The 72,089-nt window shown below is 35.8% G+C and overlaps 3 protein-coding genes and 1 pseudogene across 7 annotated transcripts; 1 reads left to right on the top strand and 3 right to left on the bottom strand.

Moving 5' to 3' along the window:
- The window catches only part of LOC132185182 (disease resistance protein RPM1-like), a 6,690-nt pseudogene extending 5,252 nt beyond the window's left edge, over positions 1-1,438 (bottom strand).
- An 18,450-nt stretch (positions 1,439-19,888) lies between these two features.
- On the bottom strand, positions 19,889-32,225 carry LOC148584591 (disease resistance protein RPM1-like). 3 transcript variants are annotated; one of them, XM_088518298.1, is made up of 4 exons: positions 31,937-32,225; positions 22,842-25,449; positions 22,581-22,757; positions 19,889-20,160 (listed from the first exon to the last, which is right to left on the bottom strand). In XM_088518298.1, the coding sequence occupies exons 2-4, from the start codon at positions 25,431-25,433 to the stop codon at positions 20,155-20,157; spliced, it is 2,775 nt and encodes a 924-aa protein (XP_088374424.1). In that variant the 5' UTR covers positions 25,434-25,449; positions 31,937-32,225; the 3' UTR covers positions 19,889-20,154. The 3 variants fall into 3 exon arrangements, with proteins under 3 accessions (XP_088374424.1, XP_088374423.1, XP_088374425.1); XM_088518297.1 differs by having other exon boundaries at positions 22,581-25,449; XM_088518299.1 differs by lacking the exon at positions 19,889-20,160 and having other exon boundaries at positions 22,616-22,701.
- Positions 32,226-42,406: 10,181 nt separating this feature from the next.
- LOC148584590 (uncharacterized) lies at positions 42,407-43,655 on the bottom strand. Its single transcript, XM_088518523.1, has 3 exons — positions 43,621-43,655; positions 42,868-43,485; positions 42,407-42,434 (listed from the first exon to the last, which is right to left on the bottom strand). The coding sequence occupies exons 1-3, from the start codon at positions 43,653-43,655 to the stop codon at positions 42,407-42,409; spliced, it is 681 nt and encodes a 226-aa protein (XP_088374649.1).
- A 16,205-nt stretch (positions 43,656-59,860) lies between these two features.
- Positions 59,861-70,729, top strand: LOC132184265 (hydroxyproline-rich glycoprotein family protein). Of its 3 annotated transcripts, none has more exons than XM_059597828.2 (5): positions 59,861-60,099; positions 60,186-60,348; positions 61,426-61,660; positions 62,656-63,125; positions 70,485-70,729. In XM_059597828.2, exons 1-5 carry the CDS (start codon positions 60,012-60,014, stop codon positions 70,594-70,596), a joined length of 1,068 nt encoding a protein of 355 aa, XP_059453811.1. In that variant the 5' UTR covers positions 59,861-60,011; the 3' UTR covers positions 70,597-70,729. The 3 variants fall into 3 exon arrangements, with proteins under 3 accessions (XP_059453811.1, XP_059453812.1, XP_059453814.1); XM_059597829.2 differs by having other exon boundaries at positions 59,862-60,087; XM_059597831.1 differs by lacking the exon at positions 59,861-60,099 and having other exon boundaries at positions 60,247-60,328.
- Positions 70,730-72,089: the final 1,360 nt, after the last annotated feature.

Here is a 72,089-nt window from a genome sequence, read left to right as displayed (position 1 = left end):
GTTTCTATGGATGAGCTCCATTAAAAATTCTTCCGCTACATCTTCCAATTGTTTTCCCTTCTTTCTTGTAATAAATCCTTCAGCAACCCATAGCCAAACTAATCTTGCACCACTATTTGAGTAGTCATCTGGAAAAATACCGAAGTACAAGTAGCAAAACTTTAGATAGCATGGAAGATCATGATAACTCAGAGAGATAATTTTTGTGACACTTGTAAGGTAGGGATTGCACTCTAGCTCATAACTGAGGCTATCAAGCAACTTTTTGCATTCTAATGGCACCTTCTCCTTTGTTGACAGAAGACCACTATGGTAACAATTGCAAGTGGCCAGCCTTCAAATTTTTTGACAATTTCCATTGATAGTCTCATCAACTCACTGGGACAAAATCTCTGAAACTCGGTTTAGAATGCCTTTCTGCAAAACAATTCCCAAGCCTTTTCTTAAGGCAGAGGTTGTAGCTTGTGTACCATATCAATTAAAGATTCTTTACATGAAACACTGATGAGATCACTGTGTGTTGTGATGATAATCCTATTGCCTTTGTCATTGCATGGTAAAGAATGTTTCACAATTTTCTAGAACTCTTGCTTCCATACATCGTCAAAAATTTCAACATACCTCTTTTGTTGTAAACATTTCTTCTGCTGGCTAATTAGTGTAATCTCATCTGTCATGTCTATTTGTCCAAGAACTATTATTTCTTCGTGGTAGATTTGATTTGCCATGGACATGAGTATCTTTTGGACATTGTATGACAGAGATACTGTGATCCAAACACGGTAGTCAAGATGTCTTTTCACTGATTCATTCTCATATACTTTCCTAACAAGAGTTGTCTTATCAATTTCGCCCATGCCTACCACTAAAATCAAGGAGCGTTTAAATGCTCCCCCGCCAACCAGCTTATGAGTTCATCCCTTGTAGACTCAATGCCCACAACTTCACCTTCCTTAATGAAAAGTGAACCCACTCGAGGGTCATGCCATGTAACATTTGTTGGACTGCTACTTAATCCTTGCTCTAAGGAATTGAAACCATATCTTTCACTTCTTTCCTTGATTTCACGAACTGATAATTTGATATCTTGAATCTTGGTAGCTATGTCGTGTTGTGGTTTTAGTTTCTTCAATAAACGGCCAATTTTATGGAGGAAAGCAATAAAACTTTGTTGATGATGACGACGTTGTGCCACATGAAGAACGTATTCATCTATTACATCTTCTATATGGTAGGCTACTTCTTTCATTTGTTTCACCCACATTTTGACGCCATCTTGGAGGACTCCTTTATCTGCATCTTTGAGTAAACACTGGATGCTTTCCAGTTCATCTCTAATGTCTACAACTTCCCGATGGACACCCTTTAGCAGTTTTGATTCATGGATGATCAATTTAACCAGCTCATTGATGACAAGGGCTACAACGGTTTCTATCATGGTTTCTTTTATATATGATCTTCACCTAGTGAATGATACTGCCACAATTAGAATTGAATTTGGGTTAATTGTCACGTCCTAAGCCCAAAGCAAGACCTGAGGCTTGCTTAGAACTAATATATATATATTTTTTATAAGAAATCAAAATATCATTAAAAAACGAAAACGCAACTCAGGTAAACACAAATTATAAAAGAGAAACATCAAGCTAGGAGAAAGCAAAAAAGAAAACCAAAAAATCCTGAAAAACTAAGTAGATTAGGAAAGAGAAATACAAGTGTCCAAAAGTAAAGAGTAATGAAAAACAAAGAATATTTATACTAAGGACTAACATTAAACCTAATTGAAACATTTCCTTAGAATTCTATTTTATCCAATAACCAACTATTTATACTACCAAATTGCTTATAAACCATCAATTAGAGATCTCTATATACATAATCCAACAAAACTTAAAAACAGAATACATTATCTCGTTGACGTTCTCCTAACGGCCAAACACAATAAATCAAAAATCGCAAATTGTCTCTAATTAAGGCATACTCTCCTAGCAGCATAATATATATGGGCCCGATTTTGAAATTTTAAAAAACATAAAAACCAAAATGAACTAATGTTTAAATAATTGTTCTTATTCAGAGGGATATAGAGTTTTTCTTCTCTCTAGGATTCTCTCTCAAGAAACCTAAAGGTGAAGCGGCTAACCTCTATCCTTTTCCATGGGTGAGAGGCGACTGTAGGGATTCCTATCCATCTCGTTTGCAAATAGAGGGAGACGTTGTTCGTGGAGAGGACGCATTATGGCGGACGATCTGACGAAACAATGGGAGAAGTTGAGTCTGCTTGAGGAAGAAAGTGTGGAGGTGGATGTACCAAAATCAGTGATAGAGTCGTTGGTGCAAAGGGGCGCAACGTGTGTAATCGGCAAATTGCTGGCTGATAGAAATGTGGGCAAGGAGATTTTGAAAACTCCATTGATAAGGGCATGGCAACCAACTGGAAGGGTCACGTTCAAAACCTTAGGAGTTAATCTCTTTCTTCTCGAGTTTGAGAACGAGTGGGATAAATGCAGGATACTGGAGGGACGACCTTGAAAGTTTGATGGAGACCTGGTATCATTGGAGGATTTTGACGGTACAATCCCGCCATCTCAGATGGAGTTTGAAAGAGCAGCCTTTTGGGCGCGCATGTTCAACTTACCTTTGGCATGCATGAGCAAGGAGATGGGGGAGCGTATAGGGGCGTCGGTTGGTACGGTGGAAGATGTAGAAGTAGATGAAAATGGCGTCGGGTGGGGAGAATACCTTCGAGTTCGCATCATTCTGGATTTGTCAAAACCACTGTCAAGGGGAAGGTTTTTGAAGTTACGTGACAAATCTCTATGGATACTATTTCAATATGAAAAGATCCCGCGGTTCTGCTATAACTGCGGAACCATTCGCCATGGTGTCAAAGGGTGCCAAAAACTAGGAGGAAGAAGAACAAAGGAGAATGGATTGGAACCAGAGTTTGGGCTATGTCTCTGGGTGCCTCCTCTAAGCAGCAGGATTGGAGGTGGTGGTGGACGTGGATGGGGGAGGTTTCATGGAGAAAGGACAGGCCACGCCAATTCCTCGAGTGCCTTTAATACGACGCATCAAACCAAAGAGGAGAACGAGCAAGGGGATGGCAGTGCAGAGGAGGATACCGGAGATAGATTTACTGGTACTTCGCTGGTGCCGGTAAGGGGTCAGGACGGACCAACAGATCAGGGTAGCAGTCTGTCACTTTCCAAACAGAGCATCGCCATTCATGGGAGTCAGAAGGGGAAAGAATGGGAAGATTCTGCTAGGGGAGCCCAAAGGGAGAAAAATCAGGGGAATGCCAATTATGGGGAGTAGGAATGAGGGAGATGGATCATTTAATACACGGATTATGGAGGAGGTGGTGCACAAAAATAGTAACGACAAGATCTTGGCCAACAAGGAAAAAAGCATTTATGTGGGTCAATGGGACAATCATGATCTGGCAGGTCATGGGCAAGGAGGTTGACGTGGAGGATTTGAAAAAAAAAGGGAAGTGGAGATCAATTCTTGGTGGGCCTCGCTCTAGGGGATGACCAAAATGTGGGTAGTGGTAGTAAAGGGGCCAGTAGTAAAAAAAAGAAGACCCAAGTGAAAAATAAAGGCTTGCCTGAAAATAAGGTTTGGAAAGAACTTACGGGGGGAGGAGAATTAACGGGCAAAAGGAAAGCTAACAGTGTCTCCTTTGATAACGCTCGCGAAGAAGGAAAACGAAACAAATATGGAGATGAGGTGCAAGAGTATTGGAGTGACGATTCGGCGGAGGCTATTCAACAGCCCCGCCATCACCAATGAGCTTTCTAAGTTGGAACTGCCGAGGGCTTGGGAACCCTCGGGCAATTCGAGATCTCCACCAGCTGGTGCAAGAAAAGAGACCCGACTTGGTCTTCCTTATGGAAACCAAGATACATAATAAGAATTTAGATTTTCTACGAATAAAGTTGAGGTATGATAACATGTTTGTGGTGGACAGTGTTGGAAAAAGCGGAGGTCTTTTACTATTGTGGAGAGAAGATGTTCGGGTAGTTATTCAAAATTATAGTCGTCGCCACATTAATGCTCTAGTCAGTGTTGGAAGGGAAGGGGCGGACTGGAAATTCTCGGGCTTTTATGGACATCCGGAGACAGCCAAAAGAAAAGAATCCTGGGGCTTACTTCGTCATTTGGCTGCTATGGCACCAACCCCATGGTTGTGCTTAGGAGATTTTAATGAGATACTTTACCCCAAAAGTGAGGAGTTGCTACGCGGGTGAATGGTCAAATGGAGGCTTTTAGAAGAACCCTAGAAGACTGCCAGTTATGTGACTTAGGGTTTAAAGGACCCAAGTTTACTTGGAACAATGGGCGAGATGGTAGGGCTTTTACCAAGGAGCAGCTGGATAGAGCCTGTGCTAATACAGAATGGAGATCCCTCTTCGTAAATATGGAGGTTCAAGTTTTGGCAAGCCGCAGCTCTGACCACAATCCCATTCTTGTAGTGCTTAATGATAGGAGGATTGGCGGAAGGAGAGATGTAAGGCTGTTTTGTATAGAGGACAGTTGGTCGGTTAAAGCAGATTTCAAAGAAGTGGTGCACAAGGCATGGAAAGAAAAAACGAGAAAGGGAAATCACTGGGAAACGATCCAAGGTAAACTGAAGTCATGTAAAAAAGTGATCCAGATATGGGCGAAAAAGAATACAAAAGTAACCCATAGGCTCATCAATGCAAAGACCAAGGAGCTGAAGGCTATTCAAAGGGAACAAGGATCCGGCGGAAGTGCACAAGAGAAAGTCCTTAAAGAGGATATTGCTGAATTGCTGGAACAAGAAGAATTATCTTGGAAACAAAGGGCGAAAGCAGAATGGTTACGGCATGGGGACAGAAATACCAGGTATTTTCACGCATGTGCCACACAACGAAGGAAACAAAATTCTATTGATCAAATTCAGGATGCCGAGGGGAAGATGTGCACCATGGTCACTGAAATTGAAGAAGCTTTTGTGGGGTATTATAAGACGTTGTTCACAACGGCTGGTCCAATTAATATTGAGGCATGTACTGCAGCCCTTGGCAGGAAGGTGAATGCAGATATGAATGCACTTTTGCTGGCTGATTTCACTTCGGAAGAGGTCAAACAAGCTTTGGATCAAATGGCTCCTTCCAAAGCTCCCAGACCGGATGGGTTTACGGCGGGGTTTTATCAAAAACATTGGGACACGGTGGGTCCCGAGGTATGTGATGCCACTTTATATTTTTTTAATTCTGCATGTATGAATGGTATGGTTAATGCTACCAATATTGCTTTGATTCCTAAGAGTAATAATCCGATCACTGTGGCCGACTTTAGGCCTATTAGCCTATGTAATGTGTTGTACAAGATTATTTCTAAAGTGTTGGCAAATAGGCTTAAAGTTGTAATGCCTATGATTATTTCCCCAAACCAGAGCGATTTCCTTTCAGGGAGGCTAATTACTAACAACATCCTAGCAACCTACGAAACCATGCATTCCATGCAAACAAGAATGTGGTGCAAGGTGGGGTCATGGGGATCAAGCTAGATATGAGTAAGGCATACGATAGGATGGAGTGGCGGTTTTTGGAAGAGGCAATGAAGAAAATGGGCTTTGACGTAGGATGGATTAAACTAATCATGGCCTGCATCAGCTCAGTCACCTACTCCATTGTAGTGAATGGGCTACCGGTGGGCAATATTATCCTGACAAGAGGATTGCGACAAGGAGACCCCCTCTCTCCCTATTTATTCCTCCTATGTGCCGAGGCATTGAGTGCTATGCTCACCCACGCAGAGACCACAAGAGTTATAACAGGGGTTCCAACGTCGAAGAAAGGGCCACGATTGAGCCATCTCTTTTTTGCCGACAATAGCCTACTCTTTTGCAAGGCTAACTCGGTGGAATGGAGATGCCTCACCAAGATCTTGGATAAATATGAGACAGCTTCCGGCCAGAAATTAAACAAGGATAAGACCTCGATCTTTTTCTCCTGCAACACTGACAGGGCCAAAAGAGAGGAGATTACTCGGTTGTCAAGCTTACAAGCAACGGATAAATATGAAAAGTACCTGGGACTCCCAACTCTAATTGGGAGGTCGAGGAACAAAGCTTTCCACGGTATTAAGGAAAAAGTGTGGAAACGACTCAATGATTGGAAGGTTAATTTCCTATCACAAGCCGGAAAGGAAATTCTGATCAAGGCGGTGGTCCAAGCGATTCCAGTATACTGTATGAGTGTGTTCTTACTCCCCAAATCTTTGTGCAAAGAATTAAATAGTCTTATGCATCGTTTCTGGTGGGGAAACAAGGACAACACCTCCAGGATCCATTGGATGAGCTGGGAAAAAATGGGAGTCTCGAAAGCAAAGGGTGGCATGGGGTTTAGAGATTTGACAATGTTTAATCAAGCACTTTTGGCGAAACAGCTATGGCGCATAATGCAAAATCCGGACTCCTTGGTGGCCCGAATTATGAAAGCCAAGTATTTCCCACAGACTAAGATTTTCGATGCAAAGTTTGGAACGCGGCCCTCATATGCATGGAGGAGTCTCCTCTCTTCGAAGGTGATTTTACAGCGAGGTGCTATATGGAGGGTTGGGGATGAGAAGGATATAAGCATCTAGGGGGATTGTTGGTTGCCTACACCAACGACTTTCAGGGTTCAATCACCGAAAACTCCCTTGCTGGAAAATATGCAGGTCTGTGATCTCATAGATCAAGAGCTGAAATCGTGGCAGAGACATATATTAGAGGACCATTTTCTCAGCACAGAAGTTTCAACAATTCTTAATATACCAATTAGTCCTCTACTCCCTCGTGATAAGCTGATCTGGAGGTGCACAAAAAATGGAGATTTCTCTGTTAAGAGTGCATATCACTTGGGGCTAGAAATGAAGGAGAGTCAGTTACCGAGTAGCTCAGTGAAAGAAAAGGAGGATGAAGTATGGAAGATGTGTTGGGGTATGATGGTTCCTCCAGCAGTCAAGATGCATATCTGGAGAGCTTCCCACAATCTCCTTCCTACGAAGGAAAATCTATTTCGTAGAGGAGTGTGTGCTGACCAGATTTGCCCGTTATGTTTGCAGGATACTGAAACAGTGATGCATATCACCTGGGAATGCCCTTCTGCGAATGACGTGTGGGGCGGTAGTATTGTTAAGTTGCAAAAATGCAGCACAAGCGGAGGGTCTTTCAGGCAACTTTTCTTGGAAGTCATCAGACGGTGTGAGAAGAGGGAGGTTGAATTGTTTTCTATTATTGCGAGAAAGATTTGGATGCGCAGGAACACAGTAGTGCACGGGGGTTCATTCCAACACCCCAACCAAGTTTTGAAAGAAGCAGAGATCCGGCTTGAGGATTTTCGGAGACTTAATGTTCCCACCAGTCATCAAGAAGACCACTCTACTGAGGCAGACGAAGCGAGATGGCAGCCACCGCCTCTTAACACAGTTAAAATCAACTGGGATGCTGCGGTGGACCCTTATAATAAAAGTATAGGTTTGGGTGTTATTGCAAGGGACGAAAGGGGAAAATTCCTAGTAGCTTACAGCAAACACCAGCGGATTGATGTAGAACCAATGATAGCGGAAGCACTTGCTGCTCTACATGCAATTATTCTATGTCAGGAGGAGAATTTCCAGAATGTGGTTTTCGAAGGCGACTCATTGCAGGTAGTGCAAGCAATTAATTCGGACTCCCAGTGTAATAACAAGTACGGGCACCTGATAGAAGACATTAAAAAAGGCACCAGGAGTTTAGCTTCTTCGATCTTCACCCACGTCAAAAGATCAGCCAACGAGGCTGCGAATGCTCTAGCTGCTATGGCTAGGACCCATGTCACGGATTCTGTTAGATGGGATTTTATCCCACACAGTATTGGTGGTATTGTAAGCAAGGAGGAACTTAGTTCCACCTTTTGATTGTTGCTCAGTTGAGCTTTAATAAAGATTTCTGAATACATTCCTCAAAAATAATTGTTCTTATTCCTTAGTTTAATGACGACACACATGTTTTAAGTGAAATTGAATCAAAATTACTAAAAAATCATCACTATTCCTTTTTTTTTTTTTTTTTTTACTTTTTCAACTTAATTAAAAATATATATAAAATAAAATGGGTAGCCGACCACCCACTCATCAGTGGGTGGTCGCACCACCCCTAGCCTCTTTAATTTGTCCACATCAACTTTTTTTTTTTGTAAGTTTGAAATAAAAAGAAAAAAAAAATAGGGGTATTATTTTGAAAATGGAGCCTATTCTTCGGCGTAAGTGATTAATTATTCTCACGGGAATAACTATTTCTAAGAATAGGTCCTTACTAAATAAAAAAATGATAATTTCATAAAAATAGACATTCAATTCCAAAAATTTATTCCGCAAACCAAACTCCAAAGAAACGTCAGAAGCTCTTACTCAAATCCCAGAGAAGCATACCTCGATCCCCCATTGTCAGAATCGCTTTGACCATTTTATTCAACTATTTTTAGCTATTTCACGAATATTACTATTATGCCACTCATATTTCCTTCTTCCAACTACTTCTCATAAACGTAAACACCCACAATCTAAATCTTCCCCTTTGAAGCAAACCCAATGAAAACAAGAACACCCACAAACCAAAACCAGAAAAACCCACATAAAAATCCAACCTTTAAAGCAAAAGAGAAGAACATCCAAAAAAGAAGAGTCACGTTCAGAAAGAACATTGCAGAAACTAGCTAGGGGAATTTGAAGCTTTTACTTTGAAATATTGAGTATGGCTGCATTGAGCTTGACAAAAATGTTGCCAGAGGAAGGTAGCTTACGGTTGGCGAGATGGCTGGCTGCTGGCTGTTGTTTTTAACTTGTGTTGTAAGGTAGCCCAAACGATGGAGAAATTAGCTTCGATCAGTTTCAGTGTTTTATTTTTTTTTTCCTGAGCAGTTTCAGTTTTTGGGTTAAAATAATGGAAAAGTTAGAGGCATATTGGCTTCTGATTTGCTTCTGATTTATAACTATAAGGTGGTGAGTAGTTATGCTTCTGATTTACCTTCTACTGGCTCAACTATAGTTTTATTTTTCCATATTTTCATATGATTCTTTGGAGGAATTTCTGTCCAAAAAGTATTTCTCCATAGAAAGTCCATTTGACCATTTCTAAGTACGTCACTGCAAAAATTATGCAAAATAGTGACACATGCGTCATTTCTAAAACGACTCATCTTTCTAAGTAAAGTAATTTGAAAGGAATCGTTTTACTGTTCAAACGACTCCTCCTTCTAAAAATAGTCGTTTTACTATTAAAAAGACGTATGACAAGATAGTTTTGTTAAAACAACCCTATACCAAGCCGCCCTAACAAGTGTTTTTTGTAGAATGTAGGAGAAGTTAGTCAGCACACAAGTAAATTGAAAAAGGATACACGCAATTAATGTATTTTTTCTTCAAAAGCAAAATAAGCATAAAACCTCTTCTTTTCCTTGGACCAACCAAAAGTCTAGTCAATTATTCAGTAGACCGCCAAACAAGGAAAGACAATATTGTCAGCTAAATAAGGTAAGTTTCCATTTCAGCTTTGATGCGATCGAGTCAAGAACATAACAAGAGTCGTCAAAAAGTCAACGCATTAACGACACGTTCTTTACCCAGAAATCCGAAGCACACACGTCAAAATACAGTAACGTAGAAAAACCTATAAACTATTGGGATTGAAAAAAATGCACTAGATTTTTGCAATTTGAGTGAACCTAGTTGTATAGCAGCAATATATATATAGAAAGCCAGACCATCCGAGAGTTTTCCAATCCATCTCAAAACTGCTTGGAAATGTACATGTTTATATTGGTTTTCGTAGGTTGTCTTTTAAAACTTTGTTAAAGCACTTAGAGTAGCTTCCTTTAGCGTATAGCTCTCTCTCTCTTGTTTAGAGAGAGAAACTCTAGGAAACCCTTAGGGTTTTTTTCTGCAGCCGCCTCCTAGTGAGGTCTTTCTCTCCGCCTTGTGCGGCCTTCCCGGGGTGGAGGAAAAGGTTTTCTGCCTTTTCCTTTCCCCCTCCCCTTCTTTTTTCCCTTTTTGCTGTGTTTTTCGTTTGGGTTTCTTGTGTTTTGTTCTTTTTTTCTTGTGCAGATTCGAAGCCCGTCTAGCCACCGTCGTCCTTCACTCCCGTCGCCCAGCCTGTCGCCCAACCCGCCGCCCAACCCACCGCCCAATTTGTCGCCGCCCAGCCTGTCGCCGTTCAGTCCATTGTCGTCATCGTCGTCGCCGTTCACTGCTTTGCCGAAGTTCCTGGTTGTGGATCTGGTTTTTGGGGGTCTAGATTGGGTTTTTTCAAAACCCGATCTACTCTTCCATGCCGACCCATCCACCAATCGAGGCCTTCCACCATCCTCCCTGTCCTCCTAGCTTCCCTTTTCCGCCAGTCGATCCTCGTTCAGTTCACCGCTTGCCGGTGCCCGATCTGTTCTTCGGCTGGTCATCACCGTCCCTGCCCTTGTTTTGTTGTACTTTTCTTTTTGTTTTATTGTGATTTTAGTTTTATTTTGCTGTTAGTATTGTTTTTTGTGGTTTTTTATCTCCCTGCAATGACTTGGTTTGATTTTGAGGAGGAGATTGATGTTGGTGGTCGTCCTACACCGGCTTCCTTTTGGTTCTCTGCAGTGCCTACTCTGCAACAACTATTTAACAATAGTTGTTGTTTTACCTGCAATAATCTCTTCACAGAGTTTATTTGCAATTTACACCGCCTTGTGCGGTCCTGGAATAGGCTCGGCTTGCTTATGATTCTTTTGGGATCATTGGTAATTACCATTGCCTGCTGTTTGGTCCTTTTGGACTGGATCCAGAGTTTGTTCTTGTATTTGCACTGTTATTTACCATTTGGGCTTTGTTGTTGGGGTGGCCTTCCCTTTAGTTTTTATTTCTGTGTTGTTTTAGTTTATTTTGGGTTTATTGTTGGGGAGCCCACCCCTTTTTCGTTTTCAGGATCTCCCACTTTCTCTTCTGTTCGGATCAGAAGTGGGAAAGATCCTTCCCTGTAACCCTTTCCTTATTCAATTAAAAAAAAAAAAAAAAAGGAGTAGCTTCCTTTAGCTTTTCTTTAAATTTATGAAATTAGGATAGTTTTGTTTCTCTATTCAAATAAACTAGATAAGAGCTTCTCTTATCATTTGCCTATATCATTTAAATATTCATTCAAATCTATGTTATAAGAAAGAGATCTCTAGAGATAAAAAAGATGAAAGAGAAAGCAGATGTTCTTTCAAATCTTTTTTTTTTTTTTTTTTTAAAGTGCTACCTAAGATCGCTTCAAGAACACCAAAAGAGTTGGTTGCAAGTGAGTTTTACGAGTTTTCTTTACATTTAGGAAATATATTAAAATTTAAATAGTCTATTGCTAGTGCTCTAGCAATTTTACCATTGGACAGGTATCTGAAAAGGCGCAATTCAATGATAGTTTTTCAAAAGGAGCTAATTTATAAAGTAATGGTTGTAGGAAATTCTTACAACTCAACTTCTAAAAATGACGTGTTTTTTAACATGTATAAGAAACACATTTTTTTAATAGTATATGACTCTCATATGTTTTTTTAATAGCACTAATAAGAGATTATGTGCTTCTTCCATGCTTAAAGACACATGCTAATTGAAGTGGAGTTAAAAAAAAAAAGTTTGTAAGAATTTTTTTGTCCTTTTCAAAATTAGGTGGCACTATGTACACAATGTTCTGGGAATGTAGATTAGGTAGGGAAAAAAAAATCTGAGATTAGGTGAATTAATAGCAAAGATGTGATGTATTACAAACATTTGCCATTTGAGGTTGCATTATCAAAGCTTGGGTGCAACGGTGTTCAACTAGCTTGAATTGCCCACAAGTCACAATCTTACCAATTAAACCACCCACATTGTTGAAATACTTGTATATATAGTAGAAAAGATATTAGAAAGCCAGCTTTATATATATATTATTATACAAATAAGGAGAAAGGGAAAAAGGGGTTAGCTTTTTTATATTATTATAGGGCCACTTGCGTGGATATTCAGGCTCCGTTTGATAATCAATATAAATTTTTTTTTTTTTTTTTTTTTTTCTAAAAAAGCAACTTCAAAGCATTCTTACTTTTTATATTATACCAATAACTTTTTACTACTATTTAAACAAAAAATTAACTACAAAATATGATTTTTTTTGCTTTTCCTTAAAAAAAAATCAAAACTTCTCTTTACACTATATCACATCAATCACTTATTATTACCATTCAAAAAAAAAAATCACTACACAATCATTTACCAAATTGAGCTTATGTTTGCGAATAGGGAATTTGGCTGATCATTTAATGTCTATTTGCTTTACCTAACCTGCTATTGACTTCCGTTGCACAGCCAATGACTAAATGGCCTGGTACTATTCTTCAAAAAAGACCAAAAGACCTAGGTTTTGCTTTGGAAGAACCCATGGTCTGTTTGGCAAAAGACCAAATGGCCAAGTACTATTCTTAAAAAAATTCAACTTCTAAACATTATTATTTTTTATATTACATCAATCACTTTTTACTACTATTTAAATAAAAAATCTTTACAAAACAGATTTTTTTTTTTTTTCATACAAAACATTCTTACTTTTTTTTTTTTTTTTTTTTTTTCACATAAAACGTTTTGAGAACCTACAAGAATCCTAATCCTTCTTTCCTGTGGTCGTAAAGGAGCCATGGATCTTGATTTGTGTACCCGAGTACGTGGCGTAAGAATAAAATTGAAGTAACATTCTATAACTTTCAAGATCTTAACTATCATGAATTTTATAATAAATTATTAAAAGAAACATACTCAAATCCATTGCTTCTTTGAAAGCCTAAACATTAGAAATCAATTTTCTCTTGCTTGACCCATTTAAGATACACAAAGCTTACGAAAATTGCATATACTTATAGGGTAAAGAGGACCGGTTTCCTTAATTTTAGAATGTAAATGAGCCGAGCTTGGATGAGCTTTCATTGTCAAGGCTTGGCTTATTTAAGATTGTGTCAAGCTCAAGCTCAAGCTCGACAAGATCCTAAAAAGAGTGTTCGAGCTCAGCTCGTTTAATTATATGTCGAGCTCGAGTAGTTTGGCCCAAATCAAACCACTCAATAACAAAACCCATTGATACCCATTGAACACCCATAAAGGGACATCCAAACCAAAACTCAACCTTAAACAAAATCTTGCAAATTGACATAAGAGGACTTATAACATTACTTGTTTAAGTCACCTAATCATTTTGAACTTCAACGTATATATTCAACATTCTTCTTTTCTAACCACAAATATATATATATATATATATATATATATATATATATATATATATATATAGTCCCACCAATTAGAATATTGAGATTGTGAAGGGGACGTACGTGTAGGTTTAAATAAAATAAAAAAATAATGAAAGTAAAGGATCAATAAGGCTCATGATGAATGCTAATGAATAAAGGTCAGAAACCTTCGTGTTTTTTGTGTTTGTTTTTTTTTTCTTTCTAATAAGATTTCCAAGGCTTGGGTTCAAATAGGTTGAATTGGGCACAAGTGACATACTTTCCAAACCACCCACAATGTTGAAATAGAGGGAGTCTCAAATAGATCAAGCTGTCTGGGATTAGGTACTTAGTTTGGCAGATTATATATTGAATATCTATTTGCTTTAGCCTTTACCTAATTACATGCTATTGACTTCCAGTGCGCAGCCAATGACTATTTTTGGTTTGGTAGATATATGCATTTCATTATCTTCATTCCTCCATTCTGATTTGCTAATCCTTTCATTTTCAAATCTCAGCAATTTTCACGACAAACATAGTAGTATTTAACTAATTAGCAAATTTTCAAATATTTGCTTTATTTTGTTGAAGATTAATTAGGAGACTAGTGTCGGTGTTGCTTTGTCCATGCTCACTCCTTGTAGTCAATAATATCGAGCGAGTCCTTGGTGTTGCAACACACATTAACATGTTGAGATAGTACTTTTAGAGCTTGTTTATGATTGCATTTGAAAAATAAAGCTTTTAAATCAAAAATAGAATAACTTCTATACGGGTGTGGCACAAACTCACCCCTTTGTGCCCACCAATGATAAGTTGATGCCTCAGCATGTAGCATATTGGAAAGAGTGCTAATGCTATATGGTCAAGGCAAAAAAACTCAAGTTTTTTGCCTTCTACTCAAATGTTTCCACCTCATATTATTTCAACATACAAAATAAGCTTGGTTTCACAGGGTAATAACCCAAACAACAAACTTCACCTGATAATATCCCTAACAAAAGCTTACCAAATTGTTTGAACCTAAAAAATTTCTCAAACTCCACTGCCCAGACCACGTCGCCCCCTCCCCGCTGACATTTTTGGCAATTATGATGCCCATCATGGCAATATTTTTCAAATTACATACAAATTCATCCACAAATCAATCCACTGCAAAGCCAACATCAATGCAAATTCATCCACTGAACAAATCAACCCACTGCAAAGCCAACATCAATCCACTGCAACTATACTAATTCATCACATTTTTGTACCACAAATTGATGTAAAATCAACAAAATAACCCAAAGAAAGAGAGACTAAAAATATGAGAAATCTATGTGGATTTGCTACCTATAATCACTGAACAAATTAATCCACAACATCAATCCACTGCAATTATACAAATTCCATCACATGCACTACAAGTTGATGTAAAAGCAACTAAATAACCAGAAAAAAAAAAAAAAAAAAAAATCATCGAAGCGATTTCAAGTAAGAACCTTCCAACAAGGGATCAAACAAGCGATTTCAGGCTGGGCGGTGGGCTGGGCAACCTGTTGGTGCTAGGCAGTGGGCAGCTGGATCGAAGGGGGGATTAGCCTGCTGGGCAGTGTTGGATTTTTGAAGTCGATATCAGGCGATTTCAAAGCCTATTTCAAGCGATTTCAGGCGATTTCGAACAAGCGATTTCTACTTCAGGCGATTTTGACTTCCAACAGTGGGCTAGGCAACCTGCTAGGCGGTGGGCAGCTGGCTAGACGTGAGGATCGGCCTGGGCGTGGGTGCCAGCCTGTTTCGTCTGGCTGGTCGAGGGCGGTGGGAGCGGCGTGCTGGGCGGTGGGCAGCCGGTGGGCAAGGGTTTTTTGTAAGAGAGCCGGGGTTTCTGGGTTACATTTTGTAAAGATGATTTTCATTTTAAGAGCAGGTGGGGATGTATATTATGGTGTGGGTAAGTACATTTTGTAAGTTAAAATAAATTGATTTGTCATCTTCTGGTTGGTGGGCGTAAATTGGGTCATTTACGCCAGGACCAAACGGAAGATATTTCCTATTGGAAATATAGACCCAAAACAACTGATTATATACTACAAAAAAAAAAAAAAAAAAAGTTTACTAATGCTTGGGATGAGGCGCTTTAATAAAACATCTCCATATATGGACGTTGTATTGTGAAAACGACACAAAATAAAATTAGCAACGCCTGCACAGAAAAACGTCCTTTTAATTTAGGAAATTCCAATATGGCATGCCCCAATTTAGTTAATTAAGTGCACATGGCTGGTAAGCACCCTTAATTCAGGACGCCTGCTATCTAGGCGCCCTTAGTTAGGAGCGCCTACCAGCCAAGCACCCTTAATTAGGGGCACCTACCAAGCGCACTTAATTAAGGGCGCCTAGCTGTCAAGCGCCCCTAATTAAGGGCACCTGGCTGGCAAGCGCCCCTAATTAGGGGCGTCTGCCAGCTAGGCGCCCTTAAATAAGGGCCCCTGAATAGTAGATGCACCGAAATTATTTTTGTTAGCGCGAATTAAGCTCGCCTATGATTGCTTAGCTCTCGCCTAGTACTTTCCCCCTTAATATTTTCCCTCTCCCCATACAGTATCTTTAATTCAACTAAATCTTATGAAATTTTTCATTAATTCTAACCCAACGCCCACCCACTGACCACCAAATCCCTACCTATGAACTAGTCGCATGTACGTGATGGCCGGTTGATCCTCTTCAACTAAACCTTGACTGACGGAATATGAGTTTTGGTAACGAAATGGTAGTTTAATTTGATGGGGTCGTAATGTAAAGTTAGTAGTTAATGGGGGTATATAATAATCGAGTGGTCGTAGTTCATTGATGGGAAATGATAATTACCCCTAAAATTTACAATTTTTATTTTTTTATTTATTTTTTATTTTTTTAAATTTGGGTTGGTTGCCAGTTGGTAGCCACCCCCTTTGGGGAAGGGGGTGGCCAAGGAGCCCCTGGTGGCTCGCCGCCATCCTCGACCCATTGGGGTGGCGCACGGCCACCCCTGGGGTGGCTTGCATGCCACCTTGCAGGTGGGTTGGCTGCCAGGCCACTCCCAAATTTGGCTGGGGGAGGCCCGTGAGTCACCCCTACGCCATGGGGGTGGCCGTGCACCACCCCCAGCCCCCAACCAAATCAATAATGGCCTGAAGGCCACCCCCACCTAAGGGGTAGCATGAGGGCCAACCCATGGTGGCTAGGGGTGGCCACACGCGCGCCACCCCCAACCATTTCTGGAGCCACCCCATCCATCGCCCTCATTTTTTTTTTTTAAATATTAAAAATAATTTACATATTTAATATATTTATTTACTTTTAAATAAGAATGACATGTATCATCATTTTATTGGTGATGACGTGATACACTAATAGAATCCGTTAACTATTTTGACGAAATTTGATTACAGGAATTAAATTATTATTGTGGCCTATCTCGATAATTTGTGAATTAGTATTATTTTTGTTTTTATATCACATAGATGAATTTTTAATCTAGACAACCACATTAATTGATTTTGCATTTATTAATTTTTTTAGTTTAAGTCTCTTTTAAATGTTTTTTAATTTTTAGTATTTACTTTTTATTTTTATAAATAAATTTATAAGTGGTTTTTAATTTTAATATATTTATATTTTTTGTTTTTGGGAGCGGGAACTTAATTTTCCTTCTGATTCTTCAACTTTCGCCCTGGTACTTAATTTCTCCCTCAATGTATATTTTCCCAAACCTCTCCTTGCGCGGCCCGCCAGTCCCCCCTCTCTGCATCAGGATATACCGATATATCCTGATATATATTTTCGATCCCTATCCTCTCCCCTCCCCTCAATATATATATATATATCGATCCATATCTCTCTCTACGCCAGTTCCCCCTCTCTCAATCTCAATTTTCCTATCTCTCTCTCCGGCGCCCAGTGACCCGCACGGTTGGCCAACCCACCGGCCATCTTCTCCAGTCAAAACCGGCCTGCCCCTCTCTACGGCGCCAATCCCCCCTCTCTCAATCTCCAAATTCCTATCTCTCCGGCGCTCAAAGTCGCTGATAAGCTCGACAGAGACTATTTTCAAGAGGTATGTGAGGTTCTGTGAAATGGTTTTTTTTTTTTTTTTTTTTTTTTTTTTTTTGGAGTTTTGTGTATTTGATTGGTTGTGAATGCTTGTGGGTTATGTGGGTTTGAAGGTTTCGAGTGAATGATATGAAATTTTGTGTCCGCGTATTTAGTATTTGATGTAATTCCGCAATTGGGTTACACTAAACGTGCTTAGTCAAACACCCAACAGCAATTTATCTAACACACAAATGAATTGTGGGAATTGGAGAGGAAACTTGTATGTTAAATTTTGTATTTGTTCAACAAAAAAAAGCATGGATTTTTATTGTACTTTTTGGTCGCTTCTTAATTCTTGTTTCTTACAACGGAAGGGAAGGGGGATGATTTCGATGTGTGCCATAGAATAATTTGGATATCAAAAAATGAGGTGGTTTCATTTGTTCTATAATCAAGTTTGCCGCAAGGTAACATATTTAGGGTGCAAATATATTAATTTGCATGCAAATTCATAGTCTATAAGGGAAATGGGGAGGTTTTTTTGGGGGGGCCGGGGTGCTGATAGCTTTTTGCACACAAATATGACAGTTAAACTTGAAATGGGGTTCTTAAAAATGTGGCTTATGACAAATTCTGGCAGTTTATATCCTGTGCAACATTGGTGGAGCTAATTTCAGTGAAAATATCTGTCTTTACTCACAATGGATATATGCTTTAAAATACAATTTGAAATTCATATTTTTTGTTTTTGTTTTTAAAATTTTTAAATTTGTGGCTTCTATCAAATAGTAATGTGGCCTATCAAATGGTAATGTGGCCATCATCTCAGAAAGAGGTTAGATGCCTTATGTCCTATCTTTTTGTTGCATCTCCAAATTGATATTATTATGAACAACTAACAAATGAAGACTAGTTGTGTATGATTGCAGTTCCTATTACCCTTCTCTAGCCCCACCCTATTGTGAAACTAAATTTGTGAATGCAAATGTTAGTTTATTGAGGTCTGAATCTAGGACAGAGGTTAAACTTCAACAATGCTTTAAGCTCAATAAAGAAAATAGTAGTCACTTTTTGAGAGAAAAAAAACAAAAACAAAAAGCAAAAAGTCACACCAATAACAACAATAAAAAAATCCCGTAGCATCTGTTGTATTTTCTTCTATGTACCAATATGAAAAACCTTAGCAACATTGCTTTAGTGGAGGTTTCTGTTTTCCATGCTCCAATTTAAAGTTTTAAAGAATTGTTTTCCATTTTCTACTCTTATCACTAACCAAAAAATAGCACCATCTAAAATGCATTTCCAAGAGTTAACCGTACATAATACTAATAAGTAAAATACTTGGGCAATAATAATAATTAGTAAAATAACTCATCATCTAATTTCAAACTCACTTTTTCTTTCATAGACTCCTCTCTTTCAGATATATAGTGCTGTTTATGGGACCTGGGCATCTACCAGTCAAAGGCAGCACACATGCAAATAAATCATCGGCCTCAACTGTACAGGTCCCTACACTACTTGAGCGTATAAATGAACAAGAACAACAGATTTCCAAACAAAACGAACAGATTGCCGTGTTAACATCTGCCTATGTCGACGTCCAGAAATTTATGGAAAATTATTTTGCGAGCTAAGGAACGAGCAACGTAAACATGAGTACTCCACATGACACCAAGTGTCCTGGTGTTGTGAGAGCAAGATCATCAGTTGCTTGTCGACCGGGTAATTAACCTTAATTACATTATATTAGTTATAATTACATTATATTAGCCATAAAAACTGACATGTCCCAAGTGCCCCAAATTAAGCGTTGCGAAATCAATAAGGACATTTTTTTGGCCAAAAATGCCCCAAATAACCATGTCACTAAACCTTGTATTTTTTTTTTTTTTTTTTTGTGGTGGTTACATATAAGAATAAACCCCCCCCCCCCCCCCCCCCCAAAGAATTAATTTTTTAATTATAAAAGGTCATTTGTATTGCCCCAAGTCTAATACCTCTGCTAGATCCTTGTTCTAACATAGATTAGAATCAAACTCTTTTTAGTGCTGACAGATTAAAATATCAAATAAATAGAAGTACAAAAAACAACGAACACAATTTAGTGAGCAAAAGGAGTTGGTAGCATTTCAAACTGTAGCTTAGGTGGAAACTCATCGCGCAACTAATGTAAGACTTTCTTAGAGCTTGTTTGGAATTGCGTTTGAAAAATAGAGTTTTTAAGTCAAAAAATATATATATATATATTGGCAAAAGTTTCATTTTTAAGATTTTCGCAAAAGTGCGTTTTGGACATTCTTTAAGCTTTTTGGATCCTTGAAAGTGTTTTTAATTTTTTTACCAAATGAGTACTTTTTTCTTCAAACTGACTTTTTGAGTGTTAAAAACATTTTTAGGCCCCTTAAATGCAATCCCATACAGGCATTTTGTAACGCCCCGATATTTGAACTAGCAAATATCGAAGTCGTGACGCTGCAACTTTAGAAAATACAATCTTACAGCGGAGTATGTATATTGTTTTCTTTTTCTATGACCTAGGAATAACTTACACAACACAGTTGAGCTGACTGAAATACCTCGAGGTGATATATTATTAAATAAAATAGAAACATGGTTTTCATTACAACATATGTACACACTAGGTGTACCAAATATATGCTACAGACGGCACCTAAATTAACATAGTAATATCTATTAAGTTTACACACATCACCATACATAATAAAAGCGATTAACATAAATGAGACTTGCTCCATAGAGTAAGCATAAATCCTGCAGCAGATGGTCTATCAACCATCAAAACCAGTAAAAGGACCATCGTCTTCACTTTCTATCCCTGCATCAAGATCAATGTAAAGATGACGTTATCATATTTACATAGGCAAACAAGTGAGTAATCTATTTTCCTAGATATAAAGACTAAAAAGACTAGTTTGAACAAATAAGATTAAAGACTAAAATATATAATAATGAATGAGTTGTGAATGCAGCGTAATGACAGATTAGTTTGTGTTTTATGATAATCTTTCTTCAGACCTCTTCTCATGAGCTCTCAGCCCGCTTACGTCCGTTATGTCCCTCACACTTTAGGGGTTTACCTGTTTGGTGCTGGCAACTACACCGTCCCAGCTTAGTTATATATTAGGCCTGTTAGACGGTTATATACCCCCATCCACTGAGATACCGACAGTTCCTCACGGCAATCCACCCAGCTTGTTCTTAAGGTGGCTATCTTATCAGCCCATTTTATTAGACACATTATGTAGCAATTGTATTGCAAAATTATATCAATAAGACAAAATAAGAATTCCTATAATAATAAAACAAAGCTAGTACTCAGTAAGTATATCCATACTTACTCTCCTTAGTGTAGTATTCTGCTCCACTTCTGCATATAATACATACATGCAAACAATACTTAGTTCATTCTCCAATAATATCATTGTTTAAAGACCCTCATCTTTTTATATTTATTTATTATCCGTCACTTCATCTTTACTTACTCATTTTATTATATTAGTCTAAGATAGTTACTTATAACTAGCTTTATGCCTGAATTCATTTTTGGTGACGAGGCTAATGTCCAGTATCACTAAATACAAACAAGTATTATAAATAATATATATAAAACATGACTCATATTTTGGAGATGAGACCAATGGTCCGTACCTACCAAAGTATGAATCAAAATTTAAATGACAATAAAAGAAATGACTGAATGTAAATACTGAATTCATATTCTGGGGATGACCGCCAAAAATATGAATTAAAATTTAAATGACATAAAAGAAATAACTGAATGTAAATAATGCATATTTCGGGGATGAAATCAAATGGTCCTTACCGCCAGAAATATGAACAGAAATTTAAATGACATAAAAGAAATAACTGAATGTAAATAATGCATATTTCGGGGATGAGATCAAATGGTCCTTAGTGCCAGAAATAAGAACAGAAATTTAAATGACATAAAAGAAATGACTGAATATAAATACTGTAAAGTAAATAATATATAGATAATATTATAAGTCCTTAGTTGATTTTGTCCACTAACTCTTTATTATTAATTCACTTGTATCCATTACTTTATTTTACATTATACGCTTATTGGGTCTTTAAACAATTAAATGAGGACAAGTAATAAAAGCAATAAATCATGATATTTATACAAGAAACACTTACCCAATAATCCTTTAGAAGTAAAACTCCACCAAATCTTCTCTAGGTAGCTAGTTTTAGAAAAACGCTTGAACACTACAAAAAAGATCTAGGCTATATGGTATTTGACTAGAACTAAGAAATAAAATAAAAGGAGGAGCAAACAATTTTACTTGTTCTAAGATTGTAAAAACTTAAGTGAAAGTGAATTTAGCTAAGGCTCTATTTATAAGAGAATGAATGGTTAGGATTTATTTTTACACATTTGATCTAAGGGTTGAGATGTATTTAACCAAAAGAATGAACCTAGTCCATATTTCATGCTCTATACCAATTAGAATTTTCGTCCAAAATGAGGGCAGTGTATCCCGATCCATTTTTCAATGTCCAAACGTACTCCGATTGACATGAAATTTTGAGAGTAGATAGAGGACTCCGAGACAAACATTTTATATTTTTGGTTCGACTTCATCCGAGTTCGTTTGAGTCTATTTTTGGCCTATACAAAGTTTCCAATTCAACTTAGGCTTTAACTATTTGCATTCCCACTTGGTCACTTGCCTTATTAAATCATTATAATCATGATATTTACTATAATCATCATTACTAGAAGACTTTAAGCTTTCAACAAAGGTGGCTAGCCTTAGTATCTTTCTTTAGCAGTTTTAATCTCATGTAGACAGTATGAAAATTAAGACACTACTTTTTAGGCTAAAAATTGTAAAGCTTCAAATTAATTTCTAACTTCACTAAACACCAATATAAATAATTTATTTACTAGATTGTGTTTAATTATGCCCATAAACATATTAGTGAAGCTAAATTTTAAAATTGAAGGGATATACAAAAGATGTCAAAAATTAATGTAATATACCTTTAACACTAAATAGTTATTTAATATCATTAATCCACATACCATTGTTCTAATTTATCGATCATATTTTTAATCTATTTAATATTATTTAAATAAGAGTTTTAAAATCTAGGTCGTTACACATTTAGTCAGCCACATAATGTGAAGAATTTTATCATTACATATAAAAAATATATATAAAAAGAAAAATTCATGGAAATCTTGTGGCTAATTAGACTGCATACCTTGTTCATCACTGAAATTCTACATGGCGTTTGATCCCCCAAGATTGACCCTTGCAGACGCTCCAATAAGTCCAAGGCACCGAGCTTGTATATTTGATATCGTTCTCCTTTAATCCTATACCTGAGACGAATAGTAGTTACCTTCTTGACTTTCCAATAATCTTCGCCTCCATTAGGCTGCATAGGTAGCACAAATTCTCTCTGCATTTCATAGAAGTCAATAAGCTTTAGGCTTTCAAGGTGTTGGATTCCAGAGGGTACCTCCTTCATTTGCGGGCATGGTCCAATCTCTAGTTGCTCAAGACTGGGCAGTGATCCTTTGTCTATTTCTACCATCTTCAATTTTTCCATCTCTCTGAGGGTGAGCTTCTTGAGTTTTCTAAAACCTCCTTCCTCAAAATGCAGTTGCTCCCCATCATACGCATGATTGAGGGAAAGGGTAATTAGATTTGGCAAAGCTTGGACACACGACAGTGGATATTCCTCTAATGATGAGAAAAATAAGACTAGTGTGACCAAATTTTGAAGCTCTAGAATCCAGTTCGGCAACTTCTTCAATCGCCCTCTTAGATAGATATGCTTTAGAAATGGAGGGGGCGAAGAAATTGATTCTAAGTCTATAATCTCATCTTCACTAATTGAGCTTACACACAAAATGTTAAGGTGGACCATTTTTTGTATGGAGGTACATAGGGCCCTTCCACGTTCTGCAGTCATATTTGAAATGCCGAACACCCTCAACTGACTCAACTTTCTGAGCTCTTCAAATAAACCAACCCCATGATGATTTGCCTCAATCAATGATAGGTCCTGCAATTCGTTTAAACATCCAACCCCTTCATGTACTTTTACTCCTCTTATCGAATAAAGGCTACTTTTAATTTCGAAGTCATGAGAATGAGCAAGAATATGTCGTAGCTTATAAAGCCTAAATATCTCAATTGGTAGCTCACGCACTGGGGTTTCCGCAACATTCAGTGTCTGAAGGTTTTGTAGCATACCCACTGAATTTGGAAGTATCTTCACTTTTGTTCTCCTCAAATTTAAGTACTTCAAATGGAATAAAGTACCCACTTCTTGAGCAAGATAATCAATAGGAGCATCTTCAAAATCTAACACTTTCAAAAGCTTGAACTTTTTGAACAATTTAACCATGAAAGACTTGGGCATTTCATTAATGTTGAAAAGAAAAATAAAACGGACACGAGAGTACTCACTTGTCTCAAAAACATTTTCTCTAGCATTGTGGATTGATAGGCTCCGACTTTTACCATGGAAAGTAGTATCACCTGCTTCCAGAACTTGAGAGAAATTCAACTCTCCAACCTTCGATAGGATGGTTTCATGCAGCAGATCATGGATTCTATACTTTATGATTATCTCATAATCAAACTCCCCAAATGAAACTTGAACCAAGTTTCTGTGAATGAGCTCCATTAAGTATTCTTCAGCTACGTCTACCAATGATTTTCCCTTCTTTCCTTTTATGAAGCCCCCAGCTTCCCATAGCCAAAATAATCTCGTACTTGTGATTGAGTAGTCCTCTGGAAAAATGCCGAAGTACAAGTAGCAAGACTTTAGGGAGCATGGAAGATCATGATAACTAAGAGAGAGAATTTTTGTTACACTTGTAAGGTGTGGATTACATTCTAGCTCAGAACTGAGGCTATCATGCAACTTTTTCCATTCTAATGGCACGTTTTCCTTTGTTGACAAAAGACCACCTATGGCAACAATTGCAAGTGGCAGGCCTTCACATTTTTTGACAATGTCCATCGACAATTTCACCAACTCTTTGGGACAACACCTTTGAAACTCGGACTGGAATGCCTTTCTACAAAACAATTCCCAAGCCTTGTCTTGAGACAGAGGTTGTAGCTTGTGGACCTGATCAAATAAAGATTCTTTACAAGATACACCAATGAGATCACTGCGGGTAGTGATAATAATCCTGCTTCCTCTGCCATTGCATGGTAAAGCATGTTTCACAATTTCCCAAAACTCTAACTTCCAAACATCATCAAAAACCACAACATACCTCTTTTGCTGTAAATATTTCCTCAGCTGGCTGATTAATGTGATCTCGTCCGTCATGTCTATTTGCCCTGGAGCCGTTTCATTTTCACAATAGACTTTCTTTGTCATGGACATGAGTATCTTCTGGACGTTGTATGACTGAGACACTGTGATCCAAACACGGCAGTCAAAATGTCTTTTCACTAATTCATTCTCATATACTTTCTTAGCAAGAGTTGTCTTACCAATTCCGCCCATGCCTACAACTGAAATAACAGATCGTTTAGATACTCCCCCCACCAACCATCTTACGAGCTCATCCCTTGTAGACTCAATGCCCACAACTTCATCTTCCTCAATGAAAAGTGCACCCACTCTAGGGTCATGCCATGTAACACTAGATTCACTACTACTTGATCCTTGCTCTAAGGAACTAAAACCATATCTTTCACTTCTTTCCTTGATTTCAGGAATTGATATTTTGATATCTTGAATCTTTGTAGCTATGTCATGACGTGGTTTTAATTTTTTGAATAAGTGGCCAATTTTATGGAGGACAGCAATAAAACTTTGCTGATGGCGATGTTGTGCCACGTGAAGAACGTATTCATCAATTACATCTTCTATATGATAGGCTACTTCTCTCACTTGTTTCACCCATGTTTTGACGCCATCTTGGAGATCTCCTCTATCTGCATCTTTGAGGAAACACTGGATGCTCTCAAGTTCATCTCTAATGTCCACAACATCTCGGTGGACACCCCTTAGCAATTTTGATTCATGAGCGATCAACTGAACTAGCTCATTGATGACAAGGGTCACAACGGTTTCTGTCATGGTTTCCTCTCTAATACTGTCACAATTAGAAATGAATTTGGGTTAATTGTCACACCCCAAGCCCAAAGCAAGACATGACACCTACTTAGAACTTGTATTGTGTTTCTTTTAGAAGTAATAGAAATATCATTAAAAAAAGAAAACACAATGCAAGAACACATGAACTATACATGAGAAACACATAACTAGGAGAAAAAAGAACAAGAAATCTCGAAAACTAAGCAAACTAGTAAAGACAAACGTTGTTGTCCAAAGATAAAGAGTAATAAAAAGCAAATACAATTTATACTAAGCACTGATATTAAATCGAATTGAAACATTTTCTTACAGTTATATTTTATCCAATAAGCAACGACTTATACTACCAAATTACTTATAAAACATCAATTAGAGATCTATAAATAATCCAAACACAATAAATCAAAAATCTCATTTCGTCTCTAAGATATATTCTCCTACTAGCATAATATGGGTCCATTATAGTTAGAAAGTACAAACTCCAAGTCTCATCTTCCAATAGTGCAATAACTAATACAAAGACATACTTAGGGTGGTAAACAAGCCAATACACTCGACAATCTACTCGGTTAAGGTCGACCTAAACTCGAGCTCAATATTGTACAAACTCACTTGTTACTGTAAAAATCCACTCGATTAGCAAGTGATACATACTCCGCTCATTCGATTGAACTCAATGGGGTTTCGTGAACTCAACTCGTTTAAAGCTCAATTGGATTGCTAGCATGGCTCATTAGTCCAACTCATTAGCTCGTTCATATTTCTTTTGTGTGTGTGTGTGTATTACAAAAAATTAGTTATATAAATTTAATAAGTATGTATATTAGTAATAAGTAGTATATGTTACATAGATTATTTAATATTTATATGTGTATGTATTAGTTAATATACTATAGGTTACTCAATATTTCTATGTATATTACTTATATTATTATATGTGTGTGTTATATATTAGTATTAACATACTAGTTAGTTAATTAATAAACTACCATATTAACTAAGTTAATATATATTAAGTTACTAAGTAAGTATAATTAAGTATAGGTTACTTTGATAAATAAATTATAGGCTACTTAATGTGTGTGTGTGTGTATATATATCATGTTTATATATATATATATATATATATATATATATATATATATGTGTGTGTGTGTGTGTGTGTGTGTGTGTGCGCGCGCGTGCGCGCATGCCTTGGGAAGGCTAGCAGGCCCATCGCCCATGCCTTTTTTAAAAAAAAAAAAAAAAAAAATTTATCAAGTTTATATATATAAAAAATATATATTATATATTGCTGACGTGCTAAATTAGCACGTCAGTATTTCTTTTCTTTTTTTCTTTTTTAATATCAGGTTTATATATATGTTTCTGGCGTGCTAAAACTAGCACGTCAAAAAAATAATAATAATAATAAAAAATAGCGGGACATTCAACTTAATTTTCTCTCTTCTTTCCCTCTTTTATTATTTATTCTTTCCCTAGATCTACTTTTCTTATTTAATTCCAAATCTTCTTTCCGTCTCTGAATCTCCCTCTTCTCTCTCAATCTCTCTGCACGGCAACAGAGCTAGAAGAAAAGCAAATCAAGAAAAAGAAAAACAAAGAAGAAGAGAAGCAAAAAAAAATAAAAAAAGGAGAAGAGAAGATCGAAGAAGAAGAAGAAGAAAAAAAAAAAAAAGGTGAAGAGAAGAAGATCGAAGAAGTGAGATTTTTGATTTGAACAAGCTCTGATTTGGTTTATTTTGATTTGATTTGAGAGATTTTTTATTTTTGATTTTTGATTTTCAGAGAAGAAGATCGAAGAAGGAAGATGATATTTTTTTATTTGGGTTTGGGTTTGGGTTTTTGAAAATGAAGGAAAGAAGAGAGAGAGAGAGAGTGAAAATTGAGGAAGGAAGATATCAGGGAGAGAGCTAGGGGGAGAAGAAACACGGTTGTATTCGAAAATTAAAAAAAAATATTTTTAATTGAAAAAAATTGACACGTCAATAATTTAAAAATTATTAAAAAATAATAATTTTTCTTTTTTGAAATTTTTTCTGGATTTTTTTTTTTCAATTAAAAACATTTACATTTTGACACGTCAGAAAATTTTTCTGATGTGCCAATTTTGACACGTCAAAAATTTTTCGTTTCTAACACCCATAATTTTAACGCTTGAGACACGTCAAAACTGACCCGTCAGGAGGATTTTCTGACATGTTAGACCATTTGACAGATCAGAAAATGTAAGGCAGCAAAATTTTTGTTTTTTGTAGTGTCATATTTCCTTCTTCCAACTACTTCTCATAATTAATGTAAACACCCACAATCTAAATCTTCCTCTTTGAAGCAAACCCAATGAAAACAAGAACACCCACAAACCAAAAACAGAAAACCCACATAAAAATCCAATCTTTAAAGCAAAAGAGAAGAACACCCAAAAAAGAAGAGTCACGTTCAGAAAGAACATTGCAGAAACTAGCTAGGGGAATTTGAAGCTTTTACCTGAATTACGTTGCGTATGGCTGCTGTTTTTAACTTGCATGTGTTGTTGGCCCAAACGATGGAGAAATTAGCTTCAGTTTCAGTGTTTTATATTTTTTCCTGAGCAGTTTCAGTTTTTGAGTTAAAAGAATGGAAAAGTTAGAGACATGTATATGGGCTTCTGATTTGCTTCTGATTTATAACTATATGGTGGCGAGTAGTTATGCTTCTGATTTACCTTCTATTGGCTCAACTAGTTTTCTTTTTCCATATTCGTATGATGCTTCGGAGGAATTTCTGTCCAAAAAGTAATTAATTCTCCTTGGGAAGTCATTCCCCTTGACCATTTCTTAATAGGTATGAGAAGTCTAGCCGCAGTCAGCACACAAGTAATTAAATTGAACCAGGATACAACCTCTTCTTTTCCTTGGACCAACCAAAAGTTCAGTCCATTATTCGGTAGACCGCCAAACAAGGAAAAACAATATTGTCAGCTAAATAAGGTAAGTTTCCATTTCAGCTTTGACGCGAGTCAAGAACATAACAAGAGTCGTCAAAAAGTCAACGCATTAACGACGCGTTCTTTACCCAGAAATCCGAAGCACACACGTCAAGATACAGTAACGTAGAAAAACCTATAAACTATTGGGATTGAAAAAAATGCACTAGATTTTTGCAATTTGAGTGAACCTAGTTGAATAGCAGCAATATATATATAGAAAGCCCGACCATCCGAGAGTTTTCCAATCCATCTCAAAACTGCTTCGAAATGTACATGTTTATATTGGTTTTCATAGGTTGTCTTTTAAAAGTTTGTTAAAGCACTTGGAGTAGCTTCCTTTAGCTTTTCTTTAAATTTATGAAATTAGGATAGTTTTGTTTCTCTATTCAAATAAACTAGACAATAGCTTCTCTTATCATTTGCCTATATCATTTAAATATTCATTCAAATCTATGTTATAAGAATGAGATCTCTAGAGATAAAAAAGATGATCCAACTACTTATACTACCAAACTACTTATAAAACATCAATTAGAAATCTATAATAATCCAAACACAATAAATCAAAAATCTCATTTCATCTCTGAGATATATTCTCCCACCAGCATAATATGGGTCCATTATAGTTAGAAAGTACAAACTCCAAGTCTCATCTTCCAATAGTGCAATAACTAATACAAAGACATACTTAGGGCGGTAAACGAGCCAATACACTCAACAATCTGCTCGGTTAAGGTCGACCCAAACTCGAGCTTAATATTATACAAACTCACTCGTTACTGTAAAAATCCACTCGATTAGCAAGTGATACATACTCCGCTCATTCGATTGAACTCAACTCATTTAAAGCTCAACTGGATTGCTAGCACGGCTCGTTAGTCCAACTCATTAGCTCGTTCATATTTCTTTTGTGTGTGTGTATATATTACAAAAAATTAGTTATATAAATTTAAAAAGTATGTATATTAGTAATAAGTAGTATATGTTATATAGATTATTTAATATTTATATGTGTATGCATGTTACGATCCTTTCTCTCTTTAAAAGATCTCTACCTACTATTAGTCTTTTTATTTGCAAGAGTTATAGTTTCTTTCCATAGTAATAGCCCTACGTATCTTTATTTGGGTTTTGTCTTTATGTCCTTATTTTATTCCAATTAATGATTGTTATTTCCATAGTAGGAGTCCAAGACTTATATGGAGTTGTAAGGTATTGCCTTATATGGCACCTCACGTTCCTTGTCCAAGTCAGAGTAGGGTTATGAGTCCTAACCCTAAGTGTCGAATGTAACATCTATTTAAGCATAGTTTTGCAATAAAGTTAGGAAGAGAATATTTTAGCAAAATCGACACTTTATGTTGTAAGGTTTGGGGTCTCTCTAACGATCTCAATTTATTTTCTATGTTGTGAGGTTTGGGGTCTCTTTAACGATCTCAATTTAATTTCTGCAAACATAGGTAGGAATTGTAGGAAACGTAGGACTCATCCTGTTTTCCTACCTACCCAAGGTCGAGTTACGAGGTCCCTTACTCAAGCTCGTAACAATGCATTAGTTAATATACTATAGGTTACTCAATATTTCTATGTATATTACCTATATTATTATATATGTAAACTAAAAAATATATATTATTATATGTGTGTTATATATTAGTATTAACATACTAGTTAGTTAATTAATAAACTACCATATTAACTAAGTTAATATATATTAAGTTACTAACTAAGTATAATTAAGTATAGGTTACTATGATAAATAAATTATAGGCTACTTAATGTGTGTGTGTATATATATATATATACTTGTGTGTGTGTATAATGTATATATATATACTAACTTAGTATATATATTAAGTTAACTATTTTTTTTAAAAAAAAATGTAAATTAAAATATTAGTTAATATGAAATATAGTTAAGAAGAGATTCGACGATGGTCACAAGCTTTATGGCAAAGCAACATTTGTAGTGATTTGATTTACGAATTATGATGTCATGCTGTTCATTTGGTCATTGAAAAAATAAGAATAAAAAAAATTGTAGTTGAAAAAAAAAAAATTGTAAGAAAGGACACACTATTTGTTATTATTAGGTGTAGAAGAAGTCATGTTCAGTAATTAATTAGGAGAAGGGAGAAAGAAGTGACACGGGTGTGAGATAAGAGATAAAATATTCAAAAATATATATTGGTCTAGTCAGAAAGTTGCATGTTGCAGTCATTTATTACGTGTCCAAATTTTGTTTATTTAGCCTGTTCTAATTATTCTTGTTGAGCATCTTAACTATCAAAAATTTTTTTGTAAAGAACAAAGAAAAAAGAAAAGAAAATAAATAAATAAATAAAAAATAAAAAAATAACAGCCTTTTAATCATATTTTAATTTGGATTTCGTTTCTCGTGCATTTCAATGTCATTCCAAGAAAAAAAGCCTTTTGAGTTTTGATCATGTCTCTTTTACTTTTTTTTTTTTTGTAAGTCTCTTTTACTTTTTTGAAGTTCCCTTTTCAACTCTTCTGTCAACTTTCCTATTTTCTTCACCCTTCTTCTTCCATTGTCATAAGCCTACAACTATATTCTCCACCTCCACCTCCATAAGACTGAAATGGCTTGAACTCGATCGGATCGTTTAAACGTCAATTAAAATGAGCTTCTTTGAGAATGTTGAAACAGCTCAAACTCGAATCGTTTAAAGGTCAATTAAAACGAGCTTGTCTGAAAATGTCAAAACTCGACAAGACAAGAGTACTAGTAGTAGACGCCTTCTATGCTATTCACTTCTTTATACTTAAAAAAAAAAATTTAGAAAAACCACAAAAACATATTCACATCAGATTTCTTATATTTAACTAAAGGTTGCTACAGTATTTTCAAATGCGTATGAAATCAAAAATGATTTCTTATACATTATTTTATTATAAATATTTTTCTTTTTTCTCTTCCCTTTCATCTTTTTGTTTTTAATTAAAGATAATATTGAAATTTTGTGAAAAATAAGCAAGAGTAGGTGAAGATCTTATATTTTGTAAAAAAAAATATATATTTTAATTATATGAGAAAAGATAAGAAAAGCTATTGTGAAATACATGTTTATAAAAAAGAAAAAATAGTTTTGTGATCTAAACTTCTAAAATTTAAAGAAAATCAAAGAGAAACTTGTGCAAATGTTCTTATTGAACTTTCTACTTCTAACTAAATTCCAACAATAAGCGAGTGAACGGAGTATCTTAACTTGAAGTACCTCACATGCACATATTTCCTTCATCCAACTACTTCTCATATATTAAACCCAAACACCCACAATCTAAATCTTCCCCTACGAATTAGCAAACCCAATGAAAACAAGAACACCCACAAACCAAAAACAGAAAACCCACATAAAAATCCAATCTTTAAAGCAAAACAAAAAAAATACCCAAAAGGAAGAGTCATGTTCAACACCAAAAATAAAAAAATAAAAATAAAAAATCTATGCTCACAAAGAATATTGCAGAAACTAGGAGAATTTGAAGCTTTTACCTTGAATTACGTTGGGTATGGGCCCAGGGCTGTAAACGAGCCGAGATCGGACGAGTTGGAGGTGTTCAAGATCAGTTCGTATGTACTGTTCACAAGCTCGAACTCGTGACAAACCATAAATGGTGGACTTGGCTCGACTCGCCAAGAAAAAAATCTTGTGCGAGATCGAGATCATCTTCTAGGTGAGCTGAGCGTCTTATTGAGCACTCGGCTCGGCTCACCAACTTCTCACCTTTCCTGAGCCACTCCGTAGGCAAAGCCCCAAAATCGCCACCTTCTTAGAAAGAAGGGGAAGAAGAAAAGAAAGGGCTACGTGTATTAGTAGTTTTACTCCAAAAGCAAGGGCTTGTTCCCTTTTTTTTGTTTTCTTTTGCTAAGGCTAAGGGGATTAGATATCCCCATATAGCCAATCAAAGCCACACACGTGGTAGTATGTAGATTTCTTTTTAATTCAAACCTCTCACTTTTTAAACTACACTACTGCCCCCACCTTATTTTATTTCCATCATTTGTTAATTAATATTTAACCCCTTATTTAATTTAACTACAATTTACTATTACAAATAATTATTTATGACACTAATACTTATTATTACTATTTTATTATTCTATTCAAGATTAATTCCTGAATATCCCTTTAATTTAATTAATTCAAATTATTTTGGAGATATTAAACTTGAAAATTAAGTGGGAACTCTAGAAGAAACAACTGCAAGAATAATCTTACAATTTGTCAATGACAAGTAGTAACATAATCTTGCAAAGCATTTAATACTATAAATTATAGTGATAATACATTAATACTTAAATATTATGAAACTTACACCATAAATCTTTAACTATGCTTACTAAGTTACTTAACTAGTAATTATATGTTCATATGGCAAAATATTAGACCATATGATAATTAATGTGACTAAATTCCAATGATAATTCATATGATATAAAATCTAAATTACAATGATAATACTTAATTTGTGATTGTAACAAACATTGTTTTTTTTTTATAAACATTGTAATCTTCTTTCATCAAAAAATAGATATCTAGAGCATAACACTCCAAACATAACAAGAGCATATAGCTCTAAACAAACACATTGTTGATTATAATATTAATCACTTAATTTTTGATATATATGATCATATGATCTAACACTTAACTTAATTAATAGTAATACTAAGTTAGTATATATTAACTAACAAGCAAGTATATATATATAATACTCATACAAATATTAAGTAACATATAATTTTTTTGTTTGTCAAAATAACCTATAGTTAATTATACTAAGTTAGTAATTTAATATATATTAACTTAGTTAATATGTTAGTTTAATAATTAACTAGTTACTAGTTAGTATGTTAATACTAATATATAACACACATGTATAATAAAATAAGTAATATACATAGAAGAATTGAGTAACATGTACTTAATTATATTTACTTAATATATATATATATATATATTAATTAACTAGATAATATGTTAATTTATGAACTAACTAGTTAGTATGTCAACTAATACGTACACATGAATATTAAATAATTCATATAACATATATTATTTAATTACTAATATACATATTTAAATATATATGTATAACTATTTTTTTGTAATATATTTTGTATATATATATATATACAAGATATATGATTGAACTAACGAGTCATGCTAACGAGCCGGTTCGAGTCTTAAACGAGTTGACCTCACGAGTTCCCGTCGAGTTTGATCGAGCGAGCCGGGTAAGTATCACTAACTAATCGAGCGGGTTACAACAATAACGAGCTAGCTTGTACAGTGTCGAGCTTGAGTTCGGGTCAAGCTTAACTGAGCGGGTATCGAGCGAGCTGTCAAGTTATATTAGCTCGTTTACACCTCTAAGTATTTGGAAGTGACAGAATCCCTCAGCTGCAGCAAATCATCTCTTTCATCTGGATGGTACTGCTGAACCTCAATGGATATAGTGATGCTGGGCAACTGAATCAATGAAATTATAGATACTAGAATTATGTGTAGAGCCAAATTCATGTTGATAGATGGAGTAAAGAAACAAGGCACTGGGTTTCTAGGATGAAAATTGCAGTGCATAAAGTCATATGTTGTCTCTATTATCATATATATATATATATATATATATATAAGCCAAGTTTTGACACAGAGAGTGCTTAGAATTGTGACACATGTCTATGTTTTTTAATATCTGAGAGTGCTTAGAATTGCGACACGTGTCCATGTTTTTAATATCTAAACCTCACTACAAGAATTTAGCTCTTTAGGGGCGACTCTAAGTCGACCCTAAAAGTCCTAAAGTAGACGCTGTTGCCAACAGCGTCGACTTTTGGACCCTAAAGGTGTCGACGTTAATAGTCCGACCCTAATGCTCATACGTGTGATCATCAGCGTCCACTTCAAGTCGACCCTAATGATAACTTTTAGCGTCCACTTTATCGACCCTAAAAGTCACATTTTTTGACCCTAAAAGTGATGTAAAAGAAAGTCATAGTCGACGCTAATGGTTAACCATTAGCGTCGACTTAAAGTGGACGCTAATAGTTAACTATTAGCGTCCACAAAGTGGACCCTAATGGTCCTAAAAAAATTAAAAAAAATAAATAAATAACTATCAGCGTCCAAATCAAAGTCGACGCTGATAGCTAACCATTAGCGTCCATAAAGTGGACCCTAATGGTCCTAAAAAATAAAAATAAAAAATTATCTATCAGCGTCCACTTAGAGTCGACCCTAATGATAACTTTTAGCGTCCACTTTATGGACCCTAAAAGTCACAATTTTTTGACCCTAGACGTGATGTAAAAGGAAGGCATAGTCGATGCTAATGGTTAACCATTAGCGTCGACTTAAAGTGGACGCTAATAGTTAACCATTAGGGTCCACTTTGTGGACGCTAATGGTCCTAAAAAATTTTAAAAAAAAATAATATGCGATCGATCGCACACGATTGTGTGATCGATCGCAGTACCAAAAGGTGTTCGAGATTTTGCGATCGATCGCACAATCGTGTGCAATCGATCGCAATACCAGAAGGTGTTCGAGATTTTGCGATCGATCGCACAATTGTGTGCGATCGATCGCAATACCAGAAGGTGTTTGAGATGTTGCGACCGATCGCACAATCGTGTGCGATCGATCGCAGACCCAGACCCAGGGAACCAAATTACTTACATATGCAAACCAGTTTCATTTCTGAATTTAAGATCAAATTTCATACACATTTATTAACTTTAGTTATCAAGAATCTCACCATAACTAACTACTGAAACTAGAAGAAATTATTAACTGAATGACAAACCCGCTCCAAACTATCTAATAACTGGGATGCAAAAGAAACTATTTTCTGCCAAGAGGTTTAGTAGATTCAATCCTCCAACTTGCAATTAATAGAAGTAAATGAGCACTATGACCCTCATTCAAATCTATAAGAATGCATTCAAGACAAAGCAGTGACAAGTATTAAGAAAAAAACAAAAGAAATATTAAACCAGGTCATACCCTGATCATTAGTTCATGCAAATCAATTACATTAAAATAAAGCGCAATAGATTGTACAAGAAAGGTGAAAATAGTGCTTAATTTTAAAAATTAGCTTGCATGAAAAGAAGAATATTCACTGTTTATGCAAGGAAAGGAAAAGGTAGTCACATACAGAACTGTTGGTATAATTGCCATAATACTCCTAAATTACAGAAAACTTTGTTTTTTACGGATTCTAGTTATAAATCAATCTAATAGTAATGGACGTTACCAACCCAGTATGTAATGTAGAGAGCCTCCACCATCTCAACTGATCCGTTATGTACTACAGCAGCCACCTGGATATGCACAGAAGTCAATAATAGAAAAGAGACCAAAAACAAAACTGGAGCACGTTATAAATTGTCTCATTAGAATAGAAAATTTTATTGTAAACAGTATTACAGGGAGAAAGCATGAAAAATGTTTGCATATGTATGCATAACCAAATTAGATATGAAGTTACACCACAAAAATTAGAAGCTGCTTATATAATGAAAGACAACCAATTATGGCTAATTAAGTAAATCCCAAAAGAGTAAATAAAACACAACGTCAAATAAAGGCATACCTTCTTCCAGTCTTTTCCATATTTCCGTTAGGCTTCATAAAAATGCTCAAGCTCCTCCTTGCTCCATTGAGGTCCTAACTTATCAGAATATTTCCTTTTCTGTGCATAAAATACAGCAGCCAAAATATTTTTTTAAAAAAATATCCACACTTTGAAGCTTTAAAGTCAACTCAACTAAGCCTTAATCTCTGTATACTGGGTTGGTTTATGGACCTCAATAACAAATTATGTTTGCCCACATAAATACATTCCCATGCAAACAAGAGGCTCAATTGATGATCCTATATATTTTGTTGTTCTATCCTATCTGAAATTATCCTTTCTATTGCCACAAAGATTGACTGTGTCCAATACAAGCTAGAGGCAATCATTTTGAAGATCCTATCAGATACTTCAAAATTTCATAAAAGGCCCACACTACATTCTACCCTCCATAAAAACTGACCAACAAAGGTTTATTAAACTTGGTTAACAAGTGTAACCAAACCAAGACATAGAGAGTCAAAGCACAACAAAGAAGAATAATGGTTACAAATAAATGAACAAATAACGAGTCAGATAGGTATTAATTAAGTTATAGGAAAAGTAGAGGAAAAAAAAACTTGTTTAGAATCCAAGAGAACATGTTTATTGATTTGGAATGTGCATCAATTCCTAGTCCTAAGTTGAATGTCAAAGCATATTTGATCACCTAATCCATATTGAAAAAGGATCTCTCTGCCCAAATTGTTTCCTTCTGCTGAAAAATAATGAAAGAAAAATGATTGTTTTGGATAACCAAAGCTAACATACCAGCTCAAATTGGCTTGAAATGCAATGCTCAAACTCCTCCACAACCTTACTTAGCACAGATTCAACCAGATTTCCCTTCCTGAAATTTAACAAATTTATTTTGAATTACTATACAAATTTCTATCCGTAAACCATATATGTTCCATCCTCAACATCTGATGTATGTGAAAAATGGGCTAAAAGTAACAGAAATTTCTATTTTAATGAAAAACAGAGATACTAAAGACCCTAATTCTTTGAGAATCCTGACATACTTGTTCCAAATCAGACGCCTCAAACGTAGGAATTCCCATTTCCTGCACAGCCACCAGGAAATTCCTCACATTCTCAAAGTATTGAAATGCGGACAATGCGGCCCCATCAAGAACCAGAGCAGAATCACATGGACTTTCCACCACCAAAAAAGAAATCAAACTACTGCTTAAACATCTCAAATTGAAAAAACAAAAAAGACACAGAATTTAAATGAAGATAAGGATGAGGAAAAGGCTAACCTTGGGCACAGCTCCAGAGTAAACCTTGTTGAGCACATTGCAGAGAATGATCCCACTTCTCAATCCCAGCCTGAACTCCTGCTCCGACGGCTCCGCCGGCAAATCCTTCTCCCCCACTGCTCCCACCATCTTCCTCAGCCACCCCGCCGCTTCGTTCCTTCTCGACGCTATCAATCACCAAAACAAAATAAACCCATCAACCACTCTCTCCCATTCATTCACCACAACTAACACATCTTATACCTCTTTATCCTATAATTATGAAAATGATATAATATAAAGGGCAAACATATCATGAATAATGGCATAAAACTACAAAACGACACCTATCATTGGAAATAGAAGCCGAAAACCACAAATATTGGCAAAGTTTAAAAGTTTAACACCTTTTAGAGAAGACTACTATGCATTAACACTACTTCACCACATCAGACAACAATCTTCAAACTAATGTAAATGCTCACAAGCAACGTAACTCAAAATGACTAACCTCATAAAAATCATCAAAAATATGTGAGAACTGCCCCATGAACCAAACCTGCCAAGGGAGAAAACTATAAAATATATGTTTTACAATCTGTGGCCAGGAAAATTCCAAAACCCAAAATAAAATACTTATCTGCATCCTCTTCCTTGCCAATTCATCCTTATAAGCAATTTGAGTAATCTATCACAATGAACCAATATATAATATCAAAGACAATAAGAATGAAACCCAACATGATAGAGAAAGAAATACTAAAAATGTGTTTGGTCATGAAACATATTAAAGTAAGAACCTGCTTGGGTGGTTTAACTTTCTTGTACTCTTATCATCCTGCATACACTTAATAATAAAATTTAGAATGATATTATTACTCTCTTGCATTGTTTACTCAAAGCTCTTTAACCTTGATAAACATGTCAAGGGAGATTTACTAACTCAAAAGTTCTTGAACCAACAATTTTGCGAATATCTTAACATAATATAAACCAAATAAAAAGTACCAACAAATATACATTACCAAACAGATCACGATCAACAAATACTCAAATATACAATAGCAAATAGAAAGTACCAACAACTATCCAAATACATAGTATCAAAAAAATATATCTCAAATAGATGGTATCAAAAAGTACATCCCAAATAAATGGTTATTCCAAAGCTACCTCAATTGTTGGCTTCACTTGATGCACCTCCAAGCAAGCTCCCTCCAGACCTAATAAGAATAGAATTTCATATAATGATCAATAACCTTTTTAACGATTACTTAGTATGTGTGTTTTTGTAAAATTAATGCATAGATATAGTTTCACTAACCCTCCAATACGTGACATTAAGAACTCAACAGTGGCTTTCAATTTGTTGGTTTCCTTAATGTTGGCTTGCAAATTCTCCCTATACTGATGAAGTTCGATTCTAGTCTGTTGAAGCTCGCTTTGAGTATCTTCTTGTCTTTTCCTACACTCGTCATGGTTGTCGAAGTGCGTGAACGCTTGAGATGAAGTACTTAAAGGGGTGGGAATAAGACCGCATCCCATTCCTCTAACGTGACCAGATCGTCGGCCCCCTAGCACTTGTGTGACTATTTCTTGCATTCGGTCCTCGACACTTGTCCCCTCCACACTGCCTTCCTCTAAGGCCTCACTGGTTGTTAATTCTTGCATCTGAAGCTGCACAAGTCATAGTTGGCCTTAGTTTAATATATACTTCATGCAAGTTTACTATTCATGTACTTCACTAATCAACTTAATGATCGGAGCGTAAAGATTTACTTACATATAGACTTTTGCATTTGTCGTTCACAAACTCTTTATCCTTTTTTCTTGTATAGGTAGCCTCATATAGTTCAACAGGATTGGGCTTCACTTTTGTTTCTTGTTCCTACACATAATACATATAATCAAAGTTTACACTAAATAATGTTACTTTAATTAAATTATAAAAAAGAGATACTTACTTTTTTGTAAATGACGTTAACAAATGAACAAGTGCCAGCTGTGTGATTTGTTTCCAATTTGCTTCTGTTTTTTATATTTCGTGCAGACTTTTTCTATAAAATTTGGAGAAAAAAAAAAACACAATTATTCATAAAATGTCCTCAAGTGCATGCAAATTATATCAATCTGAATTTTCTAATCAGTATAATAATATATATTTACCTTCCATTTATCGTCATCAAATGAGTCGCATATCAGGAGCATATCCTGCTGGCACGTTTTCCCTCCCAATAGCCTTAGCCTTGGCAATCCCCTCATCATCGTCTTTATCAATGCCTTCAAAATATTTTTTGTAGTGGTCTCTATACAAGTTCGAACGAATCCTAGCATATGCACGACCCAATTTATTTTCAACAGCTTTGACGTGCTTGTATCGTCCCATATTCAGTGCGAAATTTGACTGATACATAATAGATAAGAAAACAATGGTAAAAAATGTGTCACATTATTTTTTCATACGAAACATATTCTTAAACATTACATTGATATTCATACCTGAACATGAAATAATAACTTGCTCTTTTCCTCAACTTGGACCTTTTTCCATTCACCGTGATGGAGTTCGCACATGTTACGAATAATCTCCCCAATCTTGCTTGCAAACCATGATGCATTATCGCCTACAGGTGCCCGGTGTCTATTTGGAATGTTTAGCACTAAGGGACCATTCTTAAGTACGTGCTCACTCAACTTCTTACACTTGGCCGTACCCCTTACACTTCTGACAGACGTGGTAGCTGTTATGCAAAACATGGTAACGTAGTAAGTTATATTGTCAAATGTCTATAACAAACCAAAATAATACAAAAATAACATTTCATAAACATATAATTCATAAACTTACAAGATGCAGTAGGGGCGCCTCCCTGTGAATCCAATCCTGCCACTGAGTGAATAAGATCATTAGACTCGTGCGAAGGATGCCTATCCACTGACTCGAGGAGGAGGGGGGGCGAGGGCGCCATTTGCATATATGTATCACAAAACCCAGAATTGGGAGTCGGACTCTCATGCTCGTCAATAAGGCCCCGACCTTGACCTTGGCCACGGCCTCGTGCTGCTGGAACACGTTTACGTCCTGTTGTTGTCATTGTTATGATCAGTCTGCAAACAACTCAAAAACCAAAAAATTATATTAGTCAAATTATAACCATATAGTATGTTCAATATTTTTGACAAACATACAATAATTATGCTAGTAAAAAAAAAAACAAACACCACAATACATGTATATATATATATAGAGAGAGAGAGAGAGAGAGCATCAACTTCATTAAATATGCTAATACACTTTGTACTTACACCAAATGTGAGCTTATGTTCAACACATATCATCATCAGATTCATATTCAGAATCTGTATCACTGTTACTTGAAAATGATTGTTCGTGTTCAGAGTCCTCTTCGTGTTCAGAGTCTATATCGTTGTCGCTACATAACTCCTCTTCCTCATCAAAGTTTGTATCATAGTCCTCGTTTGGCAAGTTATCGTTGGCAAATATGCATGCATCAAGTTGAATATATAATTCATCAATTGCTATTGTCGCATCATCTCTACGTAATTGAGTGGAGGCTTCAACATTTGCTTCATCAACAAAGACCATATTACCCACAACACATTCACCTTGCTGGTATACGTCATCACTGAGTCTTTCGTCATCTTCTGTATTATCTCCTTTTTGTACTGTTGGAATATCATAGATGTCTCTATTGATCCACTTCTACACCACTTTCCAATTACCACCCAATTTGGGATCATCCAAGTAAAACACTTGCGAAGCTTGACATGCTAAGATGAACGGGTCGAATTCACACTATGTACGAGAAGTATTCACAATCGTGAAGCCTTGGTCCATTTGTACTCATGTTGCACTCCCAGTGTCCCACCAATCGCACTCAAACAAGTACACGAGATTTTGGCCAGGGTAACGTAACTCTAGAATATCTTTTAACTCACCATAATACTCAGTTATTGAGGTTTCGTCCTCACCTGAAACAGAAACACCACTGTTCTGGGTAATACGAGTTTCTGCACATTCTTTCGTGTGGTACCTAACCCCATTCACGATGCAACCTCTATACGATCTAACATGACAATCAGGCCCGCATGCAAGATCATATAATTGTTTTGAGCCATTGTCTGCAGTACACCCACTATTGTATAAACGTTTATGGAACCAACGTTCAAAGTTAGCCTCATGCTTTTTATCAATGTCACGGCCGCCTTCTCTTTTGATCATATTATAATGTTCACAGCATGAAAAATAAACGTATTTGTAAATGATCATCAACGCTAAAATTATAACATGTCGTAATAGGTAAAACACAAAGACCATTACTAAACTTACTCCAAATATGAGGCCGTTTCGTTATAGTTGGTAAGCACATACCATCGTGCCCTACCAAAATCATTAGCATCCAGTGTTACTAATTTAGCTGCTCCTAACGGCCGAACTCGCTGGGAGAACACATCCAAGCGCTGGCTCATTTCTACTTCCTCAACGTCAACATTTCTCCGTTCACGATTCCATCTTGTCTCAATCCCCCGAAGATACCTGAAACAGAAGGTCAAGCTCTCCTCAGCTAGGCAACACTCGGCAATAGACCCCTCTGGACGCGCTTTGTTACACGTCCACTTCTTATATCTTCCAAGTTCTCTTTCGAACGGATACATCCAACGGTTTTGTACAGGACCGGCAAGCTCGGCCTCCCGAGGTAAATGAAGTGCTAGATGGATCATAACATCAAAAAAAGCTGGCGGAAATATCTTTTCCATTTTGCATAAAATTATTACAATGTCGACTTTCATTTGTTTCAAGATATCAACTTTCAACGTCCGTGCACATAACTGCGTAAAAAAGGTACTCAACTCAGTCAATGTTGTTCGTATTTTCGACGTGGAGAAATTTCTAATTACAACAGGAAGCAAGCGCTGTAAGAAGACATGACAATCGTGGTTTTTCATACCCGAAATTTTACCAGGAAGCTTGTTCACACATCGACCAATGTTAGATGTATACCCGTCAGGAAATTTAACACCTGACAACCACTCACATAAACTCTTCTTCTCATCTCTTGTCAATGTGTACTTCGCAACTAGCATCTTATAAGTTTCACCATTTGGCTGCACATGCAATTCTTTACGTATACCCATCAACTGTAAATCTCTTCGTGCCTTGACTGTGTCCTTGGTCTTCCCATCAATATTCATCAACGTACCTAAGATACTTTCACATATGTTCTTCTCAATATGCATAACATCTAAATTGTGACGTACTTTCAAACTTGACCAGTAAGGCAACTCAAAGAAAATACTTCTCTTCTTCCAATTGAACCCAATATCTGTGTACTTTCTCTTTCTCCCGCTTGTTTTTCGAAATTGTAAACCCTCAGCATCCCTTAGCTGTTTCAACAATTGACTTGCAGACAATTCTTCAGGTACCAATCTATGCTCCTCTGTACCATCGAACAAATCTCCTCTTTTGCGCCATGGATGCTCTTGAGGAAGCCACCGACGATGACACATGAAGCACACCTTATGCCCATACTTCAAATACCTGAACGATGTATCCTTATTACATACTGGACATGCAAGATTTCCATTTGTAGACCACCCAGATAATTTTCCATATGCGGGAAAATCATTTATAGTCCATAGTAATGTCGCATGCAATTGAAATGTCTCTTTCTTTGATGCATCGTACACGCGTATGCCTTCATTCCATAAATCTTTCAAGTCATCAACCAATGGGCGCAAATATACATCAAGATTCTTTCCGGGATCTGAAGGCCCAGGGATAATAAGGGACAACATCAAATTTGGACTCTTCATACACATCCACGGAGGGAGATTGTACACCGTTAACATTACTGCCCATATGCTATATGTTGTACTCATATTACCATATGGGTTGAAACCATCACTTGCTAAACCAAGCCGCACATTGCGGGAATCACTTGCAAACCACTCATGTCTTTTATCAAACTCTTTCCATACAATAGAATCGGCAGGGTGTCTGAGAGTATTGCCATCATCTTCTCGACCTTCTTTGTGCCACCGCATTTTCTTGGCCATTTCTTTTGTCATAAACAACCATTGTAACGTTGATTTTATTGGGAAATACCGTAAGACCTTTTGAGGAATATTACTTTTTTTGCCTTTGCCATCAATCCATCTTGAATTGTTGCACTTTGGGCATACCACTTTGTCTGCATGTTCTTTCCAAAAAAGCACACAACCATTCTTGCATGCGTGTATCTTATCGTAACCGAATTCCACGTGTCGCCTAAACTGTATTGCTTCTCTATACGAGCGTGGCAATATCTCTCCATCTAGGAGGGCCATCTTTATCAAGTCAATCATCATATCAAACGCCTTGTTACTCATGTTGCAGAACGCCTTTATATGAAGCATCTTCAGTACAAAAGCAATTTGTGTAAATTTCTTGCAGCCTGGATAAAATTCTCGTAAACCATCTTCCCAAAATCGGTAGAAGGAGCTTGTTTGTTCGTGATCATCGGTTGTGGGGCCCTGTGAAGTAGAGGACTCTCCGATGTTAGCATCAACAAATGTCCCCATACATACATCGTCTAACAATTCTTCAACTGCATCAACCTCCTCCATCATTTCAGTTGTATGTGTGTGCATGTTTGTAGAAGTGTTTACCCTAAAATGATCTTCTTCCCCGTGAAATATCCATCGAGTGTATGCCGGAGTAAATCCATTCATATACAAGTGACCCTTCACCTCGCTAATATGAGAATAATATCGATTTGCACAATCACGGCATGGACACTTTGTCATATCACGTGAATCAACTGATTTAACTGCCATTCCCATGAATTCTTCCACACCTTTTTGAAATCGCTCTGAACATCGAGTACTTTCCCGCATCCAACTCCTATCCATATTGATGTCCCTATTAGAGGTTATTCGTTACGTACATATACGCACACAAGGGAATTAGAAGATCAGATTCTTAAGAATTAATAGAATTAAATGGGAGGTCTGTTTTCAAATATTGATGCTAGCTCAATGCCATGTTACCTAACAAAATATTTTAGAAGTGGGTTAGTAGTTTAGAACAAATTTCTATTTGTAATTTATTTACTTGTTTAGCTCAATGACAGTTTTACATTTTTTACCATTGATGTTAGCTTTGATATTTATTATAGAATGTTGTCTTGCTTCAAGTTTACTGTGCTGCTTTCTTATTGAACTTAAATGGAAAAGACAATACAATCATGTACTATACCAACTTTGATCACATAAGTTGATGTGAACTAGAAAATTAATAACATAATCCTAATATAAGAATAAGACTTAATACTAATAAACAAGTAATAATAAGAGAAGAAGCAAGAGAAGAAGGGAGAGATGCAGTGGGAATACAAGTTTTCAGACGATCACGTGTGCGATCGATCGCACCCCCAGAGAGGTTTTACTTGTAGGTGGTGCGATCGATCGCACTATGGGCTTTAGCACGTAGTGCGATCGATCGCACTACCAGAGAGGTTTTACTTGTAGGTGGTGCGATCAATCGCACTATCAGGGGCTTCAGCACGTAGTGCGATCGATCGCACCACTAGAAAGGTTTTACTTGTAGTGAGTGCGATCGATCGCACTATCAGCTATCCCACAAACAAGTTAGTTTATGCTTTACTCCAATCAACACATATCTCTACAAACCCCACATTTATACAGGTAAACAATTAATGACATGGCTATACATGACTGTGTGTGCACCCGGGTACCCGTGCATATTTTAACATACACATAAAAACATGTAAAAACCACTAATCAAACATTTACTTCTATACGTACATTTTTCTTTCTACCACTATCCAACAATCTGAAGCCAACACTTGTTGAGATTAAGACCCTCTATATTTTCTACCCTAAAAGTGCTGCAAAGGGTAATATAGCTCTTACTACAAGTTCCTCACAAACTGATGTAGTAGTCCACATGACACTCTTATATGGACTACCACATTAGTTACTAAATAATTAAATTTAGTTGTCAAATTTTGTTGCTTAATTTTTTCAGTCATGTTGGTACCACGTGGCACTTTGGGTCTACCAAGTTGCTTTTTTTATACGTAATTCAATCTTATTAAAAGCGTAAAGGCTACAATCCTAGTACACAAAAAGTATACAAGAGAAACCCCCTACTATAGTAAAAAAAAAAGAACAAAACTCCAAAAAATCAAGATAAGTAGAAAATGGCAGACTATTTAACGCCACCATCCATGTGTAAAGTGATTTGAACACAGTATTTTTCAGCTCTAATACCTAAGTATCTTGATCTTCAAAACTCTTTACATTCCGCTCTCTCCAAATACAACATTAAACATAAATGAGCCAACCTCCAAACTTCCAAAACATTACGACTTTCCATTTGTCCCCTCCAACTCACCAACAATTCTCTCACGCTTTCAGTCAAGACCCAAACAATGCCAAACAAAAGGAAAAGCGAACTCTATATTTCTCTTTCTATTTCAAAAATGGAGAAATAATATGATCAATAGATCCCTCACTCTTCTTGCACATAGAACACCAATCCACCACCATGGTGTTCCTCTTTCTCAAATTATCCAAAGTCGAGATTTTCCCTAAATGCCGCCGTCCACACAAAGAATGTCACTTCTTTTTTTTTTTTGATAAGTATAAAAATTAAAAAATTTAAAAAGAAGTGACATTCTCCACACAAAGAATGTCACTTTTAAGGGACCCTCAACATACTCAAATACTCTTCCAAGGAAAATGAGAACTTACAAGAATGGATAACACATGATAGAATGACTTCAGTTCAAACTTTCACCTTTTGGTGGTGATCCAACAAATTCCATCCTCTCCTCCTTGCTCACTTTATTAGAATACACCAGCTCAAAGAAAGAGTATTTGAGTTCCATATGTTATGGAAAAGTATATGTTCCAATGTACATTTCTTTTTCGGAATTGTATATAATCCACCACCCACGCATCCTTACAATGTGCAATACTAAACAAATCCGGATAGGAAATCTCCAAGGGTTGCTCCCTACACTAGAAGTCATGCCAAAACCTCACCTTGGACCCATCTTCCACCTCAAATCTAACAAATCTAGAGAAAAAAATATCATCTCCTCCTTATATATTTCCACACTCCCACTCCAAAGAGCCCCCACAACTTAAAAGCTATCCCAGCCAATAACCTGTTTTTATTCTCTTTTTCAGTTCTGATGATTTGCTAGAAAATAAAACCATAGCCACAAAGACTAAGGCCTCAACATGACTATAGTAAATCTTACTAGCTTCCCCTTTTGTTTGTCTAATTAAGTTATGAGGGTTTTCGTGCGATTTCAATTTTGACAATTAAATCTTTAATTTTTTTTATCTACTTTTAAATGTCTCTCTGTCAATATGTCATCCAATTAATTAACCATATGTTACATCAAACTAATCAAATAATACAACATGGCTCTAGAATGTTAATTTACAGGTAATGTCATAAATTTTATTTTTCATATATCCTCCCCAATTTGCAGTACTATTAATTACCCTGGCCATGAATAGTTAGGGGTGGCAACTTCTTGTGTTTTGAGTTCGGATTGTGTCAAGGTATGCGTATAAGACTATACGGATCAACCCTAATTTTACACATTTAATTAAACGAGTCAGACTTTTTAATTATAACTCGCTAAATCCATGTTGAGTTTGTGTCGGGTTTGCAGGTCGTGTCATAAATGAATGACCTTTATGAATGGGGATAATAAACAAAGTTTTAGATGTGTATTTTTCTTATTGCTTGTCTTGCATACTACACACTTTGTTCAAGAATGATCAATTTCTCTCTTCTCTTCCTACATTGTTAACGTTTTGGGTTTGAAGTTTAACAATCTCTAAGAAGGAAAAGAAAAACAAAAGTTTTGTAGTATATCTGTTTGTTCAATGAAATACATAGTTATATTAATGGTCCTCTATTTAATTGTTATCTTTTGGTTTAGAGTAAGTTCCATCTAGTACATGCTTAAATATACTTATGTTTCTCCTCTACCTTGTTTAGATTAGTTAATGTGTGATCCCTTGAACAAAAATCACTGATTTGCAACACATAGATAGCAACCATTACACTAGAAAAAAACGTTGGTGCCACATAATTTACTGCATGTTCACGTTGTTTGTCCTTTAATATAGTGACTTAATTGTGATGCAGGTTCATTGATTCATGATTTTAAACTGATTTGTTTCAATTTGAACAAGTATGCTTAGGATTACTGCATTTCTGTCATGCATCATACCAGACATAATTTATCTTAGAACTCTCGAATTTCAAACATAGGTGAATGTTATACTACCTTTGGGCAATATATGAATCATTTCAATTGTAACTTTCATGTGGTTGACCACAAAATGTAAAACTCTCTTGTACAGATGGTATGTGAACTTGTAGCCATTTTAGAGAGATTAAAAAGGAAAAATTCTGTTTGGACCCTTTGATAGATTAGAATTGATGCCGAAAAGAATGATGGGATATATAAGTTGCACTAGTTGGGTTGTTTTGGCATGGGGTTAGCACTTTTAGAAACAATTTAAAATCATATTGTTCTGTGTTTCACCTAGTACCTTACTCTCATTTCAGCTTTGGTTATGTGTAGTTTCTATCTTTTGATGGAATGGTTTGTGAAAAAGAAAAAAAAAAAAAACAAATTAATAAAAAAACTCTCCAATTTTTTTTGAGTTCTGTATATGCATGCTTGAGATAGTTTTTGCTAATTCTTATTCCTCTAAACTATTGATAGATATGAATAATTTTTTCTTTATTTTTCTGTATCTCTCATTTTAAGTTAGCCTTTTTACTCTTATTTGTACTCTGTACCAATAAAGGGCTATACTCTACATGTTAGTAAATTTGCCATCAAGAAATCAATTAGATTTTCTCAAGAGACAGTATTGACAACAAAATGAAGAGCAAAATTAAATAAATTTACACCCAACACAAGCTTGAAATGATCAAATATTAGCCTCCTACTATGTTTGAAAATATCTCAATACTAAAAATCACAGGAAACAATATAGAAACCACAAAAATCAACCATTTTAGATGCAAAACTGCAACCTATGAACAGCAGATGCAAAATAGAAAGAGAAGAAGAGAGGAGAAACTCATTTAAGGTTTTCAAGGGTTAAGAAAAACTCATACCGGAGAGAAAGCTACAAGAGAGCGTTAAGTGCGCCGGAGTGAGAGCTGGCAGACAGAGGTGCGTCGGAAAGAGAGCTGCCGGAGAGAGAACCTTGCGCTGGAGTATTGAGTGAGAGAGAGCGATCGAGAGAGAGAGAGAGAGAGAGTGAGAGTGATAGTGAGAGTACTGAATCCTGGATTCCTGATGTTAGCTGCAGCTCATCATCATGTACGTGTGGTATTTCCTCAGAAAATTTGACGAAAATTTGAGCACCCGCCAGTTTTTACCAGATGGCGGCAAATTATTTGGTGTAGCTCAATTAGTGGTTATTTGGGGCATTTTTCTTAAAAAAAAAAAAAAAAAAAAAAAAAAAAAAAAAAAAAAAAAAAAAAAATTGAGAAAAATATTAAAAAAAAAAAAAAAAAAAAAGGCTCCAAAATAAATGAGAAAAATATAAAAAAACATGAAGCAAGTTGTAATTTATTTTTTGAAAAAAATTCGTTTTTTTTTTTCAATTATTTTATTATTTATTTGTTAAAATAATAGGGGTATTATATGAATATTAAAAATAAGTGGCATTTTTATACAATTTGGTTGTTCGGGAGGCTACTTTAGTATCTTTTTATAATTTTCCAAAAAAAAAAATTATACTACCAATTTTTTAATTTTTATTTATTTATTTATTTGTAATTTTTCTCTTATAATATGTTTTTACTATTATAATATTAACTAAAAATTTCCGTTTATAAAATTTTTATGATAAATATCATTAAGTTGATATTTCTCTTATAATTAGTTATAAAATAATACAAAATCCAAAGATAATATAAGATCAATATAACTAAGGCACTAAGATAATATAAAAAGCTAATAGTTCAATTGAATGTTGGATTGAACCTTCAATTGAATGTTTGATTGAACCTTCAATTGTATCTGGTTTGATCTATCAATTGATCATACCACAGTCAATGGAACTAATTCATTAGGATTGCTCGGATGTTTGATCGAACATTTAATCCTATCACGATCAATCGAACTAATTCAGTATGATCGATCGGATATTTGATTCTATCATGATCAATCGAACTAATTCATTATGATCGATCAGATGTTTGATCGAACGATTGATCCTATCACGATCAATCGAACTAATCTATTAGGATCGATCGGATGTTTGATTGATCATTTAATCATATCACGATCAATCGAACTAATTCATTATGATCAATCGGATGTTTGATCGAACATTTGATCCCATTACGATCGATCAGACTAATATGTAATAGTATCGATCGGAATTGATTTTATCAAATGTTTGATTGAACCTTCAATCATGTCAAGTTGTATTGATTGTATCCCGATCAATTTAAGTAATGCACTAATATAATATAAAATGTTTAGACTTCAATTCAATGTTCGATCGAACATTTAATTTGTTTGAATTTTGTTCGATCATTTGATCTTATCACGATCGATCGATCAAATGCACTAGGTAGGACCAAACGGATATTTGATCAAACCTTCAATTTCAATTGTTTCAATCATTTGATCTTATCACAATCAATCGAACTAATTCATTATGATTGATCGGATATTCGATCAAACCTTCAATTTCAATTGTTTCAATCATTTGATCTTATCACGATCAATCGAACTAATTCATTATGATTGATCGGATATTCGATCAAACCTTCAATTTCAATTGTTTCAATCATTTGATCTTATCACGATCAATCGAACTAATTCATTATGATTGATCGGATATTCGATCAAACCTTCAATTTAATTGTTTCAAGTTTCATCGATCATTTGATCCTATCATGATCGATTGAACAAATGTACTATGATCAAACGGATGTTTGAATAAACCTTTAATTTCAATTGTTTCAATTTTGATTGTCACTTGATCCTATCATTTCATTGTATCACTATCAAAGTTGTTGTACATTATGCAATAAAAATTAAAATAAAATTAAAATAAAAAAAAATTATATATATATATATACATTCTGCCTCTCTTTTAACATTCTGTGACTGAGATCGATCGCATCTTGTGTGCGATCGATTGCAGTCACAGAATGTACAAGTTTGTACATTCTGTTACTGCGATCGATCGCACCCAAGGTGAGATCGATCGCAGTCACAGAATGTACACGTTTGTACATTCTGTGACTGCGATCGATTGCAAAAAATGTGCGATCGATCGCAGTCACAGAAACAACACTCTCATATGCTGGCTGAGTGCGATCGATCGCACCATTGTTGCGATCGATCGCACCATTGTTGCGATCGATCGCACTCGGCCAGCACATATCACGTGACCTATTTTAGGTCACTTTCCCCGCACTCCCACATATTTTTCTTCTCCAAGCAGCACCCACCTCTGGCACTCCTCCACCGTTTCTCACCACTCCTCCACTCCTCCACCGTTTTTCACCACCTCTACCACACAGCCACCTCACGGTTCTCTTCTCCGGCAACCATACCAGGTATTTTTCACCACCTCTAATTTACACCCCATTCCCCATTCCCATCAACACCCCAACCCCGATTACTTCCCCAACATTTTTTTTTTCTCATATTTCTGCAATTGTGGGTGTTCATCCACCCACATTGCTTTGTTGTGGTTGGATTTTGCTGTTTTTGCAGGGGGTTTTGAGCGGAGTTGCTTTGTTCTTCAATTTTAGCTATCTCTAGTGCACACCAAGTGTTTGCCAAAAGTCCCCAATCAACCTCATCATACCAAGAGCTCGAGCTTCGTCCTCCCGAGGGTCCGATACCCAAGCCATTTGTCCCCCGCCCACTTTTGAGGGGCGGGAGCTGCTATTTGAGACCACCTTCGCCATTCGCGAAGACTTTCAAAATCTTGAGGCGACTCAATGGGCGGTCGCCGAGTTCAAGCGACAGGGGCTCAACAAGCTTTTCAAGCCGGTCACCACCACTGCCTACAGAAAATTGGTGATCGAGTTCTATGCCAACCTGTCGCATGACTGCAACAACGTGGCGGCCCTCTCTTCCAAAGTGAAAGGCAAAGCTATTGACGTAACACGGGCCGACATTGCTGCTGCCCTTCAATGCAATCATGAGCACCCTCCAGAAGCCGCACAACTTGCTGAGCAACCGGCCAGATTCTACGTGGCGGAAATCATTGAGGACATGTGCGATGGGCAATATGCCGATTCCCATCATAATGCCGGCAGCCGATCGAAGCTACCTCAACGGCTTTGGTTTGTGGACTCCATATTACACCGTAATGCTTTTCCCTTGGGGCACAAATCTCAGAGGCGGGATCAATTTCTTCAAACACTCTACGCCTTCCATAAAGATGCTTGGTACTCCATTCCCGACATAATTTGGAATCAAATTCAGAAATTTTGGAATGGGGTGCATGTTGGAGGAGCGGAGTCCACACATTCATGGAGGTTGCCTTTCCCATACTTAATCTCGTACATCCTCCGGAAGAAAGGCATCAAGAGTACCGTAGCTGATGAGCCAGTCACTACTACTCCCATATTTGGCATTCGCCAATGGAACAAGAGCTTGTCCCACATGCCCCGGGGACCAGCACCTGGTGCTGAAGAGAGTGAGGCCGAGCCGATGGCCAAAGATGAACCTGAAGTTGAGCCAGAGGCATCTGAGGAGGAGGAACAAAACCGCTCACTTATTGAAGAAATAGCGGGCCTTCGGAGAGAGTTGGCTGGCCAAAGAAAGGAGGCATCCAAAACTTTCAAATTGATGGACAAATGCCTAGGCACCTTAGAAGAATTGATGCAGTCCATTCTCACCCGGTTGCCACCGCCATCTGCAGGAGCATCATCTTCTAGACAGCAGTGAGCAGGGACCACTGTTTGGCTAAAGACGTTAAACTTAGCGCTCATGGGAGGCACCCCATAGTTTACCCTTTTTATTTTGTTTAGTATGTTTTAAGTTAATCTTTTTATTTGTCTTTAGTTTTGTTTCTTTTTATTTGTCATATCATATATATACACTATTAGATATGTCAAATTTAATATGAATTATGAAATGGGAATTAAGAATTAAGTTTTCATTCGGGGAATTAAATCCCATTTGGTTAGGAATCATTTGGGGAATCCACTTAAAACTGAAGTCTTCAAATTAGTCCGAATGAAAACTTTATCCTCCAAATGAAACTCCTAACCAAATGGCAAATATATACAAATTAAAATCTTTCTTTAGGAGTATGGAATTGAAATAGAAGAATTTTTCCTTTTTAAAAAAAAAAAAAAAAAACACACACACACACATATATATATATTGAAACAACTGTACATATGGATTATTAAGTGAAAGGGAGAGCTTTACTTTTACGGTTAAAATTTTATTTCGTTATATTTAACGGTGCATATTGTGTCACTTTATTTGAAAATTTTAAACAATGTAGTGATATATACACAATTTTAGTGGATGCTATTGGGCATCAAATTTTTTATTTTATTTTATTTTATTTTATTTTTTTTCCTACCTACTCTTTAGGGTCGACAAAGTCGACCTTAAAGTCGACCCTAATACTTAGGCATTAGGGTCGACTTCAAAGTCAACCCTAATGATCACTCTTCAGCGTCCACTTTTAGTGGACGCTATTGGTGATTAATATTATTATTTTTTATTTTTTTTAATTCCTCACACGCTCTTTAGGGTCGACTTTGTCGACCCTAATACTTAAGCATTAGGGTCGACTTTCGGAGTCGACCCTAATGATCACTCTTCAGCGTCCACTTTTAGTGGACGCTATTGGTGATTAATATTATTTTTTTTTTATTTTTTTTAGTTCCTCCACACGCTCTTTAGGGTCGACTTTGTCGACCCTAATACTTAGGCATTAGGGTCGACTTTAGAGTCGACCCTAATGATCACTCTTCAGCGTCCACTTTTAGTGGACGCTATTGGTGAATAAATTTTTTATTTTATTTTATTTTTTTAATTCCTCCACACGCCCTTTAGGGTCGACTTTAGAGTCGACCCTAATGATCACTCTTCAGTGTCCACTTTGAGTGGACGCTATTGGTGAATAAAATTATTATTATTATTATTATTATTTTAATTCCTCCACACGCCCTTTAGGGTCGACTTTGTCGACCCTAATACTTAGGCATTAGGGTCGACTTGAGAGTCGACCCTAATGATCAATCTTCAGCGTCCACTATATTGGTGATTAATATTATTTTTTTTTTAATTCTTTTTTAATTCCTCCACACGCCCTTTAGAGTCGACCCTAATACTTAAAGTCGACCCTAATGATCAATCTTCAGCGTCCACTTTTAGTGGACGCTATTGGTGATTAATATTATTTTTTATTTTTTTTTTTTAATTCCTCCACACACTCTTTAGGGTCGACTTTGTCGACCCTAATACTTAGGCATTAAGTCGACCCTAATGATCAATCTTCAGCGTCCACTTTTAGTGGACGCTATTGGTGATTAATATTATTATTATTTTTTTTTTTTTAATTCCTCCACACACTCTTTAGGGTCGACTTTGTCGACCCTAATACTTAGGCATTAGGGTCGACTTGAGAGTCGACCCTAATGATCAATCTTCAGCGTCCACTTGTAGTGGACGCTATTGGTGATTAATATTATTTTTTTTTTTTTTTTTAATTCCTCCACACGCCCTTTAGGGTTGACTTTGTCGACCCTAATACTTAGGCATTAGGGTCGACTTGAGAGTCGACCCTAATGATCAATCTTCAGCGTCCACTTTTAGTGGACGCTATTGGTGATTAATATTATTATTATTATTATTATTATTTTTAATTCCTACACACTCTTTAGGGTCGACTTTGTCGACCCTAATAATTAGGCATTAGCCCCGACTTTGAAAGTAGACGCTAATGATCTTTTTCCCGCCTTTTGAATATTTCCCGCGAGAATATTAGGGTCGAGTTATTAGCGTCCACTGTAGAGTGGACGCTATTATTCATCTTTTGGGTCGGCTATTAGCGTCCACTTGGATGTGGACGCTAATACATAACTATTAGGGGCGACTTTCAAAAGTCACCCATAATAGTTGAGTATTAGGGGCGACTATAAAGTCGCCCCTAATAAGTCGCCCCTGATGAGTCAGTTTCTTGTAGTGCCTTATTTTATTTTTACCTCTAGTCATTAATTAGAGTAATTAATTGTGTTGATTATATTTCAAGAGTTTTCCATACATAAATTATTCAATAAATTAAGTATTATTAATGTCCGAATCAAATAAGGAAACATATAATATAAATGAAATTATAACATTTTTTAATTTTTTTTTTCACATCAACAATATTTTCTTTAAATTTTAAATTTTTTTACTCATGATTTTTAATAATTGAACTGTGTAAATATTAAAAGGGTTTTTCCTTTTTCTATTTTTTTTAATGAATTAAGTGTACGATTTTTCATAATTAATTCCTTTTGACCTTTCTTTTTAGTAACTCACGTGTCCATTTTTTTTTTAATTGTAAATTTTTTTTCTCATAATTTTTAATAATTGAACCGTGCAAATATTGAAAGGGTTTTTCCTTTCTCTATTTTTTTTAATGAATTAAGTGTACGATTTTTCCTTAATTAATTCCTTTTTATTAACTCACGTTTATCTCTCTCACCCTAAATCATGATTTTGTTTTAATAAATTAAGTGTCTTAATGCATTAATATCTCTCCTTTTATTAAAACACAATTTTTCCTTAATTAATTCATTTTGACCTTTCGTTTTATTAACTCACATTTATCTCTCTCACCCTAAATCACGTTGGTCTCTCTCACTCTAAATTCACCCTCTCCTTCTATGGCAACAACGTTTCAAGACACTTTTCTATAGAAGTTGATGGTCACACAAAGTTTATTTGATCAGTTTTGACATTTCGTTTTATCAACTCACATTTATCTCTCTCATCCTAAATTACGTCGGTCTCTCTCACTCTAAATTCACCCTCTCCTTCTATAATAACAACGTTTCAAAACACTTTTCTATAGAAGTTGACGGTTGCATAAAGTTTATTTGATCAGTTTCATAGAAATATATGTGACTCCGAACTATGATTAAGGTATGAGATATTCGAGATGAATGTATCTTTATACTTTTATGTATAAATTTTTAGCAATTGTGAATTAATTATCTTTAGTTTGTTTCCCTTTCTTTTTATTAACCCACGTTTATCTGTCTCACCCTAAATCAGAATTTTTTTTTTTTTTTTAATAAATTAAGTGTCTTAATGCATTAATATCTCACCCTTTATTAAAACACAATTTTTCCTTAATTAATTCCTTTTAACCTTTCGTTTTATTAACTCACATTTATCTCTCTCACCCTAAATCACGTCGGTCTCTCTCACTCTAAATTCACCCTCTCCTTTTACGGCAACAACGTTTCAAAACACTTTTATATAGAAGTTGATGGTTGTACAAAGTTTATTTGATCAGTTTCATAAAAATATATGTGACTCCGAACTATGATTAAAGTATGAAATATTCGAGATAAATGTATCTTTATGTTTTTATGTATAAATTTTTAGCAATTGTAAATTGATGATCTTTAGTTTGTTTCTTGAGAATTTTTTTTGTACCAAACACTATTTTAAATTAGAGATTAGGTAGAGATGAATATGTTTCCATTTTGTTTTGTGAAATTTTTTGTTCAGCATTTTTTTTTTTTTTTTCATTTGCTTTTTTGAAAGTTCAGAATTATGAGTTTTTATTTGTATTAAAATATAATAGGTATTACACCAAAACTATTAAAATTTTCCTGCTAATTTTATATTAATACTTTGATAATCAAAATTCATGTTTTCTTGCCGCCTTTTTTTTTTTTTTTTTTGCTTTTTATTTTAAACTACACATATGGGGATGAATTTAGGTTGTTTTAATTTATTTTTTTAAATTAAGGGAAGATTGAAATGATTTATTTGATTGCATTAAATATTGAGTGAAAGATTTTGTTATTTTTGTATCCATAAAAAATATATATATATAAAAAAAAAAAAGACTTGTTATTTTGCTTTGTATTATTTTTTAAATGTCCAAAATTTTATGAGTTTTATTTGTGTTGAAATATAATAGGTATTACACAAAAACCTATTGGGTTTAGGGTTACTCTCAGTTTGGCTACCATTCTCAATATATTGTTATAGGGTTTAGGGTTACCCTTTTCTTATTTTTTGTTATAATTTATATATTATTTTTCATTCAAATTTCTTATTGTTCTTTTGTAAATTTAATTGACTTTGTTGTTCGTTATGTTTTTTTGTATTCCAGTATTCTTTCTACGATTTTTTATCTCTTTCTTTGATAAAAGAAATAAAATTACTCCTATGAGAATAAATATTTTAATATATTTTATGGGTCTTATGATTTAAGGGTCTTATGTTTTAACTCATTCCAGCTAGTTTTAAATTACACATACGAGAATTTTTTAATATGTTTTAATTTATATGGATTAAAACTAAAATTATATATGGTTCTTATGATAGTATATTTTTATATGATTTATATATTCATGCAAACTTATATGTAATTGTGTCACTATGTTCAACAATATACTGTTGAATAACCTTTTGTATTTTTTTTTTTTATTGAAATAGGCATGATAAATTTTTTTACACAATTTTTTTGACCTATAATAAAAAATACAATAGAGATATGTTTTAAGTTTTAAAATCAAATTATAATGAATAATCCCGCGAATAGCGCGGGTTCTAAGCTAGTATGATTTATAACAGAGTTTTGACGAAGTGTGCGAGGAAAAACTTAATTGTTAATTATACTCAAAAACGTTAAGTAATAAAGTGTGTTTATGTGTTTTTTTCTTTACAAAAACCAAAAAAATATGAGAGATTTGGACTTTGTTGCGAATGCCAGCTCAAACCAAGCATGAGGTTGCTATATAGATATTGTAATCAATTGGAATCTAATTGCCCGTTAATTAAGTTTTATTACATTTATTTAATGAGCATAACTGCTCATGTATGCGGACCAAAAGTCAAATTATTATTATTAACATGTTGATGGGGTGAGTGTATTTGAAATTGATCAAAATTAAAAGGAAAAACTTTCACTTACCCTGAAGTATAGGCGCTTTTGCAATCATATTCAAGAAGTTAACAATTTGCAAAGTTGATATCCTACGATTTAGCCTCTTTTTATTATATCATTCCGTTATAATTTAACCATAAACCCTAATATTATGTAAGGGTGTAATTAAAAGAGACTAAAATATAAGAATACAGACATTATAAATTTTTAAATTTCAAAGAGATAATTGCAAAATCGCCTCTACATAAAAAAATTTCCCATTTTAATTGTCTAAAATGGTCTAACCATGTGCAATGATGCCAATGAAGACCAATGATTGTGCCAATTAAAAAAAAAAAAAAAAAAGAGAGAGTGAGAGATTGTCTAAAGCCTCAAAGATATTTGGAATTTTGTTTTTTTTCTCTAGGCAAAGCTTACTTTATTCTGCTTAGGTCACGGCAAACCTACATTCTTCCATATTGATTTAAAGTACTATTTAACCACTTTCAAGCATTAATAAATAACGTAAGACCACTATTCACACTTGTAACATAATTGAACACTTTTAACCATTTAACTCTTTTTGAACGGTATTGAAAAGACTTAAAATATCTAAACTGTATTGTTAGTATAATGACCGTACACCGATCATTAAGAGAGGATTTTGCTAGAGAAGGAGATTAGAGGGTTTGCCATGGGTGGAATGGTGGAATGGTGGATTCGGCAAGCTAATTAGGCGTAACTAAGTGAAAGCCACTATGTTCTATTTATGAATTTTCACTAGTAATTTGTTAATAAAATGGAGATTTCTTCCTTATGTTTGTTAGGAGTGGGCAAGCCGTTGGCTGAATTGGTGGAGTGAAAAATTAGTTGTTGGACATTATATCTTTGTGACAATGCACTTGGATCCTTGCTGATTGTTTGGGCGACAAGCTATTAAGCCTTCTAGACTCTTTAACGATGCACTGTCATCCTAGTTTGCCTTTCAATTGTGGCCCGACAGGCCCTTTGGTGGTTTGACTCATTAGGAGATCGTTGGTAATTAGGCCCTCCAATAGTCCCTCAATTCTCTTGAACAACTTGAGCTGATAGTTGTTAATAGGAATTTATGTTTATGGGCTTGTTGATAATCCCCACGCCAATTCCCTTAAGCGACTTGGACTAACAATCGTTCATGGGAATTTATGTTCTTGTGTTGCTGTCAAGTTTCGACAAGACTTAGGTTAGAAAGTTTTTTTTTTTTTTTTTTTGGGAACGATTTAGGTTAGAAAGTTGTTATAGTTTAAAGGCTCGGAGGATAGTCAGGTGATGTACCGTTTGACGTGAATGTGCTTTGTATTAGTACCATATGACTTGGCGAAGTACACAATTAATGCAATCGTTCGTGAAATGATGTCGTTTAGGCATCGCTAGACCTCGGTGGCATGGGGAAGACAGCTAGACATACGTTGCTAGGTGGTGCCATAATGGATGTTGGGATTATATATCAAAGATACAATGAAAAGGTCTCAAAAATAGCATCAAGAAAGCATGACATCATATTATACAAAATAAAAAACTGCAAGAGAGATTCTCATAGAATTTTAAGACTTCTAAACCTTATCCTCAATTCTGATTAAAAGACCAAAAATGTCAGCTCTAAAAAGGCTCACGTCTACATAAACTCTCTTTAAATAGGCTCACGTCTCCTAGTAAAAGTAGTCTTAGGTTTCCTTGTCATAAAAAGACTTGGCAAACCTAACCTCCAATCTATCATGTACACAACCACGTATGGGGAAATACTTGTGCAATAAATCTAGGACTCTAGGTCCCCTTATGCTATTTGCAACCGGATTGGAGACTGCCCAAGAACCAAGTCCAATGACCAACTTTACTCTTGAGTAAGATTTTTCTGGACAAAAATTAGCAATAAACTGGTTAATAAATTGTTAAGTGTTCCCTAACATGTGAGAAGCACATGCTACTAAAAAATTAGATTTTGTTTTGTTTTAGCGAAAAATATTTTATGAAAAATATTTTGCATAATTTTTTGTGTTTGATATGACAAAAAATAATAGTTAAACGAAAATAGTATTGAAAAATGGTTTCCTTTTTAAATTTGTAAAGCATTTTTCAACAGAGTTTTTCATTCTCAAACTGCTAAACCACTACTAGTTCTCTCGGACTACCACTAGACCACGCCTAACCTTTGCCAGAGGTTGCAAGAACTCGCCAACCGTTTTTTGCTATCGTTAATTTTCTGTACCAGCCATACAAAATGAGCCTTAATATTTAAAACGTCACTAAAAATAGGCAAAATGTCTGCATCACTAAAACATTTCTCTTAAATTAAAATAGCAAAAAAATCCAATTTTAAATTTGAATTTTCCCTTCCATTATATTCAAATCAGGGCCGCTAAAACCCTAAAACCCTCTACTTCTTTTCTCTTCAAAGACCTTCACTCTCCCCAAACAGTGAAGTTTGCAACTCTCTCCTATGAAGTTTCCCCAAACAGAGAAGACGCTTTTGGGCTACGGATTGAAACGGCGGAGATAATGGGGAAGACGCACATGATGATAGCAAGAGGGGGTCACGCCCACACCGTTTGCTTCAAACACTACAGCCAATCCGGTGACTTTCACCGTCTCTCTCTTCTTCAACATTTTCATTTTCTTATGTTTTTAGTTTTTCATCTTATTTATCTGTATATCTATCCGTTGTTTTGACAGTTTGTAGTGTGATAAAGAAAGTTGCAGTCGGTTCAAATACTCAGTGGCGTGGAAAATCGTATGCGGCATCTGTTCCTTCTTCCGACGTACCAAGCGATGCCCAGAGACGGAAAAGGGTCTCCAAAGATGAGCGCCAAGCTATGGTCCACTCTTTTGTTAACAAGTATTTCTTTTATTCTGTTTTCAGTAGCTCTATGAATTTGCAATTGCTTTTGTTTATTCTGTTTGATTGGCTGATGTGTTCCTAGGAGTTCCTTTTAAATGGTACTTGGGTTTTGCGAAGGTTAAGGGTATTGTTTGTGACGACTCCAGAAAGCTTTTGAGAAGACAACCGCTTGAAATGGTTGAGTTTGTGTTTCGGTTGTGGGAGAAACTGGTAGATTTTTGTTTAAGATGAAAATATTACAGCATAATGAATTTGTTGATGTGTCTTCGAGACACTATAAAAAAGAAGATAATAAGTCAAAGATTCAATTGTACTAAAGAAAATTGAAGCTTAGATATGGTTTGGTTTATTGAGTGAATAACTTTTGGGAGTGATATTTATAGTGGACGAATCCATTCATAATTGTCTAGCATTGCTTGTGTAAGAGGAGTGTTGAGAGAACGACCTCCCTTGCTTCATTTTGATGTTGCTAGAGAGATGTGGGTGCTTGTTTTTGATATTATTTGGTAACGGGTGATGCCTGCAACAGTTTGGAGGTGTTGGAATGCTGGAGAGGCGTTTTCAGGTAACAGAAGGCATGGGAGGTATGTGATTCAAAAGTGCATTTCTGCTGTGCCTTATGTGGTGTCTCTGGTATGAGCATAACAGTTGGACATTTTAGATGGTTGAGCTTCCATGCACAACATCAAGTTGGTGTTCGGGATTGCACCTTTCATGGATTTATATGGTGGTCTGCTATCCACATTTCGAGTTTCTATTTTTCCAGATTTTAGAAGTTAGCTCTTTTCTAGCCCATTTATATAATTCCCATGCTTCTTGTTGCCTTTCTTTTTTTTTTCAATAAATTTCTTACTTATCAAAAAGTTATATTTGTAACAATAATAATACTCGTGATGAATATGATAACATGATAGCAATGATGATGATGCTCACACCATTGTTTACTACACTCAGTAGAAGTAAAGCTTTTTCTAATGGATTCTGAGCTCTGAATTAGTAGCACTGAGGGACTTATATTTTTCACGAGTTCACAAGTATGGATTAAATGAAGTTATTGTCATCATGATTTTGCAGGTATAGAGAGATGAATGCAGGAAAGTTTCCAACTAGTTCTGCTACTAGAAAAGAAGTGGGTGGCAGTTATTATACTATCAGAAAGATCATTCAGGAGCTAGAATACAATTCTAAAATCCCTCCGTTAGATAGCAGGAAGGGAAGTCCATTAACAGAAGCAAAGGATGGTGGGTCAGAATTGCCCTCTGGGGCTGAGAACACCTTTTCTGAAGAGGTTGTAAAGCCCACAACTCCTGTAAGTAATTACATTGTGTTAGTTTAATTATATAATATAATTATGGGGGAAATGGAATACGATTCATAGCCAGTGAGGTAGGGAGATTGATGGTTAGATCAGACCTACCAGTAAACCTTTAGAATCAGAAGTTTAATGCTCAATACATAATATTCCAGTCATCAAGGCAACCTTCTGATGGTATTCGGATGGCTTATTACAATTAATTTTGGATTGTTTAGGTGCCAAAATGTGTTAAAATACCAGTAATTCTTTCAGCATTATATGGTGCAAGGCAGCTGACAAAGAATGGTCTCACCATTTGTTTCTAGATGCACAATACAAGCGATGCATGTTGGACCTACTAGTACATCTTAGTTCAGAAATGTAATGCTGAATATGTAATACTTCAAGGCATCAAGGCAATTTTTTTGATTGTATTTAGATGGCTTATCATAATAAATTTTGGCTGTTTTGGATGTCAAATAAGATAAAAATTCAAACAATGCTTTTAGTATCATATGCTGCAAAGCAGCTGATCAAGAATGGTCTTACCATATGTTTGTAGGTGCCTAATATCTAATTATCATAAGGTTGTGACAAGCATGAAATGCCTTCCTAGCTTAGCACTAGTCTTCAATAGACAAGTTGCCGTATATGCAGCCTTCCAATTTTCACTGTCATTAACCTGGAATCTATGATTAAAGTGCCTTTTCTGTGACTGCCAAATGTTTTTAATAATCCATGAAAGTGTGTATCCAAGCAACTCCCAGGGGATGCTAGATGGGATTATTTGCCAAGATATGTATCATAGAATTCATATAAATTGATGCTTTTTAGAACTTCCACTGGTTCTTATATGATTTTTATCATAAGAAATGTGGCTTATTCTTGTCCTCATTGTGCCTGATATCTTAATTTTCAGAGCGACAACTCTAACTGAACTATTGTAATCTTTAATTTTATGCAAGATATGATCTTCTGTTAGCTTAGAGTCATCTCTTATTTGCTTCCAGGGTAGTCACTCTGATCTTGCTGCAACACAAAGTCGTATGCTAAAAGAAGAAACTGGGGATGTTTCTCATCCATGTGTTGAAATATCTGAGAATGTTAATGCTGAAGAAGTTTCTCCTTCATGTTTTAAGAAACCAGAGGATGATAAAGAGGAAGCTCTGCACAATGACTTTGATTTTGTTCCAGCTGAAAGTCAACTACTAAAAGAAGAAACTGAGGATGTTTCTCATCCATGTCTTGAAATATCAGGGGATGTTAAAAAAAAGGAAGCTCAGGGTGATCATCCCGGCTTTGCTGCTACTGAAGATTGTCAGCTGGTTGAGGAAACTAAGAAAGTTTTGCCTCCATGTCTTGAAAATGCAGACGACGGTAAAAAAGAGCAAGCTGTCTATGAGGACCTGCCAAATGCTGATGTTCTGGAGACTAAAGTGGAGCAACGTCAAGGGTCCATTGAACAAGACAAAGTTGCCAAGTAAGTTTTTTTTTTTTCCTTCTCTTTCTCTCTCTCTCTCTCTCTCTCAAAATTGTCATCATCGCCAATCATCAGTATAAATTCTTATCGGTATTTATGTTGTGCCAATTATAAAGTCAGTAGTACTGTCATTAGTAAATTATTGACTATATTAGTGTACTTCATCACTGGGTTAGGTGCTGCCTACACAAATACCCACATGGTAGAAAAGGAGACATTCATTGTCACTTTGTCTAAAAACTAAGAATTTATTTTTCATAGATCAAGTTCTGGTTGGCTTCTATCTAACAAGTAAAGAAAAGTAAATTGAGGTTGACATGTTTATATTTGTAGCAACATAGGTTCTGAAACTGCTCATTTTGTTGGACTCCTATAGGTTCTGAAACTGCTCATTTTGTTGTACTCCTAATAAACACGATATGGATTACTATGCACTTGTTTTGGTCCCAGTATGCAATGCACTATTACTTGACTCTGTTTTATTTTTGTCTGACTATAATATATTAGGAATAAATCAAAGGGTTAAATACTAAAAACCCTCTAGGGTTTGAACTCTTTATGTTTTGCCCTCTAGGTTTTCATTTTTATCACAGGAGGTACCTGTGGTTTTCATAAAGGCAGAGATGGTGCCTCCATTAAAATTCAGTCAAAAACTTAACGGAACGCCACATCAGCACCAATCAAATTGCGCCACATTTCCTATAATTAATTTTTCAATTTTTTTAAAAAAGAATAAAAATATTAAAAAATTATTTTTTTTCCAAGTAAAAAAAAAAAAAAAAAAAAATTAAAAATTTTGGGGGTGGCTTGGCCATTTGGGGGGTGGCTGGCCACCCCCTTTGGCCATGGGGGTGGCTTGGCCACCCCCAAGGAGCCCAAGGGGGTGGTGGCCAAAACCACCCCCAAACCCACTGGTTGTTGTTGTTCAAAATGCTATTAATATGGGAATAATCTGGAAACTCGGAGCAAAAGTTCTTTGAGGGCAAAAGAAGAAAGGATACTATGATGATGTTAGCAGAGCAAAAAGGGAGAAATTGAGAAGTAAATTTACCCAAAAGGTCAAGGTTTCGTTAAAGCTGTAATGGAAATCCTGTAACTTTTAGAAATACTTCTGTTGAGGCAGAGACCCCATTGAGAGCTATGAATGAGTTATGATTGTACAAAGATGCAGATCTTTGAAAGCTTGGAACTACTTTTGAGAAATTTTCCTCTGTTACCCTTGATTTTTCTGCAAATACCTCCACTTGTTGCTTAAAGTTATTACACTCTGTGGTGATCTTTGAGGACTCTGACGGCTTTATGGGATGAGCAGGAGAGTCATGGCAAGAGCTGCTCATCAGCCATTACTATGAATCATCCCACTAGGGGTGGCCCTTGGCTCCCCACCCCCACCCGGCTGTGGGGGTGGCCCAAACCGGCCAGATGGGGGTGGCCCGACCACCCCCATGGCCAAAGGGGGTGGCCAGCCGCCCCCCAAATGGCCAAGCGTAGCCACCCCCAAATTTTTAATTTTTATTTATTTATTTATTTATTTTAAAAATAATAATTTTTAATGTTTTTAATTCTTTGAAAAATTAATTATAGGATATGTGGCGCAATTTGATTGGTGCTGACGTGGCGTTCCGTTAAGTTTTTGATAGAATTTTAACGGAGGCACCATCTTCGTTTTTATGAAAATTACAGGTACCTCATGTGATAAAAATGAAAACCTAGGGGATAAAAAATAAAGAGTTCAAACCCTAGGGGGGTTTTTAGTATTTAACCCTAAATCAAATTTTGTCTCTAGGTTTTCATACGATTTCAATTTAGTCCTTGAGTTTTCCAATTTTGACAATTAAATCTTTAGGTTTTCCCTAGTTTCAAATATGCCCCTTTGTCAACCTACTGTTCAATAAGTTAACGGTATGCAACGTCAGGCCAATTAATTAATGCTACTTGGCGCTTGTTTGACATGTCATACCAACCATACGTGCCCCATGGCACAGTTTTTTTACATCACAAATTAATTTTTTTTTTTTAATAAAGAAAAGTGGCGAGCCACCCCTAATTGGTGAGGGGGGCCGCCCATCATCAATGAGGGGAGGTCCACCCCTCACTAGGAGTAGCCGGTCGCCTCTCTCTTTTTTAAAAGAAATTTTGTTTTAATTGTTTATTTAGGGTACATTCGTAATTTAAAATAATTGTACCATTTCGCATATACAATTGGTACATGACGTGTCAAATGAGAGCTGCGTGGTATTAATTAATTGGTCTATGTGGCATATGATTAAATAATTGAATGGTAGGTTGATAGAGGGACTCCAGACTTATTTGAAACCAAAAGAAAACCTAAGGATTTAATTTTCAAAATCGGAAACCTAGGATTAAATTGAAATCACATGAAAACCAAGAGACTAAATTTGATTTTTTTCCAACATATTAAGTGCAAGCCCAAGTGCCCCTCTTTGACATATCCTGATCATAATATCCTCTGTGTCTCTATATTTGTTTGTGTATATTACACTTTATCCCCCTCCCCAAAGCTACTACCCCAATTTCACTTGCACTTTCAAACTGCAACTCAAACCCATAAACTACAAAAATATTTCTAGTTGCCCTCTCTGTCAAATCCGACCATTATTTTGGATAGAAGATATTGCACATACAAATCACATCTGATGCTTTCGTTTTCATTGATGATTACCCCTATTTTGGACAGCAATGCACCGTTTGTGTATGACTAACAAAAAGGAAAAAAAAAAAAAAAAAAAAAAGAGGAGAGGAGACTACACAAGTACACATAGGGTGTGCTGTCTCCTGTCCCCCCACTTTACTGAATACTACCCCCCTTCCCCCTCCCCTCCTAATTGTGCTGGCCTGAAAGAAGATCAAGGGAAAGAGGGAAGAAAGAAGAGAGAATAGGAGAGAAAGAGAAGGAAGGAAAAAGACGGAAAAAACTCATAGATCCCAACTGGTGTTAGGCCGGAATGACTCCATTCGTTAGTTAGTCGGTTTCTTCTGGCCATAGTACTACCTTAACCTGCCCTTACTCGTTTGGAAAACTGGTTTTTGGTTGAAATCTGATTGGAAAACCTGCTACTTGACCCGTACCTGGTACAAAAGAACACTAGGAAAAGAAAATACCATCACCACCACTTAGATGGCACCACCTAACCACCGAGACCCACCACCAAACCTGGTAGAACCAAAAACCAAGCACCACCCAAACCAACAAATCACCGAAGACCCACTGCCACCCAATCCAGCAAACCACCGAAGACCATTTGGGTGATGGTGGATCTTTTGGGTCAGCATGATAGAAAGTGGTGCCTATTCGGTGAAGTGGAGGGAAGGAGAATGCACACCCCCCATATGTTGTTTCCTCTTTTTTTTTTTTTTTTTTTTTTTCTTATTTAGTCACTCATACTCATATCCAAATGGTGTGTTTACATCAAAAATGGGGATAAATTGGTCAATAAAAACGACATCAATGTACATGATTTGAACGTGCAATGTTTTTCATTCAAAATAATGGCCAGATTTGACGAAGGGAGTAGTACAAATTTTGTACCATCCCCTTATACATGTAAAAATTTTAGGCAATGCTGGGTGTGCTAGATTTACATCTTTGGATATGATAGAATTGGAGCAAAGCTCCTATATTTTTGTTCTGCATCTTGAACATAAAAAAATGGATTACTTTGAACATAATAAATTTCATATTATTTGTTTTAATTTTTTTTTTTCCTTTCAATTTCCAGTTTTTTGGAGAAATCCAAGTATGTCTTCCATTAAAAGTCATTGCGCGAGCAAAATGAAGATAAAATTACAAGTCATTACTCATTAAAACTTGAAAATTTGGAAGAATGAATCAATTCTAAAACTCAATGGGGTATTCTAATGGAAAACAACCTCCACCACGTGCAGCCTCCATCACCCTTTACGTTGCAAAGAATCCAAATTGAAAAATCGTTTTAGACCCGAAGTTGTAATAATTCAGATTATCAAAGAAATCAATTATTAAAACAAAGAACTCTTCAAAAGTAAAACCACTAAAGGTATCCACTATAGAAAATTTCTGATACAAATCGATCAACTTACAAAACCTTTATAACTCACGACTCAATTTGCAACCACGACAAACTACCCATTAACCTCCTATAGAGTAGCTCTGGAACTTCTGGCCTTCTACTATGATCATCTTCACAAACAAACTTTGTTTGCTACAACCCGAAACTCTATGGGCTAAAGATTGTTGTGTGGTTTAATGTGAATCAAGGAGAGGTGTGGTGTTCCACATTGCCTAGGTATGGAGATGGAGATGTGCTTATATGTATACTTACACCTTTCATGACAACAATGCTTTTTAAAGCCGTGATGGTCATGAACCCATCTGAACTCTGCAGTTAAGTGTGCTTGGGCGATAGTAGTACCAAGATGGATGATCTCTTGGGAAATCTGGTCTGGGGGAGCCAAAAGAGGACAATATTGTGTGTCATTTGGGGTGGGGCGATACAGTATGGTATCAAAGTCATTACTCAGCCTGAGATGGGGGGAACATGTACAAGCTCATGGGGGGCACTCGCTGGGACGCCAAGAATAGGATGATCCTATGAGGGTCTCCAGTGAGGATACTGGGTCCCAAGAGGGGATGATTGTAGCATCCCACTTCGCCTAAGTATGGAGACGGAGATGTGCTTATATGTATACTTATACTCTTCTTGACAACAACGCGTTTTAAAGCCGTGATGGTCATGAACCCATCAGAATTTTGCAGTTAAGCGTGCTTCTGCGAGAGTAGTACCAGGATGGGTGATCTCTTGAGAAGTCTGGTCTGGGGAGCCAAAAGCAGACAATATTGTGTGTCATTTGAGATGGGGCATTACAAGAGGTTTGTGTTTCAGTATAGGCTTGGGAAGGTTTGGTATCTCTCCACGAAAAAGAAACATTGGCTTCCGCACCTTATGAAATTCATGGCTTAAAGGTCTTATATAGATGTCAAGCAAACTAAGGTTTAAAGAGCAAGTCGGTGAAGATACAAAATTACCTACGATTGTCTTGATCAAACGAGATTAAGTCTTGTTCGAACAAGCACTAGGGTTTCACAAAGATTGCAAAGCGGCAATTGAATGAGGTTTGATCATGGTTGCATTGAGGCTTTTTGTGAAACTTGAACAAAGTCTTGAAGGCTTCGATCGAATGAGGTTTGATTGTGAGTGCTATCGAGGCATTTTGGAACTCAAATTTGAAATGTCTTCACGACATCATTCGAGCCCCTCCTTTGATCAAGCTCTGCGAACAAGATGTTTGATTTGCAAATTTAACTTTGAAAACAATCTTGTTTGAACGCAATACGATCGAGGTTTCAATCAAGCAATTATGTTCTTCAATGCTAACCAATTCTTGAACCACATTTTAAAACCAACATCAACCCTAAACCTAAACTTACAACTCAATAAGTTTTGACATTGAATTAGCCAACCCTAAAAACCTAATACAAACCTCATCCAGTCATCCTTCAGTTCCACCACCCACACCATTCCACTTGAACAACACACGCGATAACCTTAAACCTGTTTTAGAGCAATGATTCGGGCTAGAAGAAGTGATGACTATGATGATCAGCCTTTGCGTCCCATCTGTTCTCTTTCCTGTCTCAAATGGGTCTGTGGGGCCAGATAAAGTGGGAGTAAAGTGTTTTGTTTCATATCCTGCATTGACAAGATAACAAAACCCATCACCCTCCATGGGTTGTGTATTTAGCTGGAGTGAGATGTAAAACATTTTTAGGTTGTGTACAATTGATGTACATTACCAATTGCGAGATAAGATAAACCTATCCTATTCAGTACCTATATCTAGGCCACCAAAAATGGCCTGACATTTAATGAAGTGCATTATTGTTTTCCAGGAAAACAAAAAAGGAAAAGGGAATGAGATGTTCCACAATCTATTATTTTATCAGATTAGAGTGGGTGTGCTTTGGATACTAATTAGAAATAATATTGTGTAGGGCATACATCTGTATGTATGTGTTTTCACATATTTACTACATTCTATAGCAAATTGGTGTTGCTTTGGTATACTATCTATATTTGGTTCACCTTTGTTTTTTATTTTTTATTATTATTTATTTAAAAGTAATTGTTTACTAATGAAAAAAACAAATTTAACCACATTTTATCATGCCCATGGAAAGCCCAAATAATTGAAATTATGTTATGTTGATTGTACCATACATAGCATTTGGTGTGGGGTAGGGGTGGCAATCTCAACCCTAGCCTTGTGGTCTGCTTGGCTTTGAGATTTTCGTGCACAAATACAAGACATTGAACTGTTACGACCTGAATTTTTTAGACCAGGTGTAGGACATGCTTGATGCTTGTCAGTGTAACACAAACTGGCTTTGCAATTTATGAAAGTTTGCAAATGGCATGTCTTTCAATGAAACTCACCCTTGCTAAAATGCCCTTAAGATGGACTAAGAAGGTGAGTTCAAATTAATAGGTAATGTGGGAGATTAAATTGATTACGTATTTTCTAGACTTTCATGTATATTGTCTCAAAAAGGAAACTGGATCGTGAGGAAGGAGTGAGTATAAATATTCTTTTTAGGTATATATTATTACCTGTCAAAAACAAATTATTATTATTATTTTTTCTTCGTGTACAAATCTTTTCTTTAAGTACATTGGAATATCATTTTTTGAAAACTTTCATCTATTTTCGAATAACTCAAACAGGAAAGACCATAATCTATTGTAGGGGGAAGGTGTATAAATCTTATTAGGAGAACATTATTACTTGTCAAAAACAGATCTAGTAACTTCATTCTGAAGCACCTTAAATTGGGTTGTTTGGTTGTATGAATTGCGTTTTGATTTGGATCAACTTAAGTTGCATATCTTACATTGTCCAACTCTGTACAGCACTCTTGTCCGTAGGGTTTGTATTGTTAATCCATGTAGAATCCTACCTGTGATAGTTGTTGGATAATAATTGCTTGTCCAGTAATTCCACTGGTGTAAATATGCATGGCATACATGAATTGGTGGTTGGCATGTGTATTTGTTCAAGAAGGATGTGATTACTTTGACATTAGTAGCCTAAAGGATATGAACTGCAGAATAAATTTAGTGCAAGTGACATGCAAATTTTGCTTCCCCTGGACATGTCCTATGTCCTAGTTTGCTATAATAAGTTAACTCCTGATATGTTACTCCTATCTGGAATAGACTAACTTGTATCTATCATTGACCTCTAAAATTTCATTTTTCTCTTGAATCATATTGTATCTTGATTATTATTCCGTTCCTGTATTTTTCACTTGTACCATTTATGAGTTGGATTTTGAGGCAATTCACAATTTTCTATGTCCAGAGATACTTCTAGTAGGCAGACAAATGATGCAGAAGTTCCAAAGAAATCATCTCTGTGGGGAAATATGAAGTCATTTGCAGAAGGCATTGTCCGCATCTGGAGAAAAATGTAAATGTTTGTCAAGGTAATGCTTGGTACTTTTAGAATCTTTTGTCTGGGAAGTGATAATGTATCTGAGACTAATATGAGATGTGATAGCTCGCTTCTATTATACGTATCTTCCATCTTAGAGTTTCATAATCACTTGTCAATATCTCCCTCCGTTTAAAGAAGTTAGTAGTGTTTTATAGCTGTGTACTTTGAAGGCTTCAGGCGGTAGCTCATTTGTTTAATGAAGACGTTGAAAACATGGTCTTCTATTCCATTTAACTAGTGGTTGTGAAAAAAAGAAAAGAAAGAAAGAACAAAAAATAAAGAGATCATTTGAAAATTTGGTTGCAGGTAGTAGAGTTTGTGCCATTACAATGATCAGGTCTTACCTTACTTTAAAACAGAGATGACTATTCAGATATGTTCTACTGTGCTGCATGTGAAAATCACATGTTTTTTTAGTAACACGTGCTTCTCACATTTTTTTTTAATAGTTATGAGACATGTGATTTTATTAGATGGGTTTGTATGAATTTGCATCAAATCAGTTTGTATCAAATTTCTGTCCCCGTTCCCTCATGGACAGTAAACCTATCAATGTCTTGGCTGTGCGTGTGCTACCAGAGGCTAAGAGGAAGTTTTTTCTCACTTCTCTTCAGTTTTCTTTTATTAGGATTAATATTAAGAGTTGAATAATTCCCTCCTACTTTTATTGCTCAGAAAAACAAAAAGCTAATAGGGCCTTCGGCAGAAGATAAGTTGTCCTCATGCCTCATGGGTGTTCACATTTTCGTCCAGGGGTCTGACTTCTTGATCCTTTTCTGTTGCATGTGGCATTAAAATATATTTTCATATTTATATTTGGTTGATTAGTGTCTATGTTTATTTATCTTTGAAAAATTTACCAATATATTAGTACTTTTGAAACAAGTTATTATGTTTGACTAAGCAATAACCTAATCTAGCCCACTAGAGCATCAATGACAATGCCCGCAGGAATTTCGAAACTCAGCTTGGTGAGGGATGGGAAAATTGATTATTGGCTTAAATATGTCTGTAATCATGTTTCCCTAATATTTGTTACACAACAATATTTTAATTATAATTAATTTCACTAAATAATTATGATTGCACTCGAATAAATATTTTTAATTAAAACATTTTCAAAACTTTGAGAATTAATAGTTCTTCTATTATCTCACAAAAAAAAAAAAAAGTTAAAGATTTACAGTATCAATGAGAAATAAAGTGGTTTACACTAATAGGCATGAAGCTTTCCATTGTGGAATTTGAATTCATGCCTTAGAGCATTTTCAGCAGACTCATTATAAGGGAGTTTGTTCCCTATATATAGGAAATATGTCAAAAAAAATCACAAAAAATGTCTCACAGCAAATTTCCTATATGGTTCCTTAAACCATCAGATGCTACATTGGGTTTCATTGTAGCAATCCGTTGCCTTATTAAATTAGAAAAAAATAATTTCTCTCCTCTTTCCTCTCACATTTGTCTCTC

The sequence above is a fragment of the Corylus avellana genome, chromosome 7 (genome assembly GCF_965113065.1).
Source record: "Corylus avellana chromosome 7, dhCorAvel1.hap1.2, whole genome shotgun sequence".
Lineage (NCBI taxonomy): Eukaryota > Viridiplantae > Streptophyta > Magnoliopsida > Fagales > Betulaceae > Corylus > Corylus avellana.
Note: the sequence above shows the minus strand (reverse complement) of the source record. Positions and strands in the feature narration are given on the sequence as shown.

What these genes read in the sequence shown, in the direction of transcription:
- LOC148584591 (XM_088518297.1), bottom strand. Translation starts at nt 25,433, where the DNA reads ATGACAGAAACCGTTGTGACCCTTGTCATCAATGAGCTAGTTCAGTTG.
- LOC148584590 (XM_088518523.1), bottom strand. Translation starts at nt 43,655, where the DNA reads ATGGCCCTCCTAGATGGAGAGATATTGCCACGCTC. An exon ending in GGAGAGATATTGCCACGCTC is followed by an intron (nt 43,486 to 43,620) that starts GTATAGAGAAGC and finishes CAACAATTCAAG; the next exon opens with ATGGATTGATGGCAAAGGCA. An exon ending in AATAAGGATACATCGTTCAG is followed by an intron (nt 42,435 to 42,867) that starts GTATTTGAAGTA and finishes TTGCATGTGCAG; the next exon opens with CCAAATGGTGAAACTTATAA.
- LOC132184265 (XM_059597828.2), top strand. Translation starts at nt 60,012, where the DNA reads ATGGGGAAGACGCACATGATGATAGCAAGAGGGGGTCACGCCCACACC. An exon ending in CCAATCCGGTGACTTTCACC is followed by an intron (nt 60,100 to 60,185) that starts GTCTCTCTCTTC and finishes TTGTTTTGACAG; the next exon opens with TTTGTAGTGTGATAAAGAAA. An exon ending in GAACAAGACAAAGTTGCCAA is followed by an intron (nt 63,126 to 70,484) that starts GTAAGTTTTTTT and finishes TTCTATGTCCAG; the next exon opens with AGATACTTCTAGTAGGCAGA.